The 62,883-nt window shown below is 43.8% G+C and overlaps 3 protein-coding genes across 6 annotated transcripts; 1 reads left to right on the top strand and 2 right to left on the bottom strand.

The window, feature by feature from the left end:
• The first annotated feature begins 4,024 nt into the window (after positions 1-4,024).
• LOC307213430 (uncharacterized protein) lies at positions 4,025-28,042 on the top strand. 3 transcript variants are annotated; one of them, XM_079971322.1, is made up of 19 exons: positions 4,025-5,143; positions 7,156-7,252; positions 7,716-7,961; positions 9,332-9,476; positions 10,732-10,831; positions 11,455-12,895; positions 13,092-13,215; positions 13,827-13,977; positions 15,160-15,375; positions 16,001-16,144; positions 16,571-16,720; positions 17,521-17,626; positions 17,952-18,055; positions 18,539-18,694; positions 19,071-19,172; positions 23,431-23,571; positions 24,352-24,436; positions 25,137-25,260; positions 26,210-28,042. In XM_079971322.1, the coding sequence occupies exons 1-19, from the start codon at positions 4,721-4,723 to the stop codon at positions 26,397-26,399; spliced, it is 4,245 nt and encodes a 1,414-aa protein (XP_079827448.1). In that variant the 5' UTR covers positions 4,025-4,720; the 3' UTR covers positions 26,400-28,042. The 3 variants fall into 3 exon arrangements, with proteins under 3 accessions (XP_079827448.1, XP_079827450.1, XP_079827449.1); XM_079971324.1 differs by lacking the exon at positions 4,025-5,143 and adding an exon at positions 6,444-6,561; XM_079971323.1 differs by lacking the exon at positions 4,025-5,143 and adding an exon at positions 6,554-6,640.
• A 399-nt stretch (positions 28,043-28,441) lies between these two features.
• Positions 28,442-33,563, bottom strand: TTLL2 (tubulin tyrosine ligase like 2). Its single transcript, XM_079971356.1, has 4 exons — positions 33,327-33,563; positions 31,855-31,999; positions 31,404-31,441; positions 28,442-30,103 (listed from the first exon to the last, which is right to left on the bottom strand). Exons 1-4 carry the CDS (start codon positions 33,412-33,414, stop codon positions 28,446-28,448), a joined length of 1,929 nt encoding a protein of 642 aa, XP_079827482.1. The 5' UTR covers positions 33,415-33,563; the 3' UTR covers positions 28,442-28,445.
• Positions 33,564-36,505: 2,942 nt separating this feature from the next.
• On the bottom strand, positions 36,506-56,432 carry UNC93A (unc-93 homolog A). Of its 2 annotated transcripts, XM_079970922.1 has the most exons (9): positions 56,270-56,432; positions 55,993-56,194; positions 55,027-55,208; positions 53,856-54,085; positions 51,850-51,972; positions 50,315-50,526; positions 48,192-48,327; positions 45,687-45,818; positions 36,506-37,199 (listed from the first exon to the last, which is right to left on the bottom strand). In XM_079970922.1, exons 2-9 carry the CDS (start codon positions 56,077-56,079, stop codon positions 36,922-36,924), a joined length of 1,380 nt encoding a protein of 459 aa, XP_079827048.1. In that variant the 5' UTR covers positions 56,080-56,194; positions 56,270-56,432; the 3' UTR covers positions 36,506-36,921. The 2 variants fall into 2 exon arrangements, with proteins under 2 accessions (XP_079827048.1, XP_079827049.1); XM_079970923.1 differs by lacking the exons at positions 55,027-55,208; positions 56,270-56,432 and having other exon boundaries at positions 55,993-56,261.
• Between the last annotated feature and the right edge of the window lie 6,451 nt (positions 56,433-62,883).

Genomic DNA, 62,883 nt, shown 5'->3' with positions numbered 1-62,883 from the left:
CATTATCCAGACTGAGACCCCCAACCTCCAACATGAAAAGATTTTTGTGTTGCAGATTCAATTATTTTCCTAAGATGGCATAGTGTTTCACTAGTTTTATTACCAATACAGTGACAGAGCAGAATGAAGATGAGTCTGACTGAGGAATCCAAACACTGGCCAGGTGGAGGCAGGGCATGACACAGCAGCAGAGCCACTGCTACACCTGCTACCCCATCGCTCATGCTGGCCAGAGCACGCTTGTGGGTTGCGCTAGCCTGGAGATGGTGTGGCAATCTGGCCCAGTGTCATCAAGTGATGGCACTGGGGCTGCTTCAGGAGCCAGTGGAACCTGGGCAGGCACAGTCCCCACCCCCCATGTGAAACTCCATTGGGGGACTCTGAGTGGGTTACTGCTGACACGAGAGCCTGCTGGCAGTAGTTCTACCTGCATTTTGGGCAGGTGGAATGGTGAACTCTGTGCCTTGGGAGATGTTCTGGGCTGGGCAAAGATTCACCTCCAGCCTGGCGGAGGGTCTTTGCCTTGTTGATGGCTCCCTGAATGGATCTTGACCCTCTCTTTCTTTCTTGGCTATTCAGGTTGGCTTGGACTCAGGAAGACTGGTTTGTTCTGTGAAAGTGTGTAAGAGAAGACCGTTATTATGATGGTTATTTTACTAATAGGCTGTTGCTCATGATGCTTTTCTCCGTTTTTTTATTATGAGATTATCATTAATGTTTCCAATGTGTTTTTAATGTTCTACACTGCCCTGAGATCTTTTGATAAAGGGCAGTAAACAACTGAAACAACAACAATTTTACTATGCCTGGCATCCAGAAATTAGAAAAGGGGTCCAGGCACCCCAAAAACGTATCACAATATCGTGGGTTGTATCTTGCCCTGCCTGCATGAGTGAAATTGCGCTCTTGCCACAGGGATTCCCCCTCCTTTCTCCCACACTTCTAATTGCAATCAAAGTTTATAGCTCGGGCCCCAATAAAAGAAGAAAGCGAGCCGATGAGGAGGCAGTAGCTGAACTTGATGGTGTCGTACTGGAAGCTAAGAAAGAGCAGAAGTAGAAGACCAAAGTCCCAGCAGAGAAATGGAGGCGACTCTGCAGAATGTGCAGAAGATGCATGCACTTCTTTGTAGCTGAGCTGGGCTTGCAGTTATGGCACCACGGGGAGCGCGCGAAATCTTGCAGGGAGCTGGCCTTGCGCGCGCCCCCCTCTCGCCTCCCACCCCGCCACGATCCTCCCGCGGGGACGTCGAGGGATGTGTGGGGTCTGCCCCCTCAGCCCGAGGTGGGTCTCGGCCGGGACGGGGCGGTGGCAACACTTCCTTCTCCGATCCCGGAGCCACGTGGTGGGGCCTAGGGACGCTGCTTGGGAGGCTTGAGAGGCTGAGCCTACGAGGAGGAAGGACCTGCCGGTTGTGCACGTCCAGGATCTGCTGTGTTCTCTGCAATGCCCTCCGCGCCCCTCGGAGAAGCTTCCCACCAGGGCTGTCTCGGCGAGGCGAGGAGCACGGCAGCTCTCTTCCCACGGGGGGGGGGGGAATAAAGAGGGGTTCCCCGCGCTGCCGCCCCTCCCCGCCCCTTGGCGAGCCGAGGCTTCAGCCCTTCCTGTTTACGGTTGCTGTAGCTACGACGGCAGCCCTCGACGCCTTGCTGTCGCTCCTCGAAGGATTAGGTCTTTCCCTTCAAGCCCCGGGAGGCTTCCTATGCAGACACAGCAGCGACTGAGACGGGCGGAGTGGAGAAGACGCGTCTGTCACAAACCCATCCCACCTTGGCGCAGAGTTGCTCGAGGTGGTGGTCTTGATTTTCATTTTATCCTCACAACAACCCTGTGAGGTAGGTTCGGCCGTGAGACAGTGATTGGACCAAGCGTACCCAGGGAGCTTCGTGGCTGAGTGGGGATTGGAACCCTGGGATGTCCTGGCCCTCCTCTAGAACCACACTGGCTCCTTGGCACATTTTGCTGGGGATACATAGCACAATCATGGCATTTCTGATGGCTGTGTGACTGAAGTGTATGGTTCAAGTTCTTTGCTATCCCAAGGCTACAATCCTGCTCACAGTTCCCTGGGAGCAATTCCCACTAGTCTCAATCATTATGTTTCATGCTTGGACAATGTATAATGCATGAACCTTGTACCAAATAGTACCTAAGAGCCAGCTTCACTCAAGAGTAAATTTCACGGTGTTCCCATGGAGGTGCATAGGATTGCATTAAGCAGATGCCTTTTGCAGTTTCGTAATCTGATTTTCAGTATTTCATCTTAAACCTCTCAAACGTGCAAATGGCTGCTGTTATAACATTGACTATTTTTGCACTTACTGTATTTTTTAAAGTGTGTGTGTCACAAAAACTATAATAAGAAAAAAGTATTCAGAAATGACGTTAGTTAAACCTTAAGCTGAATTGCTATATAGTTCTGGACTGAAACTGCTCAGAGCAGCTGTGAAATCTTAGTTCTTGGGTGTTTTGTTTTGTTTTGTTTTGTTTACAAAAGATAGGACAAGCACCATGCAGGGCTGCTTTTAATGCAGTAGGATATTTTGAAACAGGCCAGGGGATTGGACAAGAGTCCTCCTTAGATGGCTTCCAGGTTAATCCATTGCAGCAAAATCAGAGACGTTGTTGACCAACACTAGTTTTTCAAAGCTTATTATGCCATTATAATTGTGTTAGTCTTTAATTGTTAAAGTATTCTCTGTTGTTCTTCCAAGTGGAGGTTCTTTCAGCCATGGCCAGGGTGATGGTGTGTCCACTTTTGACTTTCATCATTAGGTAGTGGCTGGCCAGTGACAGAGAGTGTCTGTGCCCTTGACCAAAACTACCATATTTTTCGCTCTATAACACGCACCTGACCATAACATGCACATCGTTTTTAGAGGAGGAAAACAAGGGAAAAAACATTCTGAATGAAACAGTGGATGTATCATTTTTGTGCTTCATGCTGTGGCCACAGACATGTGATCTGATGGTGAATTTGGGGTGACCCAATGCAAAAATCCTGAGAATCCCTGTGGATCCATGCTTTGTAACCACGTTTTTGCACCATTGCAGCCCCAGGCAACAGTGGGTGCGTGATTTTGGGGGGGCAGGCTGTAGCCATGGGCATGCTATGTGCTCTGATGGTGAATTTGGGCTGACCCAATGCAAAGATCCTGAGGATCCATGTGGATCCATGTTTTGTAACCACGTTTTTGCACCATTGCAGCCCCAGGCAACAGTGGGTGCGTGATTTTGGGGGGGGCAGGCTGTAGCCATGGACATGCTATGTGCTCTGATGGTGAATTTGGGCTGACCCAATGCAAAGATCCTGAGGATCCATGTGGATCCATGTTTTGTAACCACGTTTTTGCACCATTGCAGCCCCAGGCAACAGTGGGTGCGTGATTTTTGGGGGGCAGGCTGTAACCATGGACATGCTATGTGATCTGATGGTGAATTTGGGGTGACTGAATGCAAAGATCCTGAGGATCCATGTGGATCCATGCTTTTTAACCACATTTTAAGTGGGGAGGGAAGGAAAAACACAGAAGGGACAAGGAGCAGGAGAGGGGTGTGCAGAGAAGCAGCTGGCTAAGAATGCAGGAGAGGGGTATAGGGAGGAAAGGAAGGCAAAAGTTTTCCCTCACCTACCCACCCAAGCCAGCCAGCTCCCTCTCTCTCTCCCTCTCTCTCTCTCTCTCTCTCTCTCTCTCTCTCCCTCCTGCATGTTTTCAGCTTTCCCCTCTGCTTGCCTGGAGGGGAGGGGCTTTCCCTGCTCTTTGTTCCGTTTGAGCAAACACAGCAAGGAAACAGAGGTGGGTGGGCAGTAAGACCCTGAGGCAGAATGCCGGAAAGCAGCCGCTTCCTCTTTCAGGTCCCTTCTAGGAGACGAGCGGTTTGATTTTTGCCTGCTTTTTTTTGCCTCCCCTTGCACTATTTGGCTCCAGGGACCACACATTCGCTCAATAACACGCACAGACATTTCTCCTTCCTTTTTAGGAGAAAAAATCTGCGTGTTATAGAAGGAAAAATACGGTACCAAGTGTGTAGATGTGAGGAAGGGTTCAATCCATATGAGGCAAGTGTAGCAGCACAGAGCCTGTATAAAGGCCCCTAGCAACATGATTAGGTTTTACCAAGGCAGCTACGGAGGGATTCTATACAAAACCACTGCTGTCTTTATGTGGCTAAGCATACAGTATTGGTAGGGGCTAAGAGAGAAATACTGGCATCTGGATACAAGTGATATTTGTGGGTTCACTCTAATCCCTTCTCATCCTCACATTTCCACCCCAAACTCTTCGTCACTAAAACATGCTACGTTCTATAGAAAGTTCAATAAAGAGGGACAGGTAGAACAAACTAAGATCTGCCTTAGTGTGAGTCCATCATTCGGTCAACAAGAAAACCCCAGTGTTTTTGAGAAAATGATAATATAGAGAGGGGAGGAAGGAGAGAACTACCTATTTTGCCTTGAGCTCTTTGGAGGAAAGGTGGCATTTAGAATAAATAATAAGAACAGCAACAGCTTACTTAATGTTTACTGTTTAGCTACTTAACACCTGACTACTGCATATTTTTCCCAGGTTTTATTGAAAAAAAAGAACTTTACACTTCAGTGCAAAAAAACCCCTATTCTGTTAAATCAAAATGAAGGACATTAGGATTAGTTTCCACAAACTTTACTCATTTTCAGCTACATTCACAGTTCTATAAGAAGAGTTTCAAAAGGTGGAAAATGGAATCAGATATTTTCAACAGGAAAGACTGTTTATCTCAGCAGGTTGTAAAAGATTTGCCAGCCCAAGCATCATGTCATAGCACAACGGATGGCACAACGGGATCTTCCTTAAGTCTGGGTTGGGTAAGCAGCACAAACAACCCCTTTCCTGCACAGTTTACATCCTTGAATACGTCCAGCACACTGGAAAGAGACGTTGGCCTACCTGGTGACCTAGGCCACCTTCAAACCTTTCAGGATGCCAAGCCATTCAGTTACACAGCCAGCTCTATTCTTTTTCCTCACTTATTACCACCAACTCAGGCAGGAACAGTCCCTGCTGGTAAAACCAGTGAAACCCTGGGAATCCCAAATGCTGCCGCTGCTACTTCTCCTCCTCTGATAACTCAAGATGCTATATGCTGTCAAAACGAGAAACAGGTGAGGTTGCGTTCCATTTAAACTAAGTTAACATTATTACAATCCAAACCCTCTAATTCTGTACACCCTGCTGAATACTGCACTAGTGTCTATTCAAAACAAAGGGTGCCTCCAGACTGTCACTATTTTACAGGAGGAATTAAAGCGCACACTGGAACTTTAGGTTTTCCACAGTTAAAGTGTATTAAAGCACCCTGTTATTCTAGTACAACAAATCCACTTTTAAAAATAATTATAAAATGGACATTTTGTGGTTAAGAAAGTGATTGGGAAATGGACTGAAAAATGTGAGATGATTGAATGATTAATGGGACAGCATGTAAACACCCCACAAACAAATGAGGATGAAAGTTTGTTGCTGTCCAACTGCACTGTAAACAAATCAGAATGAATGCCCTATATAAGGACATATTCTAACAGCCATGTAAGTTTTGTGCAGGCAAATTATGATGAATGCTAAATAAATGGATAACCTGGACTTCAACTACCATCAGCCCCACCCAGTAATGATTAAGGATAATGTGAGAGGTAGTTGTTTATTCCTCCCTGTGGCATTCGTACGGAGCCCCTGGTCGTCTCACGGACTATTGACCCATACACCACTAATCCACTGCCACCAACCAGGTCCTCCCCGGTAAAATCACTTCAGCCTCAGTCAGGTTCTCAATTAATAGAGAAGAGTGTATTTTATTTCAGTCACAAATAAACTTTTACGACATTCCAAATGTTGTTACTCTTTACTTTCTTAGTCTTATTTTCCTCTCTCTATCTCTTCTACCTCCCCTCACTCAAGAACCCACTGCCCTAACTGTCTCTCTATTACCAACTGCCTACCAACTGCTTCTCCAACTGCCATTCCCAACCAGCCAACCCACTAAAACCAACCAACTACCCACCAACAACTCCCAACAACAACAACTAACTCAAACCTCGGGCTAAGCCCTTTTATACAGAGGGAGGCTCCGCTTCTGGCTTTCCTATTGGTCTATATTTTTAACCCTATCTTTCCCACCTGTTCAAACATTTTCTAAATGAATGGGCAAATGCCACACTCCCTTAAAGATATAATCTGCATTTAACAACAAAGAACCCTACTGTATCAGGCCACAAGCCTGTTGGGTCCAGGATCCTGTTCCCACAGTGGCCAATGAGATGCCTATGGGAAATAGGCTAGCCTTACCTGAATGAAACTGCATTCTCCCCCCTTGTGATTCCCAGTAACTGATATTCAGAGGCATACTGCTGCCCAACAGTGAAACTAGAACTCCTTCTTCTTTGGTGATCACTCACAGCTGAGAAGATTGTCTTCCATGAACACAGTCTTAACAGTGAGTCTGTAAGTGACTGTGGAGGCCATTTCTGGATCCACATGTTCTTCCACAGCGGGGAAATAGGTTTCCAGACGGGAGTTGATCACGGTGAGGGTTTGCCAAATGTGCCTTCCTCTTAGCACGTTTCTCCTTTTCGTCCTGAGTTTAAGCATCTTCAAAGTCCATGGTAAAAGCTATTCTCTAACTGGAACGCTCGCAGGCCAGTGTTTCCCAATTGTCAGTGTTTATATTACATTTTTTTAGATTTGCCTTGAGAGAGTCTTATAGCTGCATCCTCCATGAATTTATTTAATTCTCCAAATTGGTGGCCATCGCTGTGGGAGTGAATCCTGTAGTTTTAACTATGTGCTGTTTGAAGAAATACTTTCATTTCTGTCCTGACCATTTATTCCTTGACTATTCATTACTTGGAAGCAAGTCCCACTGTACTCAGTGCGATTTACTCTCAGATGTGCATAGGATTGTAGTTCATGACTAATTTAAGCCCAGTTGCAGAGATGAGGAAGCTGTGGACCTCCATTGGTTGTTGACCTACAACTCCCATAATCCCTAACCATTGGCCGTGCTGGGGCAGATGGGAGTTGGAGCCCAACAATCTGGAGGGCCACAGGTTCCCCATCCTTGTCCTACTGCTTTTAAGGGTTAAATTAGACAATTTTTCATTTTATTTTCTTCTTTCAGAGTCCAGGGCAGCAGGAACAGCTCATAATGCACCAGATGGAGCACCTTCAACAGCTAGTAGCTGAGCAGCAGAAAATAATTTCATTCTTTAATTCAGGTACTGCAAGGAATGTCAGATTCCTGCCTTTTTCATCAGTGTGTTATATCTTCCAGTATAATTTAAGGAGGCTATAAAAAGAAACACAGCTCTTTGGGTCATCTTGACCCAAGGTGTTGGTTTTTTAAACACATTTCAAAAGAGCAGGGTGGATGCAAGAAATTACAGTGGATTTCAGGAGGATTGGGTAAGCGGGACATTCTAATGACGTCACACACAAAACATCATTTTCTGTTGATAAATGATAGACACAGATGGAATAAGGGGCATCTAGACAGGTGTTTATTGTAGGATGATAATAATAATAATAATAATAATAATAATAATAAATTTTATTTATATCCCGCCCTCCCCAGCCAAAGCCGGGCTCAGAGCAGCTAACAACAGGGAAATAGGAAATAAATGGGAGATAGACATCAAGGACCACACTAATTTTTGCTCCTTGCTTTGTTTCTTTATCCAGGCTTTTCAGCTTCTGTTGGCATTCCTCCTCATCTTCTTGCTATGATCCCATCCCTTCCAGGAGTCCCAGCCGCTTTATTCCCTGTCCAATTCCCTTTGGAGAATTCTTTGCAAGCTCAGAATAATGGAAGCTCACAAACCAGTCCCTTAATAATAAAGCCTACTTTGCAGCAACTTGCCACAGAAACCTCAGCAAACAGCAACTTCTTAGAAGTTTCAAGGGAGCACCATGAACCTCATGAAAAAGGTGATGAGCTAAAGTAAAATAACCAAAGTAAAGCTGCAAGCACCTAGCAATGGTTTGAACAGAAGAAAGAAACACAGAATGAATGATTTTTTGTTTTTATATTCTCAGTCCGTCTCTCTCTCTCTCTCTCTCTCTCTCTCTCTCTCTCACACACACACACACACACACACACACACACAAAAGCCCATAAAACATAAGTTGGAGTGAATCAGACTAGGAAAGATTTGTAGACATGCAATTGAATCTATGTGTCTAAGTTCTAATTTGAGCATGAACCATTGAATGTGGACCAGAGAGGTTCCCTCCAAATTACAGAGTGAACCAAAATTGTCCACCAGCCCTAGTTGGGAGTAAAAAGTAAAAGTAAAGGACCCCTGGATGGTTAAGTCCATTCAAAGGCGACTATGGGGTTGTGGCGCTCATCTCGCTTGAAGGCTGAGAGAGCCAGTGTTTGTCCACAGAGAGCTTTCTGAGTCATGTGGCCAGCAGGACTAAACCGCTTCTGGTGCGACAGAACACCGCAACGGAAACCAGAGCGCACGGAAACACCGTTTACCTTCCTGCCACAGCAGTACCTATATTTCTACTTGCACTGGTGTGCTTTTGAACTGCTAGGTTGGCGGGAGATGGGACAGAGCAACAGGAACTCACTCCGTTGCGGGGATTCAAACCACCAACCTTCCGATTGGCAAGCCCAAGAGGCTCAGTGGTTTAGACTACAGCGCCACCCGCGTCCCGCAGTTGGGAGTAGGGATGGTGGAGTAGCCTAACAAGAGCAGAAATGGCTGGTGTTCATTTATTTGTGGACAAATCTATCCAGTGTCTACCATAGGTATTCACTGTTATTTTTGTCTACATATGAAGTGTAATTAATGATCCCCCTCCTCATTTCCACTGTGTTTCCTTTGCACTGAAAGAATGGTATGGTATAACATCATGTAATCATGACATGACATGACATTCCGCCACAATGCACAGTACACAACTAGTGTAGCTCTTGCCAGAAGCTAACCTGCAGTGCAGTGGAAACAGTGCTGCATGCGATGAACCTGGGTTGGAATGGAAACTGATGCTTTCTTACATCCCTTAAATGCGAGTTCTGCATTTTTTTGTGTGTGTGTGTAGAGGGGAGTCAGCACTCTATCACTGAAGCTACCTGGGCCTCAAATGACAATGCTAGATCCAGGAGCCACTCCCCCAAACAATCTGCATCTTATCCAGATTCAGTCTCAGTTTATTTAGAGAAACAAATATGAAAAGGTTCCCTGGGACATTGTTACCAGTTTCCCCTCCTTCTCCCTTCCCCTGTTCAAGAGACCTAATTAATGTAGTAAAAGCCTTTATTCTTTTCATTCTTTCCTGATATTTAGAAGCAAGTCTGCCAGGTGGAGAACCTTGGCTTGAAACTTCGCCACCTGTTACAGAACAAAGAGGGGAGCAACAGTTAGAGGAAAATGCTTGTCTTTCCCCCTTTGGATTAAGAATGAACATGAAAACACGGAATGTAGATGACAGGTGAGGGAAAAATCTAATATTATAAAACTCTTAAAACATTAAAAAATTCTAAAACTGTTAACAACATTTACAACTGGTGGAAGGTTTGGTGCAAATGTTAAGTGGGGAAAGCAGCACATTTTATTTATCCCCTTTTTGTATAGGATAGGGATGGGAAAACTTTTCTCTCAGGAGCCAAAGTCCCATGGGGTGGAGGGGCGAGGAGTCAATCAGGGGCCACAGAAAAGTAAAAAGTTCCTGAAGTGAGTTTTGAAAATGTGTATTGAGTGGCCGATTGCTGACCCAGTCCAGGTTTCCACCACTGAAAGCATGTACAGTGGTACCTTGGGTTAAGAACTTAATTCGTTCTGGAGGTCCGTTCTTAACTTGAAACTGTTCTTAACCTGAGGTACCACCTTAGCTAATGGGGCCTCCCGGTGCCGCCGTGCGATTTCTGTTCTCATCCTGAAGCAAAGTTCTTAACCTGAGGTACTATTTCTGGGTTAGCAGAGTCTGTAGCCTGAAGCGTCTATAACCTGAGGTACCACTGTATCACATCAGCAGACAACTGGTGCTGATCTGTACTTTCCCACCTGAGAAGGGAGAGGTTTGAATGTGCAGATTGGCCCAGCTGTCTCCCAATCTGGTTTGTACTTTCAAAGCTCTCTAAACCTTTAAAGACCCACACTTTAAAAGCAGTCCAGATGAAATTCAGTACTGGGTGAGATCCAGCCCATGGACCATAGGTTCCTCACCCCTCATATAGGAGGGATCCCTTGATAATCTTTACAACATCCATATTCAATACTGTCTAGAGATGGAAGCATTTTTACATGAACAGCATTATTTCAAGCTTAAAATTAAGAAACTAGCATAAAATCAGTCCACGGACATAGACAGCTGCCGTATACTTCTTCAGACTCTTGGTCCATCTAGCTTAGTATGGTCTACAGAGAGTAGCAGTGGCTTTCTATGATTTTTGGCAGGTTCTCCTTCTGCATTCAAAGCAGATGTTTTACTGCTGAGCTGTGGCCCTTTCCCCATGAGGGTGTTGATAAATGGGAGCTAATTAGACTTGACACAGTGAGGAAATTTCTGAACCTCTTGAGGGGGGGGGGGACGCAATGGTAGGATATCCATTGCCATTTCTCTTATTAGTATTCTGCCATTTCCCCTACCAAGTTTGAAGCAGCATAACATGCCTCAGCCACCATTCGTTGTCATGGAAAATGGCTGCAGAATATATATGTTCAAATCTGCTTTATTATTTCCCTAGACCAATCAGACCTGGAATTGGAGTGAGGCGGAAGACGTTTGAGGAATTTGTTGAGGAGCAACTTAAAGTCGATTCTCAACAAGCAGAGAAGCAGCAACAGGTACCAGAGCATAAGTTGTGTTAATACAATGTTAGTTATGCTGCTAAAACCCTATGGTTCTGCATGATTTTGAAACCCATTTGGCGTGATTCATACTTTGAACAGGGGTTTCATTGCTCTCTTCTGTGAGCAGGAACATGCCTGCCATTCTTTATTGAGGACTTCTCATATATAAACAACACCTATTGGTCCATAGAAGAAAATTGGAAGCTCCTATGTTTGTAGGGCTTTGGATTATACACTCTGGTGTTTAGATGTAAGATTTGAGACACCTAGGACCAGTGTGTGTGTGAGAGAGTCATTCCTTGGGACAGGCATCAAACGAGCTGGCCGTGAGGTCAGGAGAACACCAGGTTGCCTGCAGTGGCCTGGGATGCATAGTGACTTGTGGGAAACCACCACCATCTTGAGGTGAAGGACCACTAACACTGCAGCCTATTAAAAATCCCCAATAAAATCAAGAGGAGGCTAACCATTGTCTTTGGAGCCAGAATTCTTCTCTTCAGAAACTTTGGAAATTCATACCCACACTCTTTGAGATTGCTTGTTTTTAATGGGATTCATTATTTATTAGAAATGATGAGATATCCCACCACATTTTAATGTCACTGCCTTCCTTACAGAACTTCCGTGAGACTAAAGCCACTGCTCAGAAGTCATTTCTGAAACGTGGGGAAGGGACTGCAAGGCTTGAAAAAAAGAGAAACAGTGTTGGCAAGGAACCAGCCAGATTTCCTAGACGCATTAGCTTTGATTGTCAAAATAAATTCTCATGGCCCGCTCAATGGGATGCAGAAGAACTATTGGGGAAACACCCACAATTGAAAAGGCAGGTCACTAGCCCCACCGTGCTGATCATGGATGATGAAAACACACATTGTTTCACTTTTAAGGGTGATGTAAAAGGCCTGCTTCATAACTGCGAGCGAAGGTCAGATGAAATAAAAGACAGCAGCGAATCAGGTGGTTGTGATAGCAAAGGGATGGTAAATGGAGAAGTATCTGGCGTACCACCTCAGTTTGACAGGTCCAAATGTTCACAGGAATGTCATGAACAAATAATTGACATTAAAGCAAAGGTGACTGAAAAAAATGAAACCTCAAGTCTTGGGTCTCAAGATCATTTGGTTAGGGTTGACAAGAGATCCCTGGATTTTAAGGTTCCAATGTGGCTTATGGAGAACATAGAAGACAGTGTATCACAGGTGGTAGGAAGGTCCATGGATGCTTTACCAGATGTCCCTGAGCTTCATAACTTAGAAAGCAACCAAGACAATCAAGAGGAGCAGAGCTCTGGACTTCAAGTTGCACAAAGCATGACTCAGATTAGACAATGTGAAAATGAGTATTGTATTGCTGAGGGGAAAAGCCCAGAGGGCCAAGTGGAAGTCAACCCTGGGTTTAAGAAAGTCAATGATCAAATAATAAAAGTTACACCTAAATCAGATAGAAGATGTGTCACCACAATGGCTAATTTCCAAAAGAACAGCAATGCAGGTGCTGCTAATGCACGGGAAGGAAAACCCCTCTCTAGTGATTCACTCTGCACATCTACTGATAGTGAAGATGAACCTAAATCTCATTGCTCTCAGTACGCAATAAGGCCTAGTAACCATAGAGCAGCTAACATTGGCAAGAACATGGATCTTTCTGATGCTGACTATGCCACTGATGAACCCAGTGAAGCTGATGATTACTCACTGAAAAACCATAGAAAATTGCCTGCCAGTAAGTTTGGTGTCCAGGAGCCAGCAGGTCAACAGGAGGCCACTCTTATCACAAGTAGTAGTAGCAGCAGCAGCAGCAGCAGCAACAATGAATCTGGTGTTGACGATGGCAGCCTGAAATTTGGAAAGACTCTCTCCCCGCTTAGAAGATCTTCCTGCCACCCCTCAAAAACTAGAAGAGGAGGAAGGAAGTCTAAAACACAGAGCAATGGTGTTGCCAGCAATTGCAATTCAGAGTACAATTTGCAACCTCCTTCCTTGACAAGTGATCTTGTGGCCAACCTTTTCCCTGCTTTCAAAAGCAAAGCAAAAGTGGATGATAAAAGAGCTACTCCAGGTAAGACATTTTAAAATGACAAGTGGTTTTTATTTAATATCCAGAAAATTCAGCTTGCATTCAGCAAGCTCAGATAAATGGTGCAGTAGAAAAGCTTTGTTGAAGACACCTCCGTTATCAAATTCAACCAAAATGGTTACACAGACTGACTTGACTCTTTGTGCTTTAACACATGTTAACATAAATCTCTTTGTAGAGCAAGTGCAGAAAAGGCACACTGATAAGTTAGAATGTGAACCAGAAGTTCAGGTGCATCAGAGAGAAACTTCTCTCCTAGCTCAGATGAAAGAAGAACAAGCAAAAGCCATGGACTTTCTTAGGTAAGGAAATTGTTTGTGGTTATTTTCCTATAGGAATTCAAATGCCATCCTTCCCGTGGGTAGCTCTTGTGCAGTCCCTTTGTATCTGAGGCAAAGAACTACATCATTATCTTTATTTCAAGCATTGCTATTTTAGGTTTCCAAACTTTGCCGTCTAGTCTTAGAAGCTTCTGAAATTATAAGTTGTTTCAGTGTCACCTGTACACTGATATAAACCAGCCTGCAACTGAGTGCGCAGATGGCGTTATCAAGCCAAATCAGGGAAAGACCTTTCACAAGCCAAACAAAATGTCATAGAATAGTGCAAAAGTTCCAAGTTCTACTAAACTAGGCTTGCCAGATTTCAAAAAATCCTGACACCCGCAAAGTTATTGAGCTTTATTTGGAAGACACCACAAAATTTGAGAAGGACATGAGGGTAACAGCACTCCATTCCAGCCTTGTGGTCCAGTACAGATAGATTTCTTCAAGACTATGACATACCTGATTTTAATATTCCCCCTATTTTTAAAAAAATGCCCAAGGCTCAGATCTGTGAAAACAAACCCTTGAGTTCCTGTACATGTGATACCCTGGTCTTTTACATCACGCCTTTGTTTCTTTTTCAACAGAAGACAAATAAATCAATTTGAGGCCAAGAGGTCGCAGAAGTTGCATTCCCTGGAACAGTGCAAGACTGAGGAAGCCTTGAAATTGCAGAAAGAAAAGGCAGAATTTGAGAAGCATACGACAGTAGGTAAAGGAGAATCAGGGGAAATACAAGTAAGTTGTATATTGCACAATGATGCTTTTTGCATCATAGAAACCTCAAAATTAAGTGCAGTATTGTCTATACTGGCAGTGGCTTTCCAGGATTTCAGACAGGGCTTCCCCCAAGCCCTACCTGTAAATGCTAGGAAGTGAACCTGTTCTGTTTTGTACACAAAGGAGATGCTCTACTACTGAGCTACTTCCCCATAATTGAATCTAATTTCCTCTTTTAAATGAGCATTTAGAACAGCTGTCCGTAGGCCTGGCCTCCTTTAGTTTGGTGTATCAGAACACTTCCTCTTACTGGAGCTGGAAAAATGGTCAGGGCTGCATTGCAATTTAACAGGGGAGCTTACTTGCAAGGGCAGGGGAAAGGAGGACTTGTTCTTGTACCTAGGAGATTTTCCTATTGCCGTTAAGTTGACTAATGACTTCCCCTCTCTCTGTCCTGCTCTTTGTCTTGTCCTTCATCAACTCTTTTCATCTCTACCTCCTACACAGGGAAAGACGGCCTTTAGCATTCAGGAGCAGTCTCTTTCAGACCACTGCTAGTCCCTACGTTTCTGTTTCCTGGCTTGTCAGTTCCTCTCGTACATGAACCTGTTTTATCACTACCCTGGACTTGGTCCTTTCAAGATTTACCTCCCAAGTCCTTAGGTTACAAATGGTGCTTACACCCTGCCTCGCTTTGGCACACATCTCCACCATACCCCCAAATTACATGAGAATAGACTTATGTTCCCTCAGCTGCACTTTCAGGAGCTTAAATTCAGAATGCAGCTAATCATATGCAACAGAACAGTTTCATATTACCTGTTGGGCTAGCTCAGTAGAACACGAGACTCTTAGGGTTGTTGGTTCAAGCCCAACGTTGGGCAAAAGATTCCTCCATTGCAGGGGGTTGGACAAGATGACCCCCATTGTGCCTTCTGTGATCTATTCCTGTCCCTAAAGTGGATGTGGCTCTCCTCCTAAAAACCCTGCTTGAGTTGAGTCAGAAGATCCAGCCTTGGCTGACAATTGCCCACAGTGGTGCAATTGGGTATTAACCACATGTAGGTTAGCTTCCTAGCAGTAGTACTCATGTGGGGTTTAGTGAAATAAGGAGAGGGCCTGATGCCACTCATGTTGCAACACAGAAATGGCAACACACCTTTCCCTGGAAAACCAACAACCCTGTTTTCCTAATGACAGATGTTAAAGCAGCAAATAGCAGGGCTGCAGGAGGAGTTCAGAAGGAATGAGACCCGCTGGCACTCTGCCCATGGCGAGCTGAGAAGTCAGGTCGAAGCACTGACCAAGCAGAACCTGGAGCTTCAAGACGAGCTCAGGGTCTCTGAGCATCAGAAGATGGAAAGCGAAAGGAAACATGGAGCTGTGGATTTGATTGGCAGAAACAGAGAAACGCCGGTAGGATACGCAGACCTCCTGTTTGTGTTTGGCTTCTTGGCTTGCTTTGTTGGGAATGGGCTGTGGCTGTTTTGATGTAGCCATGCTCATTGTTAAAAGATCCACTGATGGGGAAAGGATTACGGCTCCTTGGATGTTGCTTCTTATTCTAGAGCAGGCTTCAGAACTCTTCCCGAATGGATGGGGGGAAGCTGGCACCTTCTCTCTTCCTTTCCCCACTAGCAGATCTTTTCACAGGTAGGCAATGGGTCCTCTGAGAAGCGACAGGCTAGAGTTGGAGCCCATCCTCAACTAGCACATCTGTTTTGAGTAGGAAACTACAGGGAGGAGCAGTCTCGTGAGAGTTGCCGTCCTTTTTCCAGGAAGAATGTGGCTGGCCTGCAAGAAGCCTCAATTTTGTCTGCTCTTTAAATTAGACATATAGACAAGTCTGGCCCAGAACATTTTGGCACCTAATTGTATTCCTTGGAGGACACATCTGCTGCCCCTGTGGCTCTTGCCACCTGAGGCTGTTGCCCCCCCTTGCCTCATAGGTGCGCTGGCTCTGTTTATAGAGAATGGCTGCTGAACCTACTGGGCACATGAGACATTCTTTGCTGCTACTACATTATAATTTCTTTTTCAGGTCTCAGCAGCTGTTTTGAGAGGGACACCACCTGAAGGAACCCTGGTAGAGAAACTGTCGCAAAATAGCCACAAGAGCCCAGACGATAAGCTTATGGGAAGGAAAATAGTACCGCCAGATGAATTGGCCCCTAGAGATTCACTGGTAAGATATTTTGATCCTTCCCCAGTCCCCATATAGCCTTATACTGCTTCTAGCATACATACAGTCAGTGTACAGCTGGTGTGTTTTAATGAACATAACAATATAACATCTGCAATAAAATTATATCTATAAAACAAAAACAAAATTATATCTATAAAACAAAAACAGGATGCAGTCATGCTTCAATAAATCAGATTAGTCCATCAATGGAGAATTCCTTGAGCATCCCCAATTGCTGTAAAAATTACATCCAGATAATGAAGCACATTTGAAAGTATTATGGAAATGTTAACAATTATTGGTATTATTAAATACTGGGGAAACATGTTAAATCTTCAGTTTTTAAGTATTCCTAGTGGCATGCTCACAAATAAGACAGCAAAGGCACCATGCAATGATTTTAAAAAAGCATTTAATCTCTTCTAGGCAACAAGGAGGGTTCTGCAAAGGTCTGAGTCACTGAAATCTGCAGCAGGAGAACAAAGAGTGAAGAGCCCATGTAAAACAGTTCATAACAGAAGTGCTACACCCATAAGCCAGAGCACCTCTCATCAAACACTGTTTGGACTACAGAAAGTAATGCACATACTTTGAATTTATTGAGGAAATTTATAAAAATGCTTATGTTGAAAAAGAAACCTCTGAGCAGTGTACAATAAATAAAGTTTTAAAATAGCATGAAATGCCGTGCAACCGATTACACAGTAACCATGTCACAACAGTTGCTGATATTAACAATCTAGGAATGTCTGAGTACAAGCTGCCTTGTACTGAGTTAGACCATTGGTCCATCTACTTTAGTGTTGTCTACAGAGACTGGCAGCGTTGATTTGTTATTATTATTTCTGGAAAAACACTGCAAATTGCAAAGCAGGAGGCTATGAAGATTATTGCCTACTGCCTCTTCCTCTTACAAAAGGTTTTTTCTTTATTGGCATATAATTAAACTAGCCTGCTACGTATATATAAACCTATAGTCGACCCATTTAAATAAAAGATAAATTAGTTAGGCATTATTTGAATGCATTTATTCTAATCATGGCTAAGCCTGCCTCCTTTTCCAGTGAATTTGTTCTGCCAAAGGACTGTTTTGGGAGCCTCTTTGGCTGAAGGGTTCAAATGCTCTAAATAAGTAAATCACCGCAAGACCTACAACATGTGGCCCAGTGACATCCAAATCTAAACATTTTGGAACATATCTTCAAGCTGGTGTCTTTATAAACCACACAATACTCTTTTCTCCAAGAGCCATGGCATTTCCTGCTGCTTTTGGCTCAGCTCCACATCACTACAGTGAGGAGCCTGCCTGTTCAATCACTTCAAGTGCGTAGGAGCACTGTGTACCTTCATTTAAAGGCTTCCTCTTCATTGTATAGGCTTTGCCTCAGTTGTGTCACAGTCAGCAGCACAGTTATGGAAGGAAGACACCCGTGTCTGAATCAGAACCAAGAGTACTTACCAGCCCAGCTCTGCATGTGAAAGGTAAAATATGTTCAAATGGTTGTGTACTTCCGAGTTCCTATTGGGATAGCTCAGTCGGTAGAGCATGAGACTCTTAATCTCAGGGTTATGGGTTCAAGCCCCATGGTGGGCAAAAGATTCCTGAACTACAGTGGGTTGGACTAGATGACCCTCTCATGGTCCCTTCCAATTCTATGATTCTGTGTTGTTCAAACATGTCCCTTTTGCTGGCCAAGGACGACAACAGTATCAATGTTTTGGAGTCCGAATACAGGACTTGAAATATCGGTGCTTTCATATGTGGCTGTTGACAGTTCTTAATATGTAAATATTTTAATCCCACTAGGCACGTTCTCTTCCACTTCAGGTAGTTCAGAAGACACAGCATTTTTAAATAGTCAAAGCAATGACAGTTTAAGCACCACATCCTTGAGTAGTGTGGGAATACAGGTATGTTTATGCATAAGCCTTGAGCATATTTTACAGCAAGCCTAAAAACCTACTCTGATAAGAGTCTCTGGGGCAGTGGCGTAGCTTGGTGGGGGGCACAGGGGCAGTTGCCACAGTCGTTTCTGTCACTGAGCTCTGATTAAAAATGGCTTCTCCATACGAACCAAGAAGTGACCTCGCCAGACAACAGAACAACTCTTCTTTTCTTATCTCTGTGGCTGCAATCTCCTAGGTGACACAAACCCCATTAGGCTGTTAAACATGCATGTGCAACCTGCCCATTTCCCTCCACCCACCCATGCCCTCCATACCGCCCCAGGTTCTGGTAACCGATGCTACGCCACTGCTATGGGGGAAAGGGGTGGGGAAAACAGGGTTCTTTTATTGATCAGTTAAACCATATGGCATTAAATATAGCAGATTCCTTTAAACATATGGCTTAAGTGGTTTCAGATGATTACTGACAGGTAACAATTTTTACAGGTGAAAGAGAATCCTAGCCATAAAAGGGTTCAGAGATCCAATAAATCTTCTGAGCAGGTGGTTTCTATGTCCACCTCCAGGAAAAACAGCATTGCCTCAAATGGCAGGAATACACCTGTGGAAAATCTTCCTATTTTTGTGGAGACTAAAAATAAGGTTTGGTCTTCTGGGTGTCTGAATTTCTCTTTGTATGTCTATGTTTCTGTATCAGTCGTGTTTCTTTCTTGTTCTGTCATGCAACCAAGTGCTAAGATAACATTCGATTCTGTTAGCCGGAGATAGCTCTGTTAGACTTACACCAGGTTTATCTATGTGTTGTTTTATGGTTTTTATATTGTTTTTCATTATTTGTTTTAATTAGCTATCTTGGGCATCACAGTTGGAAATGTTATATATTGGGGGGGGGGATCCCTAACACCCTCTTCTTGAATAAAATACTGTGCCACTCCCCCTCTTATGTGGGATTTTATAGATCATGCCACTCTGTGCAGAAAAATACATGCAATTAAAAATCATGTTTGATTGTTGATAGGCTTCTCCTCTCAAATCAATACTGTCCAGAAGAGCATCACTATATACTGAAATAAAGGAGGATGGGGAAGTGAAAGAAATAATAGAGTACCCCGATGGAAAGGTAAGAAATATTATCTAAGTATAAAAGCAGTAGAAATACTAAGTGACAGAAGTAGTGGGGTGTGTGGCCTTGGAGCATGGCCCTAGAGCAACTCTCCCCACATTGGTAGCACTGTGACTTACCTGGACAGGGCTGGGGCAGGGCAGAAGCAAGGTGGGGGCTATGCGGTGCACTGCCAGGACCCCTGCTGCCAATCCAGAAATTGCACTGGTGTACCTGCACAGCCCTGACTTTGCTGCTTAGGCAGCAGTGACTCCAGTGTTAGGAGGGTGGCTCCACCCCACCCCACATGCTGCTACTACAGAGGTAGCATAATATTTGAAAACGTCATTTACTGCTTCTGTCGCACTTTTCCTTCCAAAAGGAAGACCAAAGCGAATCACCATGAGCAACTTAATTAACACAGAACATCAGAGCAACCAATGGAACTAAACCCAGTGTATGTGAAAATGTAAAACAAGTCAAAGCCACATTCATGTCCAAGCAGTAATACAATGAACCTGTGAAATACAGAGCAATTCATTCAGTTACAGTGGTACCTCGGGTTAAGAACTTAATTCGTTCCGGAGGTCCGTTCTTAACCTGAAACTGTTCTTAACCTGAAGCACCACTTTAGCTAATGGGGCCTCCTGCTGCTGCCGCGCCACCGCCACACAATTTCTGTTCTCATCCTGAAGCAAAGTTCTTAACCCGAGGTACTATTTCTGGGTTAGTGGAGTCTGTAACCTGAAGCGTATGTAACCTGAAGCGTATGTAACCCGAGGTACCACTGTACAGGGAGATATGGCCCATCATGGCCCCCACGTCGCCTCCGGACGATCCATCGATCTCCCGTAGATACAGTATCAGCAATTAGCGACACGAGCTCCAGAAATAGCTTGCCACATTCCAGAGCTTATGCACGCTCTATCAGCAGAATTCACACAGCGAAAGATGCACGCAGGAGAGCATTATTTAGAAGTTTATTCAGCGTTGGTCAGAACAAAGGAAAAAGATGACTGCCTGCTTGCGTGTTCAGGCACAGAGAGAGAGAGACAACAGCTCTATCAAAACAGAAACATCCTGTGAACAGGAAATACGCAGACGCCTGCTCCCTTTTAAGGTGGAACGGAAATATCCTAACATGTACAAGGGTCTTCTAGCCTTCATATCCTCACACTTAGCTTCATTTTGTACAATGATGGGAGCTGCTTCTTTGTGGGATGGCTCCATGCCACTTGGGAGGGCATCTGAATATTCTTACAACCTTGCGCCCCAGATTTCTGCACCTTTATGTTGGCAGATGCTTTACAGAATTACAAAAGGACAGCGAATTTGGAAGGCAGTGTATGTTCTCTCACTGGACTGGTGGAGGGATCTCTAAACCATGGTTAAGAGATCGGGAGTGGACTATAGGATCCCATTCTTCCCATCCTCTCTTCTCTTGTCCTCGATCACTGACATTAACCAGAGTTAATATTGTTGAAAACTCCTTCGGCTAGTATCTGCAACCAGGGTTTGAAGCTGATTTGCAAACCCTACCCCCAAGGCAAATCTTATTAGTGTTGGTGCCAATGTAGTGTTGAACTGCTTTTTGATGTGTGTGCATAAACCCTGCCTTGCTCCAAATGCCTCTCCTCACAGTTGGCTCCATTGATTTAATATGCCTTTCACCTGCAAACCACCCGGGGAAGCTTCCTCTTGTACACAGTCTTCACTGGAGGTTGTGTTGGAGTGCAAGGCAGCTGGTTCTGTGTGGCACACACATCACCAGGGCTGTGTTCCCCATCTGCTCATCGAGGGGTCTTGGCTGATTTCCCAGGAGCTCTTTGCATGAAATGAAGCTAACTTCCTGCAGAGCTGGCATGCATGCAATGGGGGTCACGTTACATGAAAATAAAAGTGCTGCAAGCATATGTCTCTGCCATATGGTAATTCATTAAAGCACAATTTGGAGCACCCTGTGCAGCACCAGAGGTCTCCGGGGGAATGCAGATTATGCTGACTTGCCGGATAGAATTTTTAATGCCATTTGTGCCGGTCATAGATCTCAAATCAGCCAAAGTGAATGGCAAGGGTGTGTTTCCCATACCCTGAAGCTTTTTAAAGAAACCAGGTGGCTGTTTTTGGCACTTCTTCTGAAAGGCCTAGGACACTTTTGGGACAACTCAACTTTTCTTTTGATCCTTGTCCCCCCCCCAAAAAGCCCCCAAAACAACAGAACAAAATTCTAACAACTTCCCCAGTGTCCTTGCTTTGCATTCCCCATTTATAACTGTACAGTGGTACCTCGGGTTAAGAACTTAATTCGTTCTGGAGGTCCCTTCTTAACCTGAAATGGTTTTTAACCTGAGGTACCACTTTAGCTAATGGGGCCTCCCACTGCAGCTGCCACTGCGATTTCTGTTCTTATCCTGAAGCAAAGTTCTTAACCAGAGGTACTATTTCTGGGTTAGCAGAGTCTGTAACCTGAAGCGTCTGTAACCCGAAGTACCACTGTACAGGAAGGAGCCAGAGTGCCTGTTTGCAAGTAGAGACATTGCAGCCTCTTACTTCAAATGACACGTAAACTGCTGATAAACTCAACCTTGTGCTTGTGCTGATATTTGCACGCAGGTGGCGCTGTGGGTTAAAGCCTCAGCGCCTAGGGCTTGCCGATCGAAAGGTCGGCGGTTCGAATCCCTGCGGCGGGGTGCGCTCCCGCTGCTCGGTCCCAGCGCCTGCCAACCTAGCAGTTCGAAAGCACCTCCGGGTGCAAGTAGATAAATAGGGACCGCTTACCAGCGGGAAGGTAAACGGCGTTTCCGTGTGCGGCTCTGGCTCGCCAGAGCAGCGATGTCACGCTGGCCACGTGACCCGGAAGTGTCTCCGGACAGCGCTGGCCCCCGGCCTCTTAAGTGAGATGGGCGCACAACCCCAGAGTCTGTCAAGACTGGCCCGTATGGGCAGGGGTACCTTTACCTTTACCTTTATTTGCATATGTGCAAAGAGCCATACAGGAATGAAGCAGGACAGGAGAGCAATGTTGTGGGGGAAGCAGAAGCGAAACTCAAACATGACAAGAACAGTGGCCACCTTAGATGCAATCATAGAGTTGGAAATGACACTGAGGGTCATCTAGTCCAACCCCTGCATTTCAGGAATCACATCTAAATAATTTCTGACAGACGAGCAACCAACCACTGTTTAAAAACCGTCCATGAAGGAGAGTCCTCATGAGGGACTCTGTTCCACTGCTGAAGAGCTCTTAGCATCAGAAAGTTCTTCCTAAAGTTTAGTCAGAATCTCCTTTATTGTATTTAGAATCCATTGGTTCAGGTCCTACCCTCTGCAGCAGCAGCAGAATACAAGTTTGCTCCGTCTTCTGTGGAATTATGGTTTTAGAGCATAGCTACACCACAAACTTAACTGTTTCCTCCAACCCTCCCCCTACAAATTCTAAGGATTGTAGTAGCTGGTGAGGATGTGAAGAATTCTCTGTTTGAGATTCCATGCTCTTGACACAAAGTAGTTTCCAGATTTCACTGTGAGTAGGGAACGACTGTTAAACTAGTTTAAGACAGGTGCAGTTTATGGGTGGTGCCATGGGAATTTGACCAGGGCTTCTTGCATAGGCTAACACCCCTTCTCAAATTCTTGTGAAAAGGCCTCCCTGGAAGATGGGCCTCTCATATTTCCCCCAGTGAAGCCACTGCCAACACAGTGCAACTGCCAGCCTCTTCCCCCAAACCAGGAATTATGAGTGGTGCTGGCAGCGTGTTTACATTTTACAAAGAATCAAGAGGAAAGAGGAGAGGACTGTTTCATCTTGGATGGGAACTGTCTCTGCTGCCTGCTATTCTTTTCTGACTCCCCATTGTGAACTTTCCTACTTGGGAATAGGTAGAGGGGGAAAGTTCGCTCTGGACAAAAGAAATAAATTGGCTCCTTTTAGCTTTCTTTCAGATGCCGGCACACAGGCCCTTGAGGGTTTCTGAGCATTCAGGTGGAACACTGGATGACCCCTGGTCTGCTCGCTCACCTCTGATGCAGCTCTGCCCTTCTGAATTAACCTGGTGAAACATGTTAAAATTGGTATTCTGGGCTGAAGCTTATTAAAAGTCACAGAAGTTTAAATATCTAATATAATAAAGCACAGTGGTCCATTTAGATGATTCAGAGTCTTCTTCAGTTCAAGTATTCCAGTTTCACTACAGGGGGGTGGGTTGTGGGGGGAAGAGAGGGAAGAAAGAGAATGTGAATATACACCAACCCTGCACATCTGGTCTTTGTTTTAAAGGTGAAACAACTGTTTACTGATGGGCGCAGGATTACTAAATATCCAAACGGGACAAAAATGGAGATTAGCACAGATAAAAGAACAACTGTTGTTACTTTTTACAATGGAGATATTAAGAAGATCTTGCCAGATCAGAGAGTGGTGTGTATATTTATTTTATTTTGCTTTGAAGGAGGACATTAAACTGTGATTACAAAGATGGACCTCCGTTCTAATTGTCTTAATTTCCAAGAAGGGGAAATAAATATTTAGCTGAGCTCTGACCTGAGCTTAAACAATCCTTTATAAGCAAGTTAGCAAGTCTCCACATTTGTTGTGCTGAAAGAAATCTGTGCCAGAGCAACTTAATGGTTGAATTCTGTGATGTATAAATTATGCAAATGCTTACTTTGCAAATCCTAACTTTGCATAATTTATTTCACTTCTGCCAGTCTTGGGAAGAGTTGTTCATGCCACTGAATCTCTTCCTTCTGGAAATCCTGTACAGCAGTTCCACCCTCCTGGCTTCTGAGAATGCTTAACAGTTTGTTTAAAAGCAGTAACAAAGTCACTGTGGTGGCACCCATATTCTCTCTCCGCCTTCCTGAGCAGTTTTCCACCTCAAAATAAGTCAACAAACCTTTGAAGGTGTTATTGCATATACTTTAAGCAATACAAAGCTAGACGACTCACCAGAGATGAGAGGGAGGGGCAAAAGTGAAGATTAAATCAGCATTGGACATGGAACTATGATCTATTCCACACAACCAGTTTATTGAGCATTCATCTTGATTTATTTGCAGAATGTTTGTGGGGAGGTTAGATGATGTCAGCTGTTTACTGAACATTCATTCTGATTTGTTTGTGAATTTGCATCGACAATTGTTATTCTACACTTTCCAATGCATTTTCCTATTGTTTTCCTTATTTATTATTATGCAGATTTATTATTATGCAGAGACACAAACAACCAGAACCGTTTTCCCAAATGGATTGGAAGTGCTGCAGTTTCCTAATAATCAGATTGGTAATGTCAATTTACTATTAATTTAAAACTGATTTTAAAGGCAATGTTTACAAAACAGATATGCATATCAGATAATAAATTTTCTATCTATTTTTGCCTTTAAGGGTGATCAATTTTAAAATGATGTCAGAACTTATATATAATAAATAAATGAATTCATATTGCATGTCGTTCAGAAATTCAGTTTGCACACTGAGGTGGGACCCAACAGGCCTGTGCAGAAATCCCTGCTGAATTGTGAAGCATCCTGAGTGGCAAATTTCAGGTTGCTTCAGACATGCCAGATATCTGCATTTGAGGCACATCCACATAAGAAATAACATGCAATCTGTGTGTAGGTCATTACATGCAGTGTATGCATGTGTGTCAATGTATCAGTGAGTGCCAGTGTGGTGTAGTGGTTAAGAGCAGTAGACTCGAAATTTGGGGAACCGGGTTCGCGTCCCTGCACCTCTACATGCAGCTGCTGGGTGACCTTGGGCTAGTCACACTTCTTGAAGTCTCTCAGCCCCACTCACAGAGTGTTTGTTGTGGGGGAGGAAGGGAAAGGAGAATGTTAGCTGCTTTGAGACTCCTTCGGGTAGTGATAAAGCAGGATATCAAATCCAAACTCTTCTTATCAGGCATGGTGTACCCACACTGGGAAGGTAAGCTCACACATGTTTCAAATGAGACTTTTTAACAATGTCCTGTTCCACAGAAAAGTACCACCCCGACGGTACTGAAGAAATCGTGTTTCCAGACCAGACGGTGAAACGCCGCTATGATGGAGGTATGGTGGAAGAAACTGTTTTCCCAGACGGTACAGTTGTGAAAGTGGAAAAGTAAGTAATAAAGTAATAAAGTACTCAGGAATTGGAAAGGGGGTACTATTCAATAGAAGTGCCATTTCAGCACATTGGATAATTTTGTAGAGCTCTGCAAGGCAAAATTGTTGCAAGGGATTGTGCTTTGCTAGGATTCTGTCCTCCCATTTACATAAATACAAGCAGAACCAAAGGTTTTTTAAAAAACGAGAATAACAACTGTCAGTTACATAATCAACACTGCCTCTGTGTTTTCTGCATTCATTTCCCTCTGACCTCATTGCTTAAAAAATCTGGATACACTTTGTGTATCCAATGACTTGTGGTCCACGATTGTGCTGTAATACATTTCTTTGTCTTTTGAGAATTACAATCAAAGTTGAGGTTGAATGCAACAGGAAATGTTTGTCATAATCTTAAAAAGAAACATTTGTATTTGGTACCCCCATAACTATGTCCCCCAATGGGGCCAGGGAACATAGAGCCAGTGCTAACCCAAATGGGCCCTATCAGTGGAATCCATTAGTCTGTCTGCCCTGACTCCTTGTGTTGATTGTCCGTACTGAGGTACAAAGGATATTAACATATTTGATCTCAGAATTTGCACTGCCATATTACAAGGAAATTTTTGGGCAGCAAAATCATATTGGCCCCTTTGCCAGGAACCAATAAAGCTAAGCAGTTGTCTGCCCTGGTCCTCATTACAATAAGACACATTACTCCAAACTATAAATTGCTCTAGATCTGCAGGTTTATAGAGCACATGCCTTGTGCTGTTGTGTGTTTCCCCCTGCCCCTAGCATCCAGCTCTAGCTATTCCCAGAGACAGCATACTAGGCTTGATGGGCAACTGGGCTGACTTGCTACGTTTGTTCTTATGTGTAAAATGTAAAGTCTGTTGGCATGAACAGGGTTCCCATGGGTATGCATGCTCTGAAGTGGACTGTTTTATTTTATTGCTTTACAGAAGTGGAGTTAAAACCATCCAGTTCCATAACGGGCAAAAGGAGATTCATATGGCACAGTCTACGAGAAGGGAATACCCTGATGGGACTGTCAAGACTGTCTATGCAAATGGCCAGCAGGAAACCAAGTATTCTTCAGGACGTGTTCGAATCAAAGATGAGAAGGAAATCATCATCCTGGATAAGGAGTAACTTGTGTTCCCTGGATGGTGGTCTTAGCATTTCATTATGTTCTCTTATGTCGTGTTTCATGATGTTATGTTATAGTTTATTTTTTATTCCATCTTTTGGCCAGAAAGGTCTATGAAGTGTCTCACAAAAATACAAATACAGTTGTACCTTGGTTCTTGAACGCCTTGGTACTCGTATGTTTTGGGTCCCGGACGCCACAAAACCGGAAGTTAGTGTTCCAGTTTGTGAACTTTTTTGGAAGCTGAACATCCGACGTGGCTTCCAATTAAGTGCAGGAAGCTCCTGCAGCCAATTGGAAGCTGTGCCTTGGTTTTCGAAAGTTTTTGGAAGTCAAACGGACTTCCGGAATGGATTATGTTTGAGAACCAAGGTTTGACTGTACACCATTTGAGCAATACAGTAAAATATAACTGACAATTACTGCTGCTGAAAACAGTAACACATCAGTAATGTCTTCTAAACAGCCAGACAGATTTGCTGCATCCAAATAGCTTTTAATTTTTTACTTCCTTCTGTCATAAGAATGAAGTAAAGAAAGGAGTATGGACCCCACCTGGAGATCAAAAGCCTGGGAGCTACCATGGAGAAGACCAAATATCACATCTCCATCAGCTTAGCCTCAAACAAGAATAACCTAAGAAGAGCCCTGCTGGATCAGCCCAAGAGCCACCTTGTCCAGGGTGTGGGGTTTGTGCTGCACTTACCTTACTTTTGTGATGGCCAAAAGCTTTACAGTGTCCTTTTTGTTTGTTCTACAAATCAACTCTCCAGGAGTCTGCAACCTGCAGCCTTCCCAGATGCCTGTGCTTACTGAAAGCCTTGTAACATCCCTGGCTGGGCTTTCCTGAAAGCACCAGAAGCTGGGAAGGCTGCCTAATGTGAGTTTGACCACTTCCAACTGAAGTATTTTTATTTTTAATGAAATAAGTGTTGCTGTTGTTTTATAACCAGCGACTTCCCTTAAAAACAAAACCATCAAGTGCCCTGATCTCAGGCTCCTAATAATAATCCTGATTGGCTTCCCACACTTCACGTAAAAGCCTGGGAATGGCAGCATGTGGCAGCTAGGGAGACTGCAGAGTGCTGGACAAAATTAAAGAAACACACACAACTTTGGCCACCTTGCAAAGGTGTGGCAAGCTCAGCCTTGCACTCACCAAGATTATAAAGAAACTCTAATGTGTCCTGTAAATGAGGCAGCTAAAATGTGTGCCTCAGTTTTGAGAAACTCCAGTGCTAAATTTCCATAGCCTCAGGTCTGATGGAAAAGGAAGGGAGAACTGGGTATCATTGGCATATTGATTGGACTGCACTCAGACGCTACAGATGATCCCACAGTTTCATGGAGATGCACGGGGAGGGGATAAGATCCCTGTGAGATGCTGTGTGTCAAAGGCCAATGAGTGTAATGTTTAATTCCCCAGCAATATCTTCTGGGGTCTACCATTTGGGGAGGACCAACGCCAGTATAAAACTCTGTCACTCGGCCCTAACACAGTAGTGTGGTTCAGAATGATATCATAAGCTGCTGAACTAATGAACTTGTATTGTACTTTTGTGTGTGTGCTTAATTTGGTGTGCATTGCTGTAATATTTTATTATGATCTGGCAGTTTGTATAAATAAACAAACAAAATCAATCTACCAAGGCCACCAAAAAACAGTTTCTGTCCCAGATCTAAGCCATAATCCTAACTGAAACGAGTCTATACAATTTGTCTCATCCACTTTGCCCCCCCCCCCGAAGTCACCACTTTGCCCTCCCCGCCCGAAAAAAAGGACACTAACTATTGGTTGTTTAGGTCAGAGGGATCCATAGCGGTGGTGGGTTTTCAACAGTGGCCTCACACAGCCTCCTGGGGGAAGCCCTGACTGTTAAAGTGTTAAAGTGAGCCATTGCTCTATGGTGCAGGTGTGTCCTCATAGTGGCATCCTTTCTCCAACTTTTGTGGGAGTCTTATAGAATGTGGCATAATGTGTTCCAGCATAGCTGCAGCACATGCACCCTCTGGTGTGAATGACATACAGGATTGCTCGTCCCGCTCATCTACTGGTTAAATGAGCTTTTATTTGATTTCTGGTATTCTGGCTGCAATTCTTTGCTCATTAATTTGTGTATTTCTTTTATTACACTTTTGACATGGATCCCATCCCTAGATGCTTCAAGGACTGCATCACTGAAAGGAAATATAAGGACAAAGTCACCCACCCGAGGGAAGGGCTTTTTGTCTTTATCTGAGAGAAAAAAGTGAGGGATAGATGGCTTGTGTGTACAGAGCTCAGTTGAATTAAGCCACCGGGTAGACTGAACAGGCTTATATAGGGAACTACTAGTTCTTAATAACTGTTTGCTTTTAGATGGCAGCAGGGATGTTTTGGGCGTGTTCATTCGTTCACGCAGCTGTGAGGTTAAGGTTTTCTTGGGGTATGCGCTGCCTGCCCTGCCAGACATTGGGCTCCTCTTATTAACCTGCAAGAGTGATGGGGATGGGGAAGTAACTGCGGACTTGGTTCTTTTCCCACAAGCCAGGAAATCTAGAGAGACGTCAGTTTTGGTAGTCAACAAAGACTGCGTTCGGCCAAAGGACGACACTTTCCGGATCACCCCTTTGCTTGTTCTCAGCGCGTCGGCCTCCTTGTAGTTCAGCAAGTCGACGATGTCATGGAGCAACCTTCTTTTCACAGCTGCATCTGTAGCACAGTCGAGGTGCAGACCCGGGCTGTGGTTCACTTCCAGGAGCCAGGGCTTCATCTTGTCATCCACGAGAATGTCAAACCCAAAGAGCTCAAAGCAGTTAGAGGTAAACGGCACCGAGGGGGTGATGGCAAGCAAGGTAAGGGTGATGATGTGGTTGATCCTTTGCCAGAGGCGCACGTCGTTCACATGGCGGCTACGTAGGTAGGCCCGGAAACGGCTGAACGTCCACTTGCAGCCGGAGCCGATGACGTCTTTGTCCTTCCTGTACGAGGGCCCAAACTTATTGATGCTTGTGTTTGTCAAGTGGGCGTAAACATTGTCCAGGGCCTCGAGGTCAAACTTCTCCGTCGCAAACCTCACCAGCCCTTCTTCGTACACGTAAACAGTGAGGGGGCAAAAGCTAGCAACGCATACGTAAAAGCGGAGGTCCCACTTGTACCCGGAAATAAGCAAGGGGTTGCTGATGTACTTCTGCACAATCACCATGCAGTCATAAACAAAGTCTTTAATGTCCTTGAAAATGAGGATGCCCCTCCCACGAGACCTGGCAACAGGCTTGCAGATCCAGTAGCTCAGCTTCCTGCCGGGTATTTGCCTCTCCTTGGTGTATTCTGTTATAAATTTAATGTAGTCATTGGGCATGATGAAGGCTGCTGGACTGAACTCGTAGAGGGTTGTTCCATAGATTCCCTTCATGCGCTTCAAATGTCTTGCCAAATAGTCCTTCCTGGTGATCCGGACGGTTTCTGGATGGTGATTGAGCCTCTGCCATGGTTTAATGCTTCGGTGGTCTGTCATCCGGAAAGGCTGGTTCTGCCAGCACAGGTTCCAGTCCTCGTTATCTTGCTTGTGCTCATCATACTCAATCCAGCCACGCTCCAATAGAACCTCACGGACTAATTCAGGAACACTGTCCCGTAGCCGGAAGACTAGTGGCTTGATGGGGCCTCCTGAATCAACCCCTTTTGCTGTGGTGGAGCTTTGATTTTCTTGAAAATCGGTATTTTCTGTGGGGGAAGCAAACAATTGAGTCTATCGGTTTGGGTAATTTAATAGCAACAGGAATGCGTTCCTTTGATTGGAACCTGAGTTGCCCCATGCATATAGTTATATACAGGGTACAAACACATTGATTGATGCATGGTAATAAAACACAACATGCATTTTCAGCATGTGAGTCCAGTGACTCACACTGATGTTCATAGATCTGATCCCCAGGGAAGAGTCGTGAGTAACAGGGACCTCTAGCATGTGTTCTCCAACCATGGGTTCCTTAAGGTGGTTGTGCGTCCTACTGTACACAGGAAAGTCTTCTATTTGTAGGGCTGCCTGGCCCAAGGTCAGTTTAAAGATAACCCTAAGAAAGGAGAGCAGAGCTTGAAGATACCTATCAACAGTTAACTACTAGACAAAAATTAAGCTGACGCTTGGGTCACTGGGTTGCAGTCTTCCCCATCATGAGGAAATGGCTGCATTGTAGTTCTGCTTAGATTCTAGTAATTACAGTAGTACCTCAGGTTACATACACTTCAGGTTACATACGCTTCAGGTTACGGACTCCGCTAACCCAGAAATAGTGCTTCAGGTTAAGAACTTTGCTTCAGGATGAGAACAGAAATTGTGCTCTGGCGGCCCGGGGGCAGCAGGAGGCCCCATTAGCTAAAGTGGTGCTACAGGTTAAGAACAGTTTCAGGTTCAGTACGGACCTCCGGAACAAATTAAGTACTTAACCTGAGGTACCACTGTATTTCTAAATTTGTATAAACACTTATAAATTATGTGTCTGGAAATTTCTTGCAGATCTTTCCCATCTCTTGTATTCTCCTTGAGTGATGAGCTTCTTTCTTGGTTGTGTTGTGTGTGACCACCTTAGCATGGTGGGTTATTGGGTTGGCCAAGCTTGATGTGATGTTGCTAATCCCATACTTACTTTAAAAAATGACATCAGAGTGCATGTAAGCCAGACTGGTGCTGTGGCAGAAACGATCCAAATCATGGGACTCCATACCTGCTGTTTACAATGAGAGGGAAGCTCCCATTTATTTTTGCTTGATTGTAAACAGCAAGTATGTGGTGGGGAGCAGAGAGAGGTTCTGATTTGAACTATGTCAGGTGCTCAAGCCAGCACAAGGGAAAGTACAATATTATTCATATTCAGGTCCCAAGAGAAATTAAGTTGTTTTGTAGGCTTTGCATTAGGAAGCCAAACAGGGTTCAGTGATGAATATAATTTTATACCAGCTTGGGAAAACTCAGGCAGCTGAGTTTATGGAAGGTTTAAAGAGAATTTTTCAAAAAACCAAATACCTTTTCTCGGACTCCTCAATCCCACCAGCTGTTCAGTACTGTGAATATGCAAGAGTAAATGAGAAACTGTCAAATAAAAGTGTATTACATACCAGCATACATCTCCATCTCAAATGCTTCCATTTGTATTAGTCCCCATGTTGTCCCTTGTCTCTCTTACCTATCCTGTGTTGTTTTCTTGTCTCAACTCATCTAAATTTAGATCGTAAGTTATTTGGGGCAAGTACTTTTATTTTGGTTCTATGTATACTACCAGCTGTGGTGATGGCACCATATAAAATTAAATAATATTTATGAATCAGAGCTGCAAGCTCTTTTCCTATTTCAGTGCGCCTTAGCTATTCTGTCCTCTTGTACTGTTATGATTCCCCTTCCCTGTTATATATCTGTAATACAGAAGATCCCTTATCCCTGAATACCCACATTTACTTCAAAAAGAAAATGTACAAACCTTAGTTCTCTTGTAGCTGTGCAAATCTGTTCTTCTTTTTCAGAGTTGCGGCTCGCCTTTTGCCAAAGTGACATTGTTACCATCTCATGCTGGGTTGGAGAATCCTTTTTTCTTCCTTTCTGGAATCCCAGCTTTCGAAGCGAAACTGATAATGTATATTTCTCAAGTTCTAAATCACCATAGAAACTTGCACTGTGCCAGCATGTCACACACTTCAGCATTCTGTTTCCTTGTTCCCTCCCGCCCTTTCTGTAGAATATTCAGGGACACCCTCATCTCACATATTGTTCTGCTACCCAGTCACTCGCAGCTAGAACAGTTTTTCAGATTGTGCCAGCTTAGCCTAGCGGTTACTTCGAATCTATCTTTGCAGAATCCCCACAATTCACTTTTATTGAAATGGGCTTCCAGGAGGAAAGCTCTCAGTGGATTTCCCTCTGCATTAAACTCTTGTATTTGATAAAGAAATTGCTTCCCAAGAGATGGGCGGTAATCAATTTACTCAGAGTAGACCCATTGGGAATTAATGAAGCTAACTCAGTCATGCTCATTAATTCCAGTTAGCCTACACGGACTAAAAATCGCTGAATATCACCCTGTATGTTATATTTTGATATCTTTTTCAAGTTAACTTTTTAAAAATTAGATTGTAATCTTTATATTAAACATATCAGCTTTTAGGCCAGGCCATAGATTTAAAAGAACGTTGATTTACTTACGGAGCAGTCCTATAATAGTTACTTAGATATAAATCCCACCATGTAGTGGTGCTTACTTCAATATAAGGGTGCATAAGATTGCATCCTTATAGCAAGGCCAGTCCAAGAGAGAACAGCAATGTGTATAGCGTTGTAAGTATCTATGGCTGGCTAAGTTATTTTGACGCTTGAGGCAGAGAATCCCACCTATGTCTTTCCCTGACTGGGAGCAGGAATGCTGTAACCATTAAGTACTAACAATTTGTTTCCCTTTATGGCACTTAAGAATAATCCTGTTGATAGGCAGCAACATCATAATCACGATCCCATTAGTAAATGGGTACCCTCATTTGGACACATGCCCAGTTGATCCCAGAGCATTCATGTTGCTTTTCATACCGTACCTCAGAAATTCTTACAACACGACTCCAAGGTAGGCCAGTGTACCTCTCTTACATCCTAATCTGGGGTTGGGACTGGGGGCCCTAACCACTTGAACAAGTGCCCCATCTGTGCAACTGAATTTGCTCTCCTGTTCCCACCAGTCCCCCCAACTTCAAAATCAGCTCTGGAAGGTTGGGGGATCCCCCAGCAGAGTTTGGGGGGTACGTGAAGGGAGGAGGAGAAACAGAAGTCCTGTTGCACTACTGGAACCCCTCTCCCATTGGATACAACCCAGAGTGTGTGGCTTGCCTGTGGCCCAATTCATTCATTCATGGTCACATAGTTAAAATTAATTGCTGTTACTTTTTTATTGCAAGAATATCCACATACCTTTCCCCTTGGGAACACCGGCACTGGGGCAATGGTACTCCTCTCCTTCAGCATAAAAATTATCCCCAGAGTCATCAGTGCAACACATTTAGCTCCACTGCTGAGGGCATCAGTTAAGGATTTTTTCTTTCGGTCTCTTTTTGAGACCCGAAGAGGAATTTGTGGGCTACCTGAATCGTTACCTGTTTCCTGCTTTCACCTGGATGGATGGCCAGTCAGCCAGGAGAGTTAAAGCTTGGTTGCTTAGCAATGCAAAACAGATCTTGGGAACAAAAGCGAATGCTCTCATGGTCACAGGAGCTTTTTCCACTTCCCCCTTCCTTGAACTCTAGGCCTCTTCTCAAACTGAGCCAGCTATTTCACAGGCCCTGCTGTTATGCTCTTATTAATATTATTATTTACTTGCCTTCACTCTAATTATTTATTATGGACCTACCTTCATGCTAAGGTCCAAGGACGGGTTGCAATGTTAAAGCACAATCATGGGTATAATCATGGCACAGAATTTGTGTCCAATTCCAGCATAACTTTTCAGCAAAGAATGAAGCCGTAGAGGGTGGAGAAGAACGCGGTTCTCTCTGGGTATTCAGGTGGCTGCTGTATCACACGAGAAGTGTGGGAATCCAGTCTGTATAATAACAGCACGATGTGCCAAAGCAGTGGTTAATACAGTGGTGCCCTGCAAGACGAACGCCTCGCAAGACGGAAAACCCGCTAGACGAAAGCGTTTTCCGTTTTGGAGGCGCGTCGCAAAACGAATTTCCCTATGGGCTTGCTTTGCCCATTTCCCTATGGGCTTGCTTTGTCTTGCGAGTTCCTGCGGGTTTTTCCCCCCCCCCCCTTTCCTAAGCCGCTAAGCCGCTTATCAGCTGATCCGCTGATAAGCCGCTTAACAGCTGATCGCTAAAAGCCGCTAAACTGCTAATAGCGCTAATCCGCTAAGCCGCCAATGGGCTTGCTTCGCAAGACCGAAAAACCGCTAGACGAAGAGAATCGCGGAACGAATTCTTTTCGTCTTGCGAGACACCACTGTACAAAACTAAAGCTGCAATCCAAAAGGGAAGGGGCAGCGGCTGAACTGTAGTTTCAAGCATTGTGCTTGGCTTGTGCTGGTAGGGTGGGAGCAGCCAACTCCTAGTGGCTGTGGGGCCTCCCCCCCCTAAAAAAGTTGATGAGCATAGCCATTCAAATGACGTCCATGCACCGCATCATGTGATCAATTTAGTAAAGTTGGCACCCCTGGTTCCTGCCCAGTCTCAAATCTGCCATTCTTGGGCAAGGTGATTGAGCGGGTGGTTGCTGAACAACTCCAAGCACGCCTGGAGGAAGCGGACCATTTGGATCTCTTCCAATCGGGATTCAGGCCTCACCATGGAACTGAAACTGCCTTGGTCACGCTGGTTGATGATCTCCGGCGGGCTAGGGACAAAGGTGAGAGCTGTTTCCTAGTTCTGCTGAATATCTCAGTGGCCTTTGACACCATCGACCATAACATCCTTCTGGACCGTCTAGAAGGGCTGGGAGCTGGGGGCACTGTTATACAGTGCCCCCAGCTCCTTTCGCCTGGGCCGTGTCCAGAAAGTGGTGGTGGGAGATGAGTTTTCAGACCCCTGGGCTCTCACTTGTGGGGTGCCTCAGGGTTCCGTCCTCCCATGCTTTTTAATATCTATATGAAGCCGCTGGGAGAGATCACCAGGGGGTTTGGACTGGGTGTTCATCAGTATGCAGATGACACCCAGCTCTACCTCTCCTTTAAATCAGAACCAGTGAAGGCGGTGAAGGTCCTGTGTGAGTGCCTGGAGGTGGTTGGAGGATGGATGGTGGCTAACAGATTGAGGTTGAATCCTGACAAGACAGAAGTACTGTTTTTGGGGGACGGAGCGGGTGGGTGTGGGGGATTCCCTGGTCTTGAATGGGGTAACTGTGCCCCTGAAGGACCAGGTGAGCAGCCTGGGAGTCATTTTGGACTCACAGCTGTCCATGAGGCACAGGTTAACTCTGTGTCCAGGGCAGCTGTCTACCAGCTCCACCTGGTACGCAGGCTAAGACCCTACCTGCCCGCGAACTGTCTCGCCAGAGTGGTGCATGCTTTAGTTATCTCACGCTTGGACTACTGCAACGCGCTCTACGTGGGGCTACCTTTGAAGGTGACCCGGAAACTGCAATTAATCCAGAATGCGGCAGCTAGACTGGTGACTGGGAGTGGCCGCCGGGACCACATAACACCGGTTCTGAGAGATCTGCATTGGCTCCCAGTAAGTTTCCGAGCACGATTCAAAGTGTTGGTGCTGACCTTTAAAGCCCTAAACGGCCTCGGTCCTGTATACCTGAAGGAGCGTCTCCACCCCCATCGTTCAGCCCGGACACTGAGATCCAGCGCCGAGGGCCTTCTGGCGGTTCCCTCATTGCGAGAAGTGAGGCTACAGGGAACCAGACAGAGGGTCTTCTCGGTAGTGGCGCCCGCCCTGTGGAACACCCTCCCATCAGATGTCAAAGAGATAAACAATTACCTAACATTCAGAAGACAGCCCTGTTCAGGGAAGTTTTTAATATGTAATGCTGTACTGTTTTTAACACTTGATTGGGAGCTGCCCAGAGTGGCTGGGGAAACTCAGCCAGATGGGTGGGGTATAAATAATAAATAAATTATTATTATTATTATTATTATTATTATTATTATTATTATTATGCTCTCCTGTCCTTTCCTGAAGTTTTGTCTGGCTGCCCCATGACATTTCTCCCATTGATGGGAGGGACATTCATTGCACCACATGACTGCTTCCACATGGCAGTGTCTTGTGGACTTGGTGTGGCTCATTGGCCTCATCCAAATGCCATGCCACATCCTTTACCCCATTTCATCAGATTTACATAGTGTGTAAATAAATAGTAGATTAGCTCTACGATGTCTCACGCTTCTTGCTGTGTTCTGCCAGAAGCTTAGTGTGCATATATTATTATGACGTATATTGCTAGAAGCGCCCTGGAAGAAAAGGGAGATGCCTTTTCCAGAGCTGCACGTACCAAAGGATGCCCAGAGATTGCAGGCACCCCCAGGGCGTTCTCCAACAATTTCATGTTTATTTCCTTGAGGGGAGTGGTAAGCCTGTATTCCAGCTGAGAGTCAATTTATATTTTCTATGTGGATATGAGTGATTTACATAGCAAGAAACAGAACATTTTTGAATTATCAATGTATATTTATTCTCCCCCCATTAAAAAAATATCAAAGACCCATTAAATTATTATTTTTTTGTCACTAGTAGCAAGAAGAGAAGGTCCCTAGTATTCTACTGTCTTAATTGAAGTCATTATTGTATTGGCAGAAAAAAAAAATCCTATGTACATTTTGCACCAGTTCGAAAGAACTGAAGTTTCCACTTACATATTGCACAAATCATGGTATCTGTTCCTTGGTAGTCTTCTTTGGTGTCAAGCCTTTTGAGAAGCCATCTGTGGCACTACTGCTGTGATGAGCTGTCTCTTTCAATATCAGCACTACTCTCTGCTAGCCCATACAAAATGCACATGAGCAAAATTAGGCACTTTTGGACTGGGCCATTTGCTTGGCCTTAGAGAGGTTTGCTTTGCTGGGCTACAAATGGGTTTGCGGATCTTTCTCGCCTAGTTCGTTTGGCTCCTGCTTTGAGATACTGGGTGGTTCAGGACCAGGAGAGGACTGTGATTCCAGGTGCTCTACTGCTGCATAGCATACCATGGCCACCACCAGTACAGCCAACACAATATAAAGCTTGATGCTGACACTTAAGAACGTGCTGTAACCAAAGGCAATGACAAACCCCAGGGACTCCCACAGGCGATAATTAGCAAAGGCGGCCTCCTTGTGCTTTTCAAATAACACTCCATAGAGAGCTGTAAACAAATGGAAAGGGAAGAATTAGGCAAAACTTTATGTTTGAAGCCTAAATCTGGCACCCATCTAGGTCTGTAACTGTAGCAGCAGTAGCTAACCCTCTTTCTCCCCGGAAAAGATCATGCTGCAAGAAAATACATGATGGGTGTCTTCTCTTTTGAACCAGGAAGCTGCTTAGGATCACACAACATTGTAGCTTAAACCATATACTGCTGGGTTTTGAGTTTACTGTGAACAGGTCCATTGCCAGGCAACAGTGGTCCAGAGACATTAAAAAACGATATTTGTTCCTTGGTGTGGGAAGTCTCTCTCCCCTGCTTTTGGAGGGTGACACCTTCAGCTGGTGTAAGGGGCAGAGACACAAGAGCTGCAATGCTCAAGAGTTCCTTGTGAAGGATTGTTAAACCAATCAGAGAATTGTAGCTCTGAGTGGAGGAAAACAGGGGCACCCTGACAAGTGGTATCACAATTCTTTAAACGTATGGTGTGAATATGGCCAATCTTATCCATGCTCCTAGCAGTATCGTTAAAACAGTGCTACTTAGAATCCTTATGCATGCAAACTATGGGCTCTGTTGCTGCAGGAATGAATATATGAACTAACCCATGATGACATCAGGCAGTTCATGTCTAAAAAAAGGATAGGGGTATGGTAAGATCTGCTTTCAGTTCTGGTATATAATCTACAGAGGCTGAGTAACTTCCCAGGACGATCCACACGTCAAATGGAAGTGCCTATGTTTATAATGAACCTGTTAGAAATGCTACATTGGGGAGGCTGCTGGCTAGAACATCTGTTCTACTTTGAAGAATGCAAGAGCTGCTGGATCAGGCCAAAGGCTCATCTAATCTAGCACTACTGTTCTCATAGTAGCCAGCCAGATACCCGTGAGAAGCCATTAAGCAGGACCTGAATGCAACAGCCTCTACTCACTTGTGATTCCCAGCAACTGATACCCTCTAAGAGCGAAGGCAGAACATGCTCAGGCTCTAACATGTTTAGGGCTTTTTTTACATCCTGCTGAAGAGAATAATAATGGTGTTTTTCAGGCCCATGCAACTCTTTAAACAGCATAGACTCATAGAATTGTAGAGTTGGAAGGGACCACAAGCAGGGCCATCTTTAGCAGATGTGATGCCGGGGTGCAAATATCCGCCCAGCGCCCCCAAATTACCACGGATAGTGTTGGGGTGGCCATAGCTGTGCACTGCCAGGCATTGGGGGGGGCAACTCTCCCCCATGCCCCTGAGAGGCTGGTGCTCTGGTGCGATGCACCACTAAGCCCTATGGGAAAGACGGCTCTGACCGGAAGGGTCATCTAGTCCAACCCCCTGCGATGCAGGAATCTTTTGCCCAACATGGGGTTCGAACCTGCAACACAACTACTGCAAAACTCTAGCATGGAAGATGCTTGTGTGTGCATAATAGCATGCATATTATTACACACGAAGCAGCTCTTATAGAAGAACAAACAAAATAAAACAGCTTCAACTTACAATACAGTGAGGTGCCAAAATATGGCACAGGCTTTTGGATAGGTGAATCTGAAAATGTGGAGTAGGGCAAGGATTCAGGCATTTTCCATTAAAATCCTTTAGGGGGAGCCCTTGGTCAATATTAGATTCCACAACCACAGGAGATCTCCTGGAACAGCTACTTGCTTAAACCCTGATAGGAGTTAAATTTTCAGTCTCTAGAATTCTCTTTAGAACTTTGTAATGAAACTCTGTTAAAGTAAGAGCTGAGTCATGTAACTGATAATTAAACTGAGCAGCTCATGCCTACCTCACTTTGTGTGTAATTCACAAGCAAACGGTTTAATTTGAACTCTGCTGTGGAACCTGTTTTCAATGGCGGACCTGTGCCTTCCAGTATGAAGTAATAATTAGGAAGAGTGGAGCTCTGAACGCGTGTGGAGTGTTTCTTTCTCAGAAGCAGCAAAGATAAGATACAGCTTCTACAATGGATCAAGTACCACAGGCTACTGTTTTTGGTGTTTTTGTTTTTTTTAATGGTAGAAGAAGCAGCAGTTGATAATTGCAAGGCACTCTGCACATGTTCACAAATCTTCTGTTGATTATTCAGGGCTAGTCCTATCTCAAGAGTCATCATTTTATATTTACTGCATGGAGTTTCAACTTCCGCTGACTTGAGCTGAGCCTCTTATTATTTCTTCGCATTTCCCAGATCCAAGAACTGGTACCTACATCAAGTTCTGGGGTTCTGCTCCCATGTTCTGGAGTTGAACCTTGGCTCAAAAGAAGGCCTGCATATCCCTCAACAATGTACTTTTTAAAAGAGGATTTCCTTTAAGCAAAGTGCTGCCTCCTGTTCGGAAGAATACAGATCCAAGTTTGTAAAGGCATACCCTCCAACATTTCTCTGACAAAAATAGGGATGTCCAGTGCTGTTTTTTCTAGAAAAAGAGGTGCTGGAACTCACCATAAATAGCTTCCTCATAGAATGTCAATAGCGCCTACCTGAGAGGTGCTGGAACTGAGTTCTGGTGAGTTCCAGCTGAAAAAACACTGGGGGATGTCTTATTCCATACCCTCCAACATTTCTCCGATGAAAATAGAGATGCCCTACCATACCTTCCAATGTTTCTCTGATGAAAATAGGGACATCCTGGGGAAAGTAGGACATCCTGGGATCAAATCAGAAACCAGGACGGCTACTGTAAATCTGGGACTGTCCCTGGAAAACAGGGACGCTTGGAGGGTCTGTAAAGGGTGTCCCTTTCCCCAATCACTTCATAAGCTTAGTCATATCCTCAACATACAGTAGAACTTCTCCAAGTCCAGAATTTCTACATATGCTTCTACATATCACAAAGTTCTATAATGTGCAAAAAGAAGGAATAGATCACAGCCCTAACCTGCTAGCCTCCAGGCATTGTTGGAATGCAACCTCCATCAGATGCAGCTACTTGGCCAATAGTCTAGCAACATCTGGAGGGAAAGCTTGCTTTATGCTTCCTGGTTTGTTGAGCGTTCATCCTGATTTGCTTACAAGGTGCTTATGCTTCTTACAATTCATCATGTGTTCATTCCACACTTTTCAGTGCATTTCCTCATCCCTTTCCAAACTGCTAGAGCTTTAACCCACTTTAAATGTGTAAGTCTGAAGTCTTGTTATGTGCTCGAAGCCTTGAACCCCTCCTGCAAAATACTTGCGGTCTGGACCGGAGGCACCCGGAAGTGTAGTTAAGCCCTTAGCATGACCTCATCTAACCTGTATGTAATCCTTGCTTGGTTCAGCTTTGTTGTTGTCAAAAGACTCTCTTGCCTTGACATTCCCAGGAAATGAGAGAGAATGTATCTAAGGTGGTACTTTTTAATGGAGCGAGATCTGTTGGTGAGGTGTGCAAGTGCTTGTATTTCACCTGTGTAAGCAACGTGGTGACATATTTAATCTCCATAGCTAATTAGTTTAGGATTTATTCCTTGGCTGACAGTGTAAATATTTCAACATACAAAAGGTCTTTCTAGCCGTTAATCTTTATTTTTTTCTTATGCAATGTTATTTTAATCTCTGTGCCCCTTCCCTCACACACAGCAGGGATAATAAACATTTCAATTAGCTCCTGGTTATCAGATACAGTGGATTATCGAACTTAATCCATTCCAGAAGTCTGTTCAATTCCTGAAACCATTCAAGAACCGAGGCACGGCTTCTGATTGGCTGCAGGAGCTTCCTGCACTCAAGCGGAAGCTGCGTTGGACATTTGGCTTCCGAAAAACATTTGAAAATTGGAATGGGAGTCGATTTATTCATCAATTAAGCCGTTTGAGAACTAAGGTTCCACTGTATTCCTTTTGACTTAGCACACAGCTTGCATTTGAGGATTTCTTTCAAACCTTTGCTCTCTGGTCGCATCCACAGCACACATTTAAAGCAAATGGCTTCCCGCAAAGAATCCTGGGAACTGTCATTTACAGAGCTACAATTCCCAGTACCCTTAAATTACAGTTCCTGATATTCTTTGGGGAAAGTCATGTGCTTGAAATGTGTGGCATGGCTGTGCTCTCTATGTATACAAATAAATACCATCTGTGGTAAGTGGTAATAATAAGAGAGACTATTTTGAGATAAATATGAACACCACTGTTGAGAAAAGAGTAATTTGGGATGCAAGCAAAGCAGTTAAGAGAGGATTTTTGATACAACAGAACACGATTCAAAAGAGAATTCAAAATGAGAAAAAAGATAAGATCTTGGAGAAAATAAAGGAAGGAGAAAAGAAATTTAGAGTGAAACCAAAGTCGCAGGAGATCCTGAAAGAGATAAAGTTGCACCAGGTACAATATATGAAAATGATGAACCAGGAGATAGAATGGAAAATCAAACAGATGAGACAAAAGACATTTGAATCGGCAAATAAATGTGGAAAACTACTGGCTTGGCAATTAAAAAAAGACAGAAACTTAACACTATTACAAATCTGGAAGCAGAAGGAAAAATTATACAGAATCCAGTGGAGATTAGAAAGTCTTTTCAGAGGTATTTTAAACAACTATATACACAGGAAACTCAGAAACAAATGGACATCGATAGTTTTTTGAAAATAAATGGATTACAAAAAATCTCTCAAGAGAACAAGCTAATGTTGAATGATAAAATAACTGACCAGGAAGTTGAAGGAGCCATTCAAAATATGCAACTAGGCAAATCCCCAGGGCCGGATGGCTTGACCTCAAGATACTATAGATCTTTGAAAGAATCGTTACAAAGGGAATTTGTAATGAAATTTTGGAAGGGAAAAAGGCACCAGAGTTGTGGAAGGATGCTTATATAACACTTATACCCAAACAGAGACTGAGAAAACACAGCTTAAGAACTACCGTCCCATATCTTTGCTTAATGTGGATTACAAAATTTTTGCTGATATTATGGCTAAAAGACTAAAAAAGGTACTAGCAGAAGAAATTCATAAAGATCAAGCGGGCTTTCTCCCGGGGAGACATTTGTCGGACAACACGAGGAATATAATTAATATTTTAGAAAAATTACAAGTGAAGATTAATACTAAAGCAGTTTTGATATTTGTGGACGCGGAGAAAGCCTTTGACAACATTTCATGGAGTTTTATGAAGAAAAATTTACAGGGAATGGGGGTAGGCCAAGGTTTTGAAAACAGTATAGGTGCAATTTATTCAGAACAAAAAGCTAAATTGATTGTGAACAATGTAGTTACAGAAGAGTTTAAGATTGAGAAAGGAACACGACAGGGGTGCCCAATCTCTCCATTGCTTTTTATATCGGTCCTGGAGGTTTTGCTAAATATGATTAGAAAGGACCAATTGGTTAAAGGTATTCAAGTCGGAGCTAAACAGTACAAACTGAAAGCATTTGCTGATGATTTGGTATTGACATTACAGGAGCCAGAATCTAGTACTAAAAGAGTATTGGAATTGATTCAAGAATTTGGTCAGGTTGCCAGATTTAAGTTGAACAAGCTGAAAACTAAGGTCTTAGAGAAAAATTTAACAGAGATTGAGAGAGAGAGGTTACAGAAGGAGACAGGACTAACATTGGTCAAGAAGGTGAAATACCTAGGGGTTAACATGACTGCTAAGAATGTGAATCTATTTAAAGACAATTATGAAAAATGTTGGACGGAAGTGAAAAAGGACTTAGAAATATGGTCAAATTTGAAGTTATCATTGCTAGGCCGCATTGCTGTGATAAAGATGAATGTGTTGCCAAGGATGTTATTTTTGTTTCAAACATTGCAAATATTGGATAAAGTGGACTGTTTCAAGAAGTGGCAGAAAGATATCTCTAGATTTGTCTGGCAGGGCAAGAAGCCTTGAATAAAACTTAAGATATTAACTGATGTTAAAGAAAGAGGTGGATTTGCCCTGCCAGACCTTAGGCTTTATTATGAATCGGCTGCATTTTGCTGGCTGAAAGAATGGCTGCTTCTTGAAAACACGGACATTTTGGATTTGGAAGGTTTCAATAATGTTTTTGGTTGGCATGCATACTTGTTGTATGATAAGGTCAAAGCACATAAAGCGTTTAAAAACCATATTGTCAGGAAAGCACTGTTTAATGTTTGGATAAGATATAAGGATTTGCTTGAAAATAAAACTCCAAGGTGGTTGTCACCAATGGAAGCGAAGGCTCAGAAAAAGCTCAATATGGAGGCCAAATGGCCGAAATATTGGGAAATTTTGGAACAAGAAGGAGACAGATTAAAATTGCAGAATTATGAAAAACTAAAAAACAAAGTGCGAGATTAGCTTCATTATTACCAAATAATGGAGGCTTATAATTTGGACAAGAAAATTGGTTTTCAGGTGGAAAAATCAAAACTGGAAATAGAACTGTTAGAACCCAAAACTAAGAATTTGTCTAGAATGTATAACTTGCAGTTGAAATGGAATACTCAGGATGAAACGGTTAAATCTGCAATGATTAAATGGGCAGAAGATGTTGGCCATAATATCATGATGGCTGACTGGGAACAGTTATGGACCAAAGGTATGAAGTTTACGGCATGCAATGCCTTAAGAGAGAATATAATGAAAATGATATACAGGTGGTACGTGACACCAGTCAAGCTTGCAAAAATCTATCATTTGCCCGATAATAAATGTTGAAAATGTAAAGAGACTGAAGGCACATTCTTTCACCTTTGGTGGACATGCCCAAGGATTAAGACTTTCTGGGAGATGATCTATAATGAAATGAAAAAGGTATTTAAATATACCTTTCAGAAGAAACCAGAGGACTTTCTCCTGCGTATGTTCGGCTAATTGGTGCTAAAGAAGGACAGAACTTTCTTTATGTATGCAACAACAGCAGCAAGAATACTCATCGCGAAGTATTAGAAGACACAAGATTTACCCACCTGGGAAGAATGGCAGATGAAAGTGATGGACTATATGGAACTGGCGGAAATGACTGGCAGAATCCGAGACAAGGTGAAGAGTCGGTGGAAGAAGATTGGAAAAAAAATTAAAGTTTATTTACAGAAACATTGCAAAATTAAGGAATGTTAGAAGGTTGTTGGAATGAAGTAATGTGGTTTTAGCAGAAATGATATAGAGGATTAGGTTAAAATTGATTTATTAATCGGTGATAGACGAGAATTACAGTATATTAAGATAAATTATTAGGATAAAAACAAAGCTGGAAAGGATTTGCTGAAACGTCTAATTGAACTAGAATACAAAAAAGGGAGGTGTGAGGAGGTCAAGGAAATAAGTAAAGGAAAGAAAGCTATGTAAAGGTCTGATCTGTTTTTTTTAATTGTTTGTATTTCTTATGTCTTTTGTTTTATTTTTATTTTTTATTGTTCCTTTTTGTAATTTTCAAAATTTGAATAAATATTATTTAAATAATAATAATAATAATAAGAGCGTTTCTTCATTGGTTATGAATGCAATCCCAGAGGAATAAAGGAAGGGGCTTAATTTCCTGACACATAGGTATTGAATTACAGGTGTTGAATTGGGTTATGCATAACACCTGTGGCTTAATGCCAGTGCTGCGAGCTTCTGTCAGGAGTCTCTACATGCCCAACTATCACTACTTGGAAAGCTGTGATGGTTCTCCTTCCTGTTGTACATGGAAGATCATTTGGGGTACTTTGCATGGCATCAGTGAACAGGTCTGATACAACACTAGTGTATACCTCTTTTAAGGGTCTCTTTTTGTCTACATCTGATGCTTTTAGTTGTTGCCAGGAAAGCACCTAAGCCATTTGTCATTCCATATAGCCAGTGCTTTTTTTCTGGGGGGACGCATACCCATAAACATTTTGTGAATCTTTGTACTTTTGTCCATTTACTGTATTTATTTTTTCCCAATTTGAACTATAAAATGGTGATTTTCTTGAGTCAAAATTTTTTTTTTAAAGAAAAAAGCACTGTGGCTTAGCACTTACATGCCAGGAAGAAATGCACCAACAAACCAAAACTATGTTTCATTTGAAGCAAAATAAGCCAGATTTGATTCTGCAGCATTCAAAAACTTAAAGAAAAGTTTGCCACAAGCATAAAATGCTATTTAAGTTTTAACACCCCCGCCCCCAGTGATGTTACAGCATACCTGTTTTGGACCCAGGACTCAGCTACATCAGTTAAATTACAACATTAAAAATGTGTTATAACACTGTGACACCAGATGGTGCTGTAGAGCTGAAATCACAACTCAGTGATATTTTCCATTGTGGGCTTTACAATGGTTTTATTATTATTATTATAGCTGTGTAGATCTAGCCCCAGTCTTCCAACTCTTTCTGCCAAGGTGCATTCTACTCAGACATATCTCAGGAGCTTCCAGACGGGTGCTCCTCATGCACAGAAATGTTTCACAGCATCCATGTGATGTCAGCAGTGAGACTAAGGCCAAACAGTCCCATGCACACTTTCCTCAGAGTAAAACCCCATTGATCCCAGTGGAACTGACTTCCAAGTAAACTTGCCTAGAGTTCTGCTTGTGCTGCCAGTCTTCCATGATAGAAAAGGCTTACCATTGGTCTGCGTCTGCCAGATAGCATCAGCTGCACCCCACAGGGCAGGGAATACGAAGAAGAGGGCAAGGTGGCTTGGGCGAGGTTTCCAGAGCAATAGTCCTATTATGCAGGCAAGGTTGAGAACTCCACCTGGAAGATGATGAAAGATTGAGAGAAAACAATAAAGAGTTTCAGAAGTAGGCCATTTCAGATAGTGAGAATTATATAGCTGCATCAGGCCAAGGTCCACATCGTGCATTAGTTCCTAGCAGTGGCAGCCGCCCAGGGGACATTGGAAGCAAAGAAGCAGGATCAGCAAGGCTGGCTATAGTATAAAGATGAAGTAAGCAACCACCTGGGATGTCAAAATTCCAGCTACATAAATGTTTTGGAGAGCCACCAGAGTGCACAGAGGGGCAATGAGGCTGCATAGGAGCACATTGGCTGGGCAATGTACCCTGCTGTTCAGGAAACAAATCAAGAGTCTTCTCATTTCCATTGGCCCCCAAGGTCACAGAGGTAAGGACCTGCTATCTCTTCTGCTGGTTGCCTGGAGGAAACAAACCTTGAGTCCTGGTTCAGATGACATGTTGGTTAAGCCAAACCACAGCTTAGCTCACCGTGGTGTTGCAGCAGGAGGATTGTGGGCAGGAGCCACAATCTCTTCTTTGGGGTCTCTCATGTCCACCCATTCTTGCTTGGCTTGGCTTAGCCCAGGGGTCTGCAACCTTTAAGACAAAAAGAGCCACTTGGACCCGTTTCCGAAGAAAAAAACAACTGGGAGCCGCAAAACCATTGCAACATTTAAAACAAATATATCTCCGGAGCCGCGATCTGACAGCGGGTGGGAAGGTGACGTCGGGACAGTGCGTGACTAACGCAAGCACCACCCCCATGCGACGTCACAGCCAGTACAGCGCCCGCCACAGTGGGGAGTGTCGGGGCGCACAATGCGCCTCCTCCCCTCGCTAGTATCCGCCCCGGAGCCGCGGCAAAGGTGTAAAAGAGCCACATGTGGCCCCGGAGCCGCGGGTTGCTGACCCCTGGCTTAGCCTAACAAGCCAGCCAGCCCATTGTCAAGGCAAGTAATTTAGTCCTGGCATATAATGGGCACCTGTCAGCCTAATGACATGGGTGAAGTAGGCAGCAAAATGCCAGCTGGTTTCCTCAAGAGTGAAATTTTATCCAGGATGTGTAGTTGGGAGCATTTCTCTTAAGTCATATTAGATGTGAAGTACATTCAGTTTGGAGAATGTGCAGAGCTAGCTCATTAAAAAAAAAAAGTCCAGTGAACACATGAGAAATCGAACCCCAAGAGACATAATTTGTCAGCAGTGCCAAGTTCCAAATGTTTATTCATAGTCTGCCCTCCCTCTCTGATGTTGGTCAGATCAGTGCCTTAGCAAGTGCTGCCAGTTGACCCTATAAATTATACTATTGTCAGATCAGCACCTCCAAAAGGGACAGGCAAATACGTAGCATATTGCTTCATGATTTCAGAAGCCATGACACCTCCCTGTTCAGGGAATGCCAGTCATTAGATGAAAGGAAGGGAACCTTCTTCTCCCCTGTCCAAGACACTGGGATGGGATTTGTTTGTGGGTCATTTCATTCGGGATTATGTGGTATAAATCAGTATGCCATGCAACCACTCCAAGAACCCCATGTGGACGCACAAAAGTAAAGTTTCAGAGGTAAGAAATACAAAGGGGACCTGCAGCAAAATGTTGCTGTGTGGAGCGCTTCTGCTCAGATTTCCAACCAAGCAGCCACGTTATTTTCTAGGATCCTCTATTCCATCTCCATTTTCCATTCCCTGTTCCCCCTCTTAGCCGTCAGTAAGCATTACACACCAACTGAGCATGCTCAGGGTGGCATTGACTATTGTGTTCTGTTGGCACAAGGATTTCCACTTATGCAATGGAACTCTTTCTCCTTTCCTCATGCACACTCTGTGCCCTCTCCAAATCTGCCCCAGAGGGTTTGGACAACCCCAAGAACACATTTAGGGGGTGCACAGGGGGAGGAGAGGGGGAACATTTTGTTGCACAAGAATAAATCTTTTCCTGACAGAATGCGTTTGTTAGTATTACATTGGATACAACCCTCAGTCCTCAATGGACTGTTTTGGGGTTCCCACCCTCAATATTTTTTTTTTATCCTGCTGCAAACCAGCTCTGCTGATACCACTCTCTTGTGTGAGACTAGTGCTGTTTTGACTGCTTCAGAACTAGCACCCAGAGAATTGAGATTGCTATTAGTATATGTGATTCATGAGTTGAGAACCACCTTCTGTGTTAGAAATGCTGAGACTTTCTCTGAAGTGACTGAGCAAACAGACATATTTGAAATTCAAATTGGCCAAGACTGTTTCATTCCCAGTAATGAGGGGAAAATCCTCATCTGAACTGATCATGTTTTTAGCCAGTTCTTCATTAAATTATACCCCCTGCCTCTTAATATGAGCACACCCAATTTTTCACACTAGATGAGCCCCCCGGTCCTCCGTTAGCCTTTACATACCCATTGCAAATAGAAATTTTCTGCCAGTAAATTGGGAAATCTTCCCAAAGAGCAGGGAGCAGAGTGAATTTGTAGCCGAGAAGCAGATCATCACATAGCCGACAAAATTTATCCCAAGGGCACAGGTCACATAGGACTAGAGAAAAAGAGAAAGACACACAGACACACATGGCATTATTATTCAATGCAGCAATGTTGATTCTGTCATCTGAGGCTTAGGACTTCGGGTCTATTTCTGAGTGCTGGGTGAATATTCATACAGAGAAGATGTGATCTATAAAGCACAGCTCTGTGCCTTGCCGCAGGGCCTCCAGATTTAATGTGTGTGCCTGCTGTGCAGTGATGGAGCTGAGAGACGGGGGGGGGGGATAATTTGCTCATGTGCCGTACATGTTATCAAATGCTAAAGCAGCAGAAGAACTGGGGATGTGTAGGGAGAGGAGTTGACACACAGCGCTTCCAGGCTGTCACTGTTTTGTGGTGGGATTCAATCACATACCACTAGTAAGTTCAGGTTGGGCAACAATAATTGATTTGGAAGGTCTTGCATAACATGCCTGTTTCCCCCAAAGATGGGATTTTTTGCAGTAAGGAAAGTGATGGGGAAATGCACTGGGAAGTGTGGATCTAGGATAACATTTGCCAGTAACATCATAAACAGGCTGCCTGGAAGTGTCCACAAGGTAGATGATTGCCAACCATATGAGTAACTCTTTGGCTTCCTGGACATCAGAGTATGCTGCATTTAATCAGATGGAGACCACAGAAGCAATATGCTAGTACTAAAAATATGGCTAAGATCTGCATCATTAAAACAAAAAAAGCACCATAAGACTTGCTTGTATGCTCACTTATAGCTACCACTAAGCTCACATTAACCTTGTATCTTTTTGATACTGTACCTGTGCATGCCCATTCAGGGTATGCAAACTGTCAGGCAGCTAGATTTGTGCGGCTATAGGGCTGTTTAGCAGGCAATGCAAGGGCTACCCAAATAAGAAATACCTCTGTGATTTGCAAGGCACTCTGGGTTGGGGGACAATATGGACAATAAATTAATAAAGCAAATCCATTAATATGGCAGGCAGAAAGATGCCTTTCTCCTCTAGGCTTGATGCCAGAGGCATGGCCAGCAGAGATGAATCTGCAGAGGGGGAGGAAGAGGCAGAGGGAAATAGAAACTTGATTCTTTCACACAACGAAAGTGAGGTAAGCCCTTCTTCCTCTGGAATGCTGCCTGTAAGTTTTTGCAGCAGCACAGAGATGAAGGAGTAGGATGCAGGTTGGATTCAACTCCCGAGGAGGAGGAACTGGCTGCACCTGAGTCTCCAAGAAGTAGGAGGTGGAGCAGCAGGAAGGAGAAACAGCAGGAAGCAGGGGCGGGCCTGAGGTATATCTGGCCTTGGGAAGGGCAGGAAGCTAGTCTAGTCAACTGACTCCGACAGTGAGGAGTGAGCTGTGGGAAGCTGGGATTGCTGGAAGCCTGTTATTGCTAATAAACCTCAACTAGTTAAACTGCCAGCGTGTCGTGTCTAGTGTGAGAGAAGTGATAAACCTGACACTTGACTTCTAACCCATGTCAATTGCTCCTTGTATCAATGTTTCCCCATTCAGATCCAACTCCCTCTGATCCCTGCAGCACCGAGTGGTTGTCCGCTCCCTCTTCCCCTCAGCGGGTCACCTAAGAACATAGCAAGAGCATCATAAGAGCCAAAGGCCCATTTAATCCAGCATCCTGTTCTCACCCTGGCCAACCAGATGCCTGTGAGAAGTCCACAAGCAGGACCCGAGTGACAACAGGACCTTTAGAAAGTATTGGAGCCACATGGGATTTATTTGACTTCTGATGGCACATGATTTTCATCAGGTCTCTCTGGTCCCTTGGTGGACCTACTGGTGTGTTTTGTTTGATTCCTGCTCTTCCTGGCTAATGACACCTAAAACACTTTCTTCACTGACTCCAGAGGCTTCTTGGGCAGGTTTCGGGTATTCTCAGTAGGGCATCCCTCTGTAGTGGCAGTTGGGACTCAAGAGTCCTGAGTGTCCCATGAACATTTCCCCATGTATTCATTGAAGAACTCAGGGTAGGTGATGTAACAACCGCATTTCGCTCACGTTCCTACCTTGGTGTAGTCGCCAGCAAGGAATCCTTGTTCAAACCCGCTGTACATGGTCAGGGGAATCAGGAGACACTGGCGTTTATCTTTAAGATGCCGAAATGTTGCCATGAAAGTGAAGCACAAGGAAGGTGTCTCATTTTTCTCACCCTCTGCTTGGTCGTCTGTGATCCGATCCAGAAAAATAGCAACTAGCAACACAGCTAGCACCCCACTGCCTGGATGCATTGGAATAAGAACCAAGTTCCAAAGTGACAAGCAATTCATAGATTTATTCTCAGAGCTCAGTTATGGGTTTAGAATACTCAGTCAATAAGTGTCTTTAAATTCAGTCCTAGAGGCCAAGAGAGTTTAAATAAAATTAACTGTTTTGAAGTCTCTGTCTTCAATATCAGGGCATCTACCATGCACAGCAAACTGTGCTCTGCTGTGTCATTTGTGCTATGGCAGCTGGAAAAACCAACTGTGCTGTTGCATAAGACAGATTTCTTACCCTTCCAGGTTAGGTCAGAGGTTAAAGAGAGATCAGCATGGGGGCACCATGATTGCATCTGTCAACATTGCCTCTAGATGAATTTGTTTCCTGAGCCTCTGGCTTCAGAATTAGTGACAGTTTTTTCCAAAGCACATGTGAAGAGGGAAATTATACTATGGAACTGGAATGTTAGACTTTATTTCATTAACTGAGGCCTGAATCACTCATAGGCAAAGATATGCCATACAATTTACAGCTGAAATGAATATTCATGAATACGCCAAATTTGCTGAACTTTCCTGTTAAGTTCTGAGTGGGAAAATTCATATTCATATTCAAATTCTGAATCAACAATTTGGAAGATGAAATCTTGACCCGAAAAATTAAAATTTGAAGGCTTTGGAACTGTTAGTATTTTCTGACAGTTATAATTTTGCTTGGGGGCCTCTATCATAACCAGTCCTAGATTTTGCAGATTGAAAGCTGTCAAATACTAAAAATTACTGCATGTTGTTTATCAAATGCTGTAAGATTTTTTAAGTGAGTTACAAGACAGCTATCAAAAACAGTTAAATTATATTGCATACCATAAAATACTGTCAAATACAATATATTACAAATGGTTTTTAGGAAACAAAGCAGATCAAGGGGTTCTTAGATGATAAAATCAATAATGGCAGACAAAGGTCCATGAAATACACTTTGCCCACCACTCCATTTCTTCCTCAGCAATGACCATCCAAAGTGAAATGTTGGAGATGATCTGGTGCACACCTTCTATGCTATATGTTAAAGCTTTAACAGTTAACACTTTAACAGTTGTGGCTTTCCACAAAGAATCCTGGGACATGTAGTTCACTTCTGTTTACCTAGGCATTTGATGGCTAAAATACATTGTTCCTGGCACACCTGAGATAACTGTTCTTAGAATGGTTTTTTAAAGTTTTTAAATTTATTTATTTATATGTTTGGTGCCCCGATCTCCTTTGGGAGGAAAGTAGGGATATCAATTGAAATAGCAAGCAAACAACAAACAAACAAACAAATGGTGTCTGGAAGTACCCACCTGTGTAGATTCCCAGCAGAGTGTAGATTAAGGTATCATGTGGTTTTTTTTGAGTGCTGTTTGTAGCATTTACCCCCGTGCAATGTTCTGCACCACAGCACAGATCTGCGTCTGAGTGTTCCACTAGGCCATAAGCAAAAGAAAAGAGCAGTGGTTGTTAGTGGTCAAAATAAAGACCATAAATTCAAGCATACATCCGCAATGGAGTTCAAGCTGTGTTCCAAAAAACCCTGAGGTAGGTACTTCAAAATATGATTGAGGTTCTCATCACCAATGAAATCAATAATGGTGGACAGGCTGCTTGAGAGGAATAATGGAACTTGTCCAGGAATCCTTTGCAACTCACAGAAATGCCATAGCCAATTGACAGGGTTGCTTTAGTGGACAAATCCATGTGGAAGCAGCTGCTTGAGCAGCAGGGCATTTGATGTGCCCCATCAATGTATAACTGGTCACTGTTGTGCCCTCTGCACTTCAAAGATCAGGACCATCTAAATTGCCCTTTTTGGTCCTATAAGTTCTGACGGTGCCGTAGGATGCTCACTTGGACTGGTATGAACAACAGTGTAAAATCCAGATACCGCTTCAGAGAATACTACTTCTGTTCATTAAGCTTTGCTATTTCATACAGTATTGGTATTTCGCAGTTCCAAAGTAACCATGCCTTTGAGCCATGATCAAATGTTTCGATCCCTTGCCAGTCTTCAAGGACGTTACCAGCATTTTCTAATCTCCTAGCAGTAACTTTTGGTTTGGTCAGCCAGTGGAGTTTTATCCCCTTAAACTAGCTTAAGACTGCAGTTGTGGGACAGGCTTTCCCCCCCTATATAGTTCCGGTGGCATTTAGCCCTAATCTGTCCCTTGAGGCAGCCTGCTTTTATTGTTATCCCTGAATTTGCTTTTAACCGGCCTACTCCACCTGGCCTGAGTTAACAACCACTGCCCAGTTAATCCTTTAACTCCTGTGCTGAACACACACACACACACACACACACACACACACACACACACATAGAAGACAAACCCATAGACTGAATCATTAGAAGACCTAGAATATAAAGTTGGAAGGGAACCCAACCTCCTGCAATGCGGGAATCTCATCTAAAGCATCCATGACAGATGGCCATCCAACCTCTTAAAAACTTCCAAGGAAGGAGAGTCCACCACCTTCCGAAGGAGTCCATTCCATTAGACTTCTTCCCAATGCTCTAGGAAGTTGTCCACAGGAACTGCAAACTGGACACCCATGCCAATAAGAAAACAATCCTTTACGTGGGTTTAATAGTTTAGATCCTCAGATAGTTGAACAGGAGGTATTTTCCTGCCCTGCCTCCCCTGCAGCCACACTGAGGGGTGGTGGTGGTGTCAGAATGCCCTCCAGAGTAATGTAGGTAGGTTATGGGGGCTGCTGGAAGAAGGGAGAATCATGCTAGGCTTTGGTTATTCGATTATCCTTAAAATTGCATCTATACTACTGTATGTGATACAGTATCACAGTTGTTTTTTTTAAAAATGATGAAAAACTGGTTTTACCTATCAGTAGCACTTCCAAAGGCATATATAGGCAAGGAAATGGTACCCTATGGTAATATCATAAAAATGTAAGGCTGTCATCGCGTAACCCTTATTGGAGGATCTGTAGTGCCACATCAGAATCCTGGATTTTCATGAGGTCAGAGTGAAAAGGTAGTTGCAATGTGCGAGAGGAGGAAGATGCCAGAGGTTACCATGAGGGTGGTTTGTGCGTAAGGGCAGGGTGCACAAATGGAAGAGGTAGGATGCAAGGACATGGGAGCGAAGGGGAGAGCAAAGCAGGACTGTAGAACAGAAGAGAGAAGCAGCTTCAGAAACGGGGCTGGGAGGGTGGATGGAGAGTTCAGGAGTGGCATGGGGTGGGGTGGGCAAGCTCTAGGAGGGGTTCGTATGGGGCGGGATGGCAGGGGAGCTGGCAAGTGGTGTAAGCAGGGACACAGCCCCCAGGGTGTGTGTGTGTATGTAATATTTACCTTGGTTGGGAGTCTGCTCAAATACAAGGGATGATATAAGATTTCCCCATACTCCAGAGGACTGGAATATCAGAAAGAATATTCCAAAGTACTGGTTGACAATATCTTTCCCAATTTTCCCTGCTTTCCGAGCATACGAGTTTCCAGCGATGGTGAGATATGTGCACTTGGCTGACCAGAGTGGTGCTCCTCCCAGCCCCAAGATCATAGATGTGGGGATCAGTGTGTACCTGCAAAAAAACACGCTATTTAGATATCTCTTTTAAGCTGCTAGCATTCTTGAAAGAAAGGCCAAAGACAGAATGTTACATCATTAAATTCAAGATGAATTGCTCAAATGTTTACCCCTATACTATAAGGAGACATATTCATGTGATATAAGAGCTGTAAGGAGCTAGATTGTATTGAAGGTTTGCCGTTAACTCCCTGCTTATCATATTTTAAGCAATATTCAGAATTCATGTTTGTCTAATACATGATAGACAGAGTCAATATGCATTGGACTTTTCACCAGGAAGTTTTTTCCCAGGTCTAGGAGGCAGGGCATAATTGTGTATCAGGTTCATTTCAAGTTAAGTGGGGGTGGGGGATTGAAATAAGCTCATGCAGCTCTCAACAGAGTGATTTGAAAAACACAACATTAAAGCTGCACTCATATACCCAATGGAATCGTTCAGCACATCTCTGCTAAAAGGGCTGGGTCAGCTTTGGGATTCTTTGGAGCACCATTCTCCAGCCTATTTCTACACCATATTGATGGCAGGGACCCAGAAACCACCCACCTTATAGAAGCTGCTTTACATATTACAGCAGGTTGGGGGACCTGTGGCCATCCAGATGTTGCTGGACAATAGCACCTGCCATCCTTGATGATCGACCATGCCAGCTGGAACAGACAAGTATTGGAGTCCATCAACATCTGGAGGGCTGAGGGCCCCCACCTCTGTATTGCAGTCACCACAAAAAATTAAGATATGAAGATTTTCTGCTCATATAATCCCCCTCGCCCAACATGGTTTTCAGCCTTGCAGTGATGCCACAGTCATTCTATGGACAAAAGTCTGGCTGTTTACTCAGTATCTGAACCTTTCTACACTGGAGTTTGGATGGAAGTAGACCACAGTCCCCAAATATATGGCAGATCTCATCGGAAGTAGGCTAGCAGCATTACCAGCTGGCGTAGAAGTTTCCCAAAGAATATGTGATGTAGCAGCACATGGAGCCCACAATGGTCCACTTGCACCCAAGCTTCTTAATGAGGATCGGTGGGAGAAACATAGAGGAGAGGATAAGAGCTGCATAGACAACACTCAGAGAGGCAACGCCCAGGCCTTCTTGAGAGTGGAGGCTGCTCTATAGAGACAAAATGAAATGGAATAAACAACTTTGCAATAAATAAGGGGACTTTGACTGACCGGGGTGGGTGGGAGAGAGAGAGAGAAGACAGCAAGTCCTTAAGACAAGGACTTAAGTGGAGCATTTGGAAGCACAAACACTGCAAAGGACAATGGAAATACTAAGGATACTATGGAGAGAAAGAGAGACATGCATGACACCTTGAGCTCATTGGAGGAAGAAATATTAAAATAAGTTAAAAACCATTTTTAGAACAACTGTCCAATGGGGACATGACAAAATATAAACTGACACATGGTGTCAAAGAAGTTGATAGGAGGGAGAAAGGTTTCTCCTTCTGTCATTATATCAGACTCTTCTAGCTCCGACTGGTAGGAGGTTCAGGGGAGACAAAAGAAATGCATAATTTGATAATGCAATTCATTGCTAGAAGGAGTGATGGCCACTAGCTTAAAAGAGAACTAGGCAAAATCATGGGAGCATTGTATCTCAGCAGCTATTAGCCATGATGATGATGTTGAACTTTCATATTCAAAGACAATATGCCACTAAGAAGAAACAGTGGAAGAGGGCTGTTGACTTCCAAAGGTCTCTAGGGTGCTAGACTAGACAGACCCTTAACCTGATCCAGAAGTTTGTGTGATCTCCAGGGATTTCTCTTCTGTTATGGAAGACCCATGCTACCTTTCACTGAGCTAGCATCCCTATTGCATTATATCCTCAGAGATCGTCTTCAAAGATACCCCCTTAAAATGTACACTCCACGACAAGGTCCACCTACCTGCAAACTCTGGAGCCCTCCATAAGCAGTAAATAGAAACAAGAATCCAACCGAAACCAGAATAATATTCTTCAGATGCTTCTCCATTTTCGGGTCCCACAAGATTTGTTTATTGCAAGGTTTTAGGTGTTCACTGAATCATTCCAGATGGGGAGTCCAGGGAAGGGGGAGAAATGACAGCCAAGCAACAACTTTGCTTCTCCTGTAATGCAAAAATGTCAAGTCAACCATCTGGGCTAAAGCCAATGAACTTTACCTTCTCCAGCATTGAAAATGCCTTAGGAACTTGTTACTTATTCACTTGTTCTGTTAGACGAAAAGGGTTTTAAAGATGACTTGATTATTTGCATAATTTGTGCCCTTTAACACCCAGTTACAAAGTGTGTTCAATAGCAATAGCGTTTTTCATATTGCTCTTTCGCAACGTAATGGTGCGAAGAGCTGGCAGAAAGGAATGAATGCCTTTTGAGTAGCATGTGGGTGGGATACAGTTGCAGGTTAGCCATAAAGGGAAGTGACTGAAAGGTCACTTGGAAGACCTGATTGCTTGATTGCTTTCAAGGGAGGTATCGTCCCTCCCTCCCTATTAATAATCCAGAATCTTAATATGACAGGGTAACAGGGCACTGTCATTCCTTCTGGGCAACGACCACTGCAGATTCACTGCATGCAAGGATAGTCCATGAAATCATAATCTATCTCCCTCTCCTGCAACTAGGGGCAGGCCAGTTTCAATTCCTCACTGTTTCTCACTTTTCCAGTCTTAAATTCAGTTCTCCACTTTTCCAGATCAGTTTGAGAGTATAATTATTTTTTTAAAATAAAAACTCCCATGAAAATACATCAGCATTTTAGTACAAATTTCTTCTAGTGCACAGTTTTGCTAAGACATTTTATGTACAATGCATGTTTGTATGTTGTTATCACTAATATATGTGTTTTATACACACTGTGCCCTAGTATGTGCATTTTTGTACATAATACTTGGCTGGAGAAAGACATTGCAAAATTTTGAGAAGTGTGATTTTTGAAGGATGCCTGTGTTTTATTTCCCATATTGTTTCAAAAAGCGGAAATTAGATTAGTTTGTCTTTAAACATGAACTGGATGAAAATTATTCCCTGTTTTTTTTTTTTTGGGGGGGGGGGGGAGCCACGTGCTTTCAATGTATGGCACATGTGTGTGTGAAAGTGTGTGTGAAAGAGCCCCACCTCCTCCAGTGCCATGCCCTCCATTTTTGGTGTTCAGACTGCTGCTGCTTATTAAGCCAAAATGACATACCACACACACACATATGTGGTATTTGTGGGCTAGGGGAGAATTTTGAGCCCTGCAGAAGTACAAAAAAATATTTAGAGAGAAACAACCCAAAGGGGGGGAACCCCCCCCAACAGCCCACTAGAGCAGGCATAGGCAAACTCGGCCCTCCAGATGATTTGGGACCAGAACCCCCATTATCCCTAGCTAAGAGGACCAGTGGTCAGGGATGATGGGGGTTCTGGTCCCAAAACATCTGGAGGGTTGAGTTTGCCTGTGTCAGCACTAGAGACTGTATGCTCATTGGCTTTGGAATGCTGACTGTTGGGGGTCCAGCAGGGCAGATGAAAGATTGGTGGGGAGGGAAAATGGAATGGAGGGGCTGGAAACCTGACAAGGAAGTACTGTACCCCACACTGCAACATTTTGTTGTAGGCTCTACTTGTTTGTAGATTTAAATATCCCACTGTATCTTTCAATCTTCTAAAGCAGGGGTAGGCAACCTAAGGCCCGTGGGCTGGATGCGGCCCAGTCGCCTTCACCCATGGACGGTCCGGGAATCAGTGTGTTTTTACATGAGTTGAATGTGTGATTTTATTTAGAATGCATCTCTGGGTTATTTGTGGGGCATAGGAATTTGTTCTTTTTTTTCTCTTTCAAAATATAGTCCGGCCCTCCACATGGTCTGAGGAACAGTGGACTGGCCCATGGCTGAAAAAGGTAGCTGACGCCTGTTCAAAAGGAACAGTGTTTGTAAACAGTGGCACCAAAAAGTCTATGAAATAGAAGGAACAGCAGTTCTGCCCACTTTATGCATTGGATAAAGTGGCCCCAAGCCCACAAACAACTATGCTGCAATAAACTGAGTAAGTGTTTAAAGTGCCGCAGGACTTTTGGTTGCTTTTGCAGCAACAGACTGGCAGGAATTTCCTATACAGGGTGGAAGCTCCTTGGGGAATACCAAGCAGCCAATGAAATGGCCACTAGAGGGCAGCATGGTGTTGGTTTTCAGCAATGCAGGCTGAAGGGTAAAGAAAATCAGCCTTTGCTCCAATATTTGAGATTCCAAGATGAGGCAGGACTCCGGAGTTTCCTTTGGTTGCAGCAACTACACTGTCCAAACAGGCAAAAAGCAGCTTTCCAACCAAAGGATATCCTGTTAATACATCGTTAAAGTGACTTGACATGTTCTTGCTCACTTCTCCCATTCATCGACTGCTGCTTTGAGAGAGTGGGCAATGAACTCAGTGACACGACGACAGCCCAAATGTTACTTGAGAGATGTGTGTGCGGAAGATGTGGGCTGGTGGCAGCCACATGTGGGAAGGCTTCAAAAAAAAAGGATTCAGCAGGTTTGTGGAGGGTAAGACTATTGATGGCCGCTAGCCATGACAGCTGTGCTCTGATTCTGTACTTCTGGGTACCAGTTTCTGGAAGCTGCAGGAAGAGAGTGTGGTTTTGTGCTCAGGTCCTGCTTGTGGGCTTCCCGCAGGCATGTCATTGGCCACTGTGAGAACAGGGTGCTGGGATAGATGGGCTTATGTCTCCTGAAGTTAAAAGCTAAAGGGACCCCTGACCATTAGGTCCAGTCGTGACTGACTCTGGGGTTGTGGCGCTCATCTCGCTTTATTGGCTGAGGGAGCCAGCATACAGCTTCCGGGTCATGTGGCCAGCATGACTAAGCCGCTTCTGGCGAACCAGAGCAGCGCACAGAAACACTGTTCACCTTCCCGCCGGAGCGGTACCTATTTATCTACTTGCACTTCGTGGTTTCGAACTGCTAGGTTGGCAGGAGCAGGGACCGAGCAACGGGAGCTCACCCCGTTGTGGGGATTCAAACCACCGACCTTCTGATCGGCAAGTCCTAGGCTCTGTGGTTTAACCCACAGCGCCACCCACATCCCTCTCCTAAAGTTAGGTCCTACCTAAATCTGCTTTGTCAGGGATAGGCACCCTCAGTCCTTCAGAACTCTCGGCCTAACTGTGGGGACTCTGCCCAGCAGCCTGGCCACACTCCACACTGGCCCTCCTCTGATCCTTTTCTCATGATTTTGTCTGGCTGGCATGTGTGCTTGAACCATGGCAATATCTCTTGCTTGCCTGGATGAAGAATATGGAGTCTGGTGTAAGTCTGACTACACCACTTTCTTTTCTTTTCTTTTTTTTTGTACCTAATTTTTATTAGTTTTCCATTTAGTAATATACAATAACATCATTGTTATCCACTTTACCTCCATGGCTCTTTTGAGCCCACTGACTTCCTTCCCTCCTGCCTCATGGCTTTCAAAATCAGCCTTTATATCATTGCATTTTATACATTTTCCAATTCTAATTTCACTCATTATGAAAAAAAAAATTAAGTTAAAATAAAGAGGGAGGAAATTTCTCATTACTAGTCTTCAGATAACCCTGCTAGTGTTGTTAATTGCTTACAGTAATCTTTCAAATTTCATATAAATTTGCTCCAGTCCTTTTGGAATACAGTGGTACCTCGGGTTATGTACTTAATTCGTTCCAGAGGTCCGTTCTTAACCTGAAACTGTTCTTAACCTGAAGCACCACTTTAGCTAATGGGGCCTCCTGCTGCCGCCACACTGCCGGAGCACGATTTCTGTTCTTATCCTGAAGCAAAGTTCTTAACCTGAAGCACTATTTCTGGGTTAGTGGAGTCTGTAACCTGAAGCGTATGTAACCCGAGGTACCACTGTACTTGATAATGCTGGTTTTGGATTTTTCCTGTCAGCTTCACCAGTTCCACAAAGTCCATCATTTTCATCTGCCGCTCTTCTTTGGTTGGTAGTTCTTGCTGTTTCCATTTTTGGGCTAAAATAATTCTTGCTGCTGTTGTTGCATACATAAACAGTCTTTTATCTTCCCTTAGTATCTCTTCACCCACTATACACAATAAGGCCATGCTCAATGCTGGTATGTGGCTCCTGGCAGATTGTGCACTGAGGAATGCAGCCCTCAGATTAAAGACAGGCTGAAACCCCTTACACAATGTGGTTCATTTGGAGGATGGGAAGGCTCAAACTAATCCCCATCACTCAAGCAACCTAACTATATACAGACAGCAGAAGTGCAACCCTGCAGCTGTCTGATTTGCAATAAAAGGTGTGCATGTGTGGAGGGGAGAACACAATGCTCAATAGTCTGAGCAACACCACATTGCAAGGAAAATCAGTGAAGGAGGAGACATCCAGCAGTTGTTGTTTAAAAATTCAATGCTTGGAAGGTGCAAATGACCTTGTAGACTCTTTGCAACAAGGTGATCCCTCACTGATATTTTTTATTCATTATTTTATTCACAGATGAGGAGCCTGGGGTCCTTCAGATGCCATTGGACTCCAACTCTCAGCAGCCCCAGCCAATATTCAGGGAGAGTTTCAATCTAGCAACATATGGAGAACCACAGATTCCCCATCCTTGTTCTAACTGTTGTCAGAATGGGCTTCCATGGTATGGACATTTGCTGCAGGAAGCACAAGCACCCATTGGGCATCTCTTTCTTTGGTGCATAATTTAGTCATGTGTAAAAATGGGAGCAGTTCTTACTGTGCACAAAGTAGACAGGTGAGAAAATGCAAAACATAGGAGGAAAGCACACTCCCAGGTCAAGCAGCAATCCAGGCAAGGCCAGACAACTTATGAGATCCTTCCTGCTCCAGTGGCCCAAATACTCAAAAGTGCTTGAAAAACAGTTCACCAAATGGCCACGAAGGGTCCTGAATCTTCCTCTGGAATGTGAAAAGGAGCTCCTGCTTGGGGCAGGACAGACTTCAGGGAGCTGGTATTGTATTACATTCCATCAAAGTGAGGCATAAACTGTGATGGACAATTCCCAGAGATTCCCCAGGTGGGTGACATCTCTGACCCTTTGGGCTGATACCGGCGGAGTGAATCAGTTTATCCTCTCGAAATGCTCACAAAACCATGGCAGTGAAATTCCACAGTGTAGATCAGAGTCTTAGAGTCTTTGCTGCTTCCCAGGACACGAAAGCTCCCCCGCCCTCCATCAGCCCTGTTTGGCAGCTGATTTGAGATCAGTCTGGCTTGCTCCATATCTCTGTCCAGGGAATGGATTTTCCAACTCCCCATGAGTCAGTTCCTTCTTAGGAATGTGCAGCGTCTTTACCACAGAAATCTGATAGGGCTGGCATTTATTTATTTTTTAAGTTTGTACCAAGCTGTGAACATGTTCCATAGGCCTGCTACTTATCAGTCCTGACACCCTTTCATTCTTTCTGTCAGGGCACCTAAGATTAGGTTGCTTCCTAAGAACCAAACAGGCGTTCTGTCTCAGTCTCATGTCTTACATACATAGGGAATTCAAAAAATGTCCCATTAAAAGCTCTCATACCAAGAGAGTGTAGAAGTGAGAGGAAGAGAGAGAAGTCATCGAGATTAATGATCCCAAAATCAAGGAAGTTCATCTTCACTTAGATTTTTGTTTTATAGGAATGTAACTGTGTCCCAATTCCCCTGAAGATCCAGCTTTCCTTTTTATAGTCTTATTTGAAAGATTTCACAATTTTGTTGTTGCGCTTCCATTCTTTACGTGAGCGCACTGCTCGCATCAGCAGCTGTTAGGGTTGTTTCCAATGCTGCCGTCTTGCTAGCGCAGCTGATTTCTGCATGCAGAATGTCATTCCTGCATTGCAGAGAAGGATTGGTCTAGATGACTCTTGGATTCCTTCCAACTCCAGAGTTCTACAATTCTATGATCTAGTAATCTTCTTTTCAGCAGTGCTCACTTCAGTCTTCATTTCTTTTTACCTTCTGGAAAGACTGTGGAAGCATGTAGACAATTAGGTGGACTCAGTGTGACTTTGGAGTGGCCACAGCTCCAAGGGGCAATCTTTTTGATCAAAGGCAGAGACCCATCTGATATGAAAGTCTATCATTCCCAGAGCAAGTGCCTACTTTGAAAATGGCTACGTGACTCAAGACAATCACATGGCCCCAGTTCATGTAGCAGGAGAAGAAACCACAAGCTTGTGTCAAAACAATGTCATCTTCTATTCATAATCTTTCCCTGGCGTTCATTCAACTACAGGATAAGAGATTGCTCTCATTGGTGAGTTGCACAACCGGTCTTCTTCACCCTCTACATCTCTATGTTGCTGTGGTTTTATATTTACTCTTCTCTCGCCCCCTCAAAGAGCTAATTATGAATGGTTGTTTCCTTACTGGTGTGCTTATTCTTGGAACATTTTGTCCAGAGTTGTGCCACATTCATGATGCATACAGGCTGCTGTGCCAATTTCCCTGTGTGCCTTGGAAAAAAGGAAGAAGGGTGCTATGTTTTTCCTGCCCCAGGAGAAAATGGAAATGCTTGCAAGGTGGAGATTTGGGCACAGTTAGGTTTGATCTGTGTCTGCTTTTTGGAGTCAGGTTCCTCCCCCCCCCCCATATCCTTTAAAAAGCACCCTTAAAAGAGGTGTCTAAAAAATAAGTGCAGCCAAACCCTGCAAGGGACACTGAGGAATCTCACAAGCTGACGTGTTTTCTCTCTGACATGTTTGTGTATTTGGCTTTCATCTACAATGTTTTATTTCATGCTTTAGGTTGTAAATTGCTTTGAGGATTTTAAATATATATATATATATGTATAAAGCTGTATATAAGTGATTT

This window comes from Podarcis cretensis (genome assembly GCF_951804945.1).
Source record: "Podarcis cretensis genome assembly, chromosome: 3".
Lineage (NCBI taxonomy): Eukaryota > Metazoa > Chordata > Lepidosauria > Squamata > Lacertidae > Podarcis > Podarcis cretensis.
Note: the sequence above shows the minus strand (reverse complement) of the source record. Positions and strands in the feature narration are given on the sequence as shown.

Coding starts and splice junctions, on each gene's coding strand:
- LOC307213430 (XM_079971322.1), top strand. CDS start 4,721: ATGGAATCAGATATTTTCAACAGGAAAGACTGTTTATCTCAGCAGGTT. Junction 9,477..10,731: donor ACACGGAATGTAGATGACAG/GTGAGGGAAAAA, acceptor TTATTTCCCTAG/ACCAATCAGACCTGGAATTG. Junction 16,145..16,570: donor TGGCCCCTAGAGATTCACTG/GTAAGATATTTT, acceptor AATCTCTTCTAG/GCAACAAGGAGGGTTCTGCA.
- TTLL2 (XM_079971356.1), bottom strand. CDS start 33,414: ATGTGTTGCACTGATGACTCTGGGGATAATTTTTATGCTGAAGGAGAG. Junction 31,442..31,854: donor ACAGCTACAAGAGAACTAAG/GTTTGTACATTT, acceptor GCATATTCACAG/TACTGAACAGCTGGTGGGAT. Junction 30,104..31,403: donor ATTGAGGAGTCCGAGAAAAG/GTATTTGGTTTT, acceptor CTTCCCCCACAG/AAAATACCGATTTTCAAGAA.
- UNC93A (XM_079970922.1), bottom strand. CDS start 56,079: ATGGAGAAGCATCTGAAGAATATTATTCTGGTTTCGGTTGGATTCTTG. Junction 51,973..53,855: donor TGAGCAGACTCCCAACCAAG/GTAAATATTACA, acceptor CTTATGGCCTAG/TGGAACACTCAGACGCAGAT. Junction 37,200..45,686: donor CTGGCAGACGCAGACCAATG/GTAAGCCTTTTC, acceptor ATTTGTTTACAG/CTCTCTATGGAGTGTTATTT.